The sequence below is a fragment of the Melozone crissalis genome, unplaced genomic scaffold, assembly GCF_028551555.1.
Source record: "Melozone crissalis strain CALT ecotype California unplaced genomic scaffold, PUWL_Pcris_2 ptg000061l_1, whole genome shotgun sequence".
NCBI classification, from domain to species: Eukaryota; Metazoa; Chordata; class Aves; order Passeriformes; family Passerellidae; genus Melozone; species Melozone crissalis.
In genome coordinates this window covers 16580119-16649811 of record NW_026535839.1, presented here as the reverse complement: position 1 = coordinate 16649811, position 69693 = coordinate 16580119, and the positions used below count along the sequence as shown (strand labels likewise).

The 69693-nt window shown below is 58.8% G+C and overlaps 1 protein-coding gene across 3 annotated transcripts; it reads right to left on the bottom strand.

Moving 5' to 3' along the window:
• Nucleotides 1-10224: 10224 nt before the first annotated feature.
• PCDH1 (protocadherin 1) lies at nucleotides 10225-67173 on the bottom strand. Of its 3 annotated transcripts, XM_054288291.1 has the most exons (6): nucleotides 65974-66334; nucleotides 59135-59949; nucleotides 55412-57604; nucleotides 38511-38730; nucleotides 14989-15031; nucleotides 12965-13051 (listed from the first exon to the last, which is right to left on the bottom strand). In XM_054288291.1, the coding sequence occupies exons 1-5, from the start codon at nucleotides 66035-66037 to the stop codon at nucleotides 15006-15008; spliced, it is 3318 nt and encodes a 1105-aa protein (XP_054144266.1). In that variant the 5' UTR covers nucleotides 66038-66334; the 3' UTR covers nucleotides 12965-13051; nucleotides 14989-15005. The 3 variants fall into 3 exon arrangements, with proteins under 3 accessions (XP_054144267.1, XP_054144265.1, XP_054144266.1); XM_054288292.1 differs by lacking the exons at nucleotides 14989-15031; nucleotides 65974-66334 and adding an exon at nucleotides 67031-67173 and having other exon boundaries at nucleotides 10225-13051; XM_054288290.1 differs by lacking the exon at nucleotides 14989-15031 and having other exon boundaries at nucleotides 10225-13051.
• Nucleotides 67174-69693: the final 2520 nt, after the last annotated feature.

Here is a 69693-nt window from a genome sequence, read left to right as displayed (position 1 = left end):
TCCCCCTTTTTCCCTTTTTTTCCATTTTTTTCCCTTTTTTACCCTGGCTGCTGGCAGGGAGAGGCCGGGCGGGCAGTGCTGGAGCAGCATTACCTCACCAGCGCCGAGCCGCGTTGGCTGCAGCGCCCGGGGAGGAGGAGGAGGAGGAGGAGGAGGAGGATGTTATCTCCTGGCAACCCCCGCGCCTGTCACATCCATCACGGCAGCGGATGCAGCAGCACCCGCAGCCCCGGTGCCACGGGGGTCCTGCTGAGGAGGGCTCCCAAACCTTGGGATGAGCTTTTCTGGGGCTGTGGGGACAGAGATGGCAGCTCAGGGATGAGGGAACAGGAGTGAGGGCAGTGTTGGGATATCAGGCTGGAGAGGAGGGGTCCAGGGGAAGAAATCAGAGCTTGTCCCAGCTGATGGGTCAGGACGCTCCTCACCCCCAAGGAGGGGCTGCTGTGGCACTGAGGGTCAATTCCAGGTGGGATTCTGCCCATGCTGGGACACAGAAAGCTGCCAGCACGGTGTCCCCAGGAGCAGGGAGCCCAGCAGAGCCCAGCTCATTCCCCAGGAACAGGGAGCCCAGCAGAGCCCAGCTCCTCAATGCTGCTCCAGTCTGGGCCGGGGGATCCCTCTGCAGCCACAGCCAGGCCACTCTGCTTTCCCGAGTCCTCCAGCACGGCAGATTTTCACCTCTGGCTCCCAAAAGGAGCAGCATGAGGTGAAATATTTGTGCCCTCTCTGCTGGGGGATGCAGCCAGGTCTGCATCCATCCTCTGCCTTTGAGCAAAATTCCTTCCTGAGCATCCATCCTCTGCCTCTGGCCAGAGATTCCTTCCTGAGCATCCATCCTCTGCCTCGAGCCAGAATTCCATCCTGAGCACCCATCCCTGGCTCTGAGCCCTCACACCTGGGGGTGAGAGGCTGGAAAAGCTGGGAATGGCCCTGGGGCTGCCAGACAGGGGCTCTGGGGATACTGGGAGAGAGCCTTCAGCCTCACCCAGTGCTCCTGCGGCAGCCTGGACAGGGACCTGCACGGGAATGGGAATGGGGATGGGAATGGGAAAGGAAATGGGAAGGGCAAGTGGAAGGAGAAGGGGAATGGGAGTGGGAATGGGAAGGGAAATGGGTATGGGATGAGGAATGGGAAATGGGGAATGGGGAACGGGGAATGGGAATGAGAAGGAATGGTAATGGGAATGGGAGTGGGACTGGGACTAGGAATGGGAATGGGAGTGGGAATGGGGAAAGGAAGGGGAATGGGAATAGGAATGGAATGGGAAGGGAAATGGGAATGGGGAATGGGGAATGGGAGTGACAATGGGAAAGGGAATAGGAATGAGAATGGGAAGGGGAATGGGAGTGGGAATGGGAATGAGAATGGAAATGGGAGTGGGAAGGGGAATGGGAGTGGGAATGGGAGTGGGAAGGGGAATGGCAATGGGAAGGGGAATGGGAATTGGAACGGGAAGGGGAAGGGAAATGGGAATGGGAATGGGGCATGGGAATGGGAATGGGAATGGAAATGGGAATGGAAAGGGCAATGGGAAGGGGAATGGGAGTGGGAATGGGGCACTGGGCAGTGCTGGGATGGACTGCAGGAGGAGCAGAGGGGTGGGGAAGCAGGAACAGAGCAGATCCAAAGGGATCCAAGAGGATCTTGGCTCCTCCTGAGCTGCTCTGAGTCATGGGCTCAGCTTGCTGCCGACTCAGCACCAGCCCCGCCAGGGCTGGAGGCGCTGGGCAGCCCCGGAATGCTCCTGGCATTCCTGGGATGCTCCTGGCAGCCCCGGCAGGGATGGAGGTGGCGCTGGAGAAGAGCCACGATGGCCCCGCACCTCCCGAGCAGTCCTCGCTGCCGGCAGTGCGGGAGAGGGGAGGGGAGCGGGGAGGAGCGGGGGAGGGAGCGCCTGATGAGGAATCCGGGAATGGGAGGCAGACAGAAAAACTAATCGGGGATGATTGAGGGAGAGCAGGAGGATGAGTGAAAGATTGAGACAGAGTGATAAAGAATATGTCAGACGGACAGGAAAACTAATAAAGAATAATAACAGCCCCTGGCCCTGCGCAGCGCCCGCACCCGCCTCGGGCTGAGCAGGGAGAGGGGGGGACAGGCTGGGTGTGACAGCCCCCCCTGCCCTGGGGACACGGGGACTGTGTGTGTGTGTGTGTGTGTGTGTGTGAGTGACACCCACCCCTGCCCGTACATCTGGTCCTGCACAGAGCAGCTCTGGTAGCTCAGCCTTGCACTCACAGCTGTGTTGGTGCCCCGGGGAGAAGGATGGGTGTGTGTGGGTGTGCAAACCCAGATGGCACTGGCCCCCTACTTGTCACTGTCCCCTGGGGACACCCCAGCCCAGCCCAGGAGGAGGGTGAGGCGCTGAGAGAGGTTTGCCCTCACCAGGAGTGTCCTGCTGAGTTAGGGGCACACCCAGATGGCCAGCCCAGCATGCAGGATCCCTTCCCTTCCCTTCCCTTCCCTTCCCTTCCCTTCCCTTCCCTTCCCTTCCCTTCCCTTCCCTTCCCTTCCCTTCCCTTCCCTCTGCCCTGTGCCTGCAGGGTAACACCACAGTGGGTTATGGGGGATTCCTCGATGTTATTACAGCACTAATTAATCACTGGGCCTGATGGTTTTCCTGTGGGATCCTTCCTGTGCTTCCCAGAAAGCCAAAGTGTCCCTGCAGTGCTGGAGCTGTGACAATGCTGCTGCAAACAGGGAGCTGAGCAGGGGCTGCATGTCCAACCTCTTTTAAAACCTCCTTTTTAAAGGTTTTGGGAAAGAATCTCCTTTCTCTGGAGTCAAACCTCGCAGTGTGGCGTTATTTAGGAGTGTGAGTGACCTCAGCTGTGTCCAAGTGAGATCAGAGCAGTGAGATGGGCTCAGGGAGGCAATTCCCAGTTTTCTAAAGCTGCCTATCCCCAGGAATGTGGGAGCTGGGATGTGATTGGCACCTGTGGGCTGATGGACAGGTAGGGGGAGCAGGGAGGGGGCAGGTACAGCTCCCTGTCCATGGAGCAGAGCGTGGTGGTTCCTGTTGGTCCCGTTAATCCCATCAGGGCTGTTGGCACTAAGCCCTGGGGCTCTGGGCCGGCAGGAGAGCCCTGACCGGGCTGATGGGCATCCTGGGGGGGTTAAACCATGGTGCCAGGCCAGCCTGGGCATTTATACAGGGGTAAAGGGGGGGCCTGGCACTGGGAGGGGCTGAGAGCAGGGCAGGGATGGGGACAGGGTGGGGTGAGAGCTCTGGGGATGGGGACAGGGTGGGGTGAGAGCTCTGAGGGTGAGGGAACAGGGACAAGGTGAGAGCTCTGGAGATGAGGGATGGGGACTGGGTAGGGTGAGAGCTCTGGGGATGGGGACAGGAACAGGGTGGGGTGAGAGCTTTGGGGATGAGGGGACCAGGGCAGTTTTAGGTGAGAGCTCTGGGGGTGAGGGATAGGGACAGGGTGGATGAGAGCTCTGGGGATGAGGGGACAGGGACAGGGTGGATGAGAGCTCTGGGGATGAGGGGACAGGGACAGTGTGGGTGTGTGGGTGAGAGCTTTGGGGATGAGGGATGGGAATGAGGGATGAGAACAGGGTGGGTGAGACCTCAGGGGATGAGAAAATGGGGACAGTGTGGGGTGAGAGCTCTGGGGATGAGGAATGGGGACAGGGTGGGGTGAGAGCTCTGAGGATGAGGGATGAGGGACAGGGAAAGTGTGGGGTGAGAGTTCTGGGCATGAGGGCACAGGGACAGCATGGGGTGAGAGCTCTGAGGATGAGAAAATGGGGACAGGGTGGGGTGGGAGCTCAGAGGATGAGGGACGGGGACAGGGAAAGTGTGGGGTGAGAGCTCTGGGGATGAGGGGACAGAGACAGAGTGGGGTGAGAGCTCTGGAGATGAAAGATGGGGACAGTTTGGGGTGAGAGCTCTGGGGGTGAGGGGACAGGGACAGTAGCGTGGGGGATGATCAGCTGGCCATGGAGGCTCTCCCTGTGCTGGAGGAGCACAGTTCCCCACTGTCAGAGCAGTAGAGCCCTGTCCCTGCCCAGCTGGTGGCAGAGCACCCCAGCCTTGTCCCCGTCAGTCTGCAGGGGGAATAAACGGAGCCGAGCGTTGTGCTGGGCTCCAGCTCCAGAGCCCCCCGGGGAGGGGGCTGGGCTGCCTCTAAATCTCCTAATCCCCTTCATCAGAGTGCCAGACAAGCAGAGACACCGAGCAAACTGCCTGGGGCTGGGCCCCCCTGCTCCTCTTGAGCTGCTGCAAATCCCAATCATCCTGCGGGCGATTACAGGGGCTTCTCCTGGAGCACAATATCCAATCTCCCCCAGAGGCCACCGCAACATATGCAGGGCCAGGCTCCGGGGCCACGGCGGGCTTGTCTCTGCTCATCCTATTAGCGGAGAGCCTGGCAGGGATGTGCCGGGGGGCCGGGCACTGCCAGGGAGGCCGGGCACCCCCCGAGCCTGCGGGAAGGAGCGAGCGGCTGCCCCAGCACTGCGGGCTGTGTGCCCAGCCCTCCCTGCCCTCTCCATGGTCCTGCTCCGGAGCTTTCTGCTCAGGAAATCGTGGATTTAAACACATTTCGTAAAAAAAAAAAAAAAAAAAAAAAAAAAAAAAAAAAAGTGGTGTCAGCTTTTCCGTTCTCCGTTCTTGTTCTTTTGGAAGCTCTACCCCGAGCGCTGGGCTGGCTCAGCAGTGATCCAGAGCCCTGCTGCCGTGCCAGGGGGGATTTGTGGCCATCAGTACAGCAGAAAGAGCTGTCCCGTTGCTCAACCAAGGAAAAATCCTCCCTGCTGGGCCCTCCGTGCTCAGGCAGCTCTGGGCAGGGCTCTGCTGGCTCACTCTGGAGTTTGGTCCAGGAACCGCCTCAGCAACTTTTTTTAAGGATGCAGTGAGGATAGGTCAGGCTGTTCTGAGGTTCCCACTGGGCTCCCTGTGTCCAGCTGCCAGAAATGCCCATTGTGGGAGGGAGGAACCTGGGCAAGCACAGCTGGGGATGGAGTGAGGCCCTGAGGGTGCCCAGAGCAGCTGTGGCTGCCCCTGGATCCCTGGCTGTGCCCAAGGCCAGGCTGGACACTGGGGCTGGAGCAGCCTGGGACAGTGGGAGGTGTCCCTGCCATGGCAGGGATGGATGAGCTTTGATTTCCCTTCCAACTCAGCCCCAACCCTTCCCTGATTCCATGGCTGGGGTCACTCTGTGTGGGAGGAGATGCTGCTGGGATGTGGTGCAGGCACCTGCCCATCACAGGGGCCATGAACAGCCCTGTGCCCTCTCCCCTTCTCTCCAGGTGGGAAGGGAAGTGCCAGAGCAGGAAGGCAGAAGGTTCCCAATGAAAGCAGATGAAAGGAATCAGTTTCCTGTGTACAGCAAAAGCATGGCTGGAGGGACTCATGGCCACCAGGAACACCCAAGGATGTGGATTTAGCTGGGATCAGAGCTCCTTCCCCTCCCCTGACCAGGTGGGACATGGAATAAGATGCCCACAGCAGCTGTGGCTGTCTGTGGATCCCTGGCAGTGTCCCAGGCCAGGCTGGACAGGGCTTAGGGCACCCTGGGACAGTGGGAGGTGTCCCTGCCGTGGCAGGGGTGGCACTGGGTGATCTCTAAGGTCCCTTCCAATCCAAACCCTTCTGTGCTTCTGTGATCCTGTGGCTACTGAACATCCAGCTTTAAACCTCCCAGTGCTCAGGGCTGAGCCAAGTGCTGCTGGGAGAACCCTCAGGAGGAAATGGTGCCTCTGCACTGCTGGAGCCAGCAAGAGATCCCAAAGCTCATCCCCATTACCATGCAAGGCCTGGAAACGACCCTGCCAGGCCTGTGCAGGCAGTTGGACAGCTGGGGCTGCAGGTCAGGCCCTGGGGAGGCACAGGAATTAAATTTCCCATCAAAATGGATGTCCCTGGCCTGGCACTCTCCCAGCTCCTGCTGTAAGCCAGGACCCAATCAAACCAGAGGTACCTGGGAAAGCCAGGTCACAGCAGAGCTTTGGCTGAGCCCAGCCCTGTCACACGTGTCCCCAGCAGCCACCTCCCACCCCTCACGGATGGCCAGGAGCTCCCACCTCCTCCACCTTCACCAGGAATGAATCCCCAGGGACTGGGCAGGGACAGCGAGGCCACATCACCCCAGCCATGGAGCCCAGGCTGGGACAGTCCTGGGGGGCAAGATCCCTGTGCCCAAACCCTGCAGGGCTCTGGGGGCACTGAATCCCATTCTGAGGGTGCTGCTGCTGGGATCCCTGCGCCCATTCCTGTTCCCAACCCCTGCAGGGCTCCCTGGGCACCAATTCCCATCCTGAGGGTGCTACTGCGATCTCTGTGCCCATTCCTGTTCCCAACCCCTGCAGGGCTCCATGGGCACTGAATCCCATGGTGAGGGTGCTGCTGATGGGGTTCCTGTGCCCACTCCTGTTCTCACCCACTGCAGAGCTCTGTGGGCACCAATTCCCATGGTGAGTGTGCTGCTAATGGGATCCCTGTGCCCATTCCTGTGCCCACCCCCCTGCAGGGCTCTGTGGGCACCAATTCCCATCCTGAAGGTGCTGATGGGGTCCCTGTGTGCCCATTCCTATTTCCCACCCCTTGCAGGGCTCTGTGGGCACCAGAACCCATCCTGAGGGTGCTGCTGACAGGACCCCTGTTCCCATTCCTGTTCTCACCCACTGCAGGGCTCTGGGGACACCAAATCCATCCTGAGAGAGCTGTTCATGGGATCCCTGTGCCCATTCTTGTTTTCTCACCCCCTTCAGGACTCTGTGGGCACTGAATCCATCCTGAGGGTGTTGCTGGGGTCCCTGTGCAAATTCCTATTTCCCATCCCCCTGCAGAGCTCTGTGGGCACCAATCCCATCCTGAGGGTGCTGCTGGTGGATCCCTGTGCCCATTCCTGTTCCCAACCCCTGCAGGGCTCCATGGGCACCAATTCCCACCCTGAGGGTGCTGCTGGGATCCCTGTGCCCATTCCTGTTCCCAGCCCCTGCAGGGCTCCTTGAGGACCAATTCCCATCCTGAGGGTACTGCTGATGGGGTCCCCGTGCCTATTCCTGTGCCCACCCCCTGCAGGGCTCCAATTCCAATCCTGAGGGTGGGATCCCTGTGCCCATTCCTATTTTCCATCCCCCTGCAGGGCTCCCTGGGCACCAAATCCATCCTGAAGGTGCTGCTGCTGGGGTCCCTGGGCCCATTCCTGTTCCCAAGTCCTGCAAGGCTCCTTAAGGACCAATTCTCATGGTGAGGGTGCTGCTGCTGGGCTCTCTGTGCCCATTTCTGTTTCCCAACCCCCTGCAGGGCTCCCTGGGCACCAATTCCATCCTGAGGGTGCTGCTGCTGTGGTCCCTGTGCCCAGGACTCTGTGGGCACAAATTCCCATCCTGAGGGTGGGATCTCTGTGCCCATTCCTGTTCCCACCCCACTCCAGGGCTCTGTGGGCACCAAATCAATCCTGAGGGTTCTCCTGCTGGCGTCCCTGGCCCATTCCTCTTCCCTGCAGGCCTCCAGGGCTCCCTGGGCACTGAATCCCATGGCGGGGGGGGGGGGTGCTGCTGGGTCCCTGTGCCCATTCCTGTTCCCATCCCTCTGCAGAGCTCCCTGGGCACCAATCCCATCCTGAGGGAATCTGGTGGGATCCCTGTCCCCATTCCTGTGCCCACTCCCTTCAGGACTCTGTGGGCACTGATTCCCATCCTGAAGATGCTGCTGGGGTCCCTGAGCCCCCGGCCGAGCCGGCAGCCTCCGCAGCAGCTGCAGCATCGCAGCCCCTCGCAGGCAGCCGGTAATTGATGTGCGCTGCCATGGAAACCAGAGGGCTCCAGCCCGGCTGGATGCGAGCTCAGGGCTCTGCCGGAGGAGGGGAAGGCTCGAGAGCCGGTGTGGGGTGAGGGGAGAGCACAGGAACGGCAGGAGAGGCCAGGAGGGAACGAAGAGGGCAGGGAGTGGGTGGGATGGGTGGGACAGGGCCGGCAGAGAGGGGAAGGAGGCACAGATGGCATCAGGGAGGGGTCTGGATATCCTGGGATGGCTGAGGAGGAGGGAGTGTGAGGGCATGGAATGTTCAGGACAGACAGTGAGGGCCTGGGATTGTGTCTGCTTAGGAAAACACCCTTTGGTCACCTGTCCTGGGGCAGCTCTGCCAGCTGTGCCAGCCTGGCACCACCCTCAGCATCCAGACCCTCTTTCCTTGGGATGGCAACAAAGGGCATGGGGCTGCCAAGGGTTCCTGGGGACACATCCCTGATCCCAGGGAGGGGCAGCTGAGAGCTCCCCAGGCCCCAGCACGAGGGGAATCCCTCAGGAATGGGGGCTTGGATCCCCTCTGAGGGCCCTGCAGAGCCCTCCTCCTCAAAAGGAGTCCCTGCAAGGAGAGGGGAGGCTGAGCTTCATCTCCCCATGGGAACTCCTCCTTCCTGGAGTCCTCCAGGCTGGGAAGGAGCCTTGGCCTGGTGGTCCAAGCACAGCGAGCCCAGAGCGGAGCAGGGAAAGGTGCAAGGCTGTGTGTGAGCCCAGCACAGCCCAGATGTACCACAGCTGTATGGAACCCACCAGAGAGGGGAGCAGCCCTGCCCTGAGCCAGGAAACCTCTCGGATCATTGGGATCCTGTGCAAAGGCAGGCAGGGAAACCCCACAGCCAGGGCTGGAGGAGCTGGGGTGGGAACAGCCACAAATGTGCCTGGTTTGGAGTGGCCCAGATGTTTCCAAAGGGTCTGAAATACCAAAAAACCCCCAGCCATCCCTGGGAAAGGAGCTGGTGAAATGGTGGGAAATGGAGCAAGTCTGTGGTGGAGATGGGAGGGGGTCCAGAGAGCTTTGATGGGATTTTCCCTGATTCCCACCTTGGCTGGCGGCAGGTGCAGGCAGCCTTGGGGTTGGAGGTGTTTTTTCACTGAAATATTTGGGTTTCAATCATAGAATCAATCACAGAATCATGGAATGGCTGGGGTTGGAAGGGGCCTGGAAGCTCCTCCAGCTCCATCCCCTGCCATGGGCAGGGACACCTTCCACTGGAGCAGGATGATCCAAACCCTGTCCAACCTGGCCTTGAAGGAGTCTGGTGTGTGGGACAGTGCTTTGGGGGCTTATCCCCCTTGTCCTTGTGCAGGAACATCCTCAGGCTGGCAAACAGGGAGCCAAGAGCAGGGCAGGGAGGCAGGCAGATCCCAAAGCCTCGCCAGCTCTTTCTTCCCCTGAGGGCGCTCAGGGGGAGGCGTGGGAAGGAGCAGCCAGGTCCAGAAGCAGCCGGGTTTTCACACTTTTATTGTAAAGCTTTAGGAAGGGCTAATTACAATGGAATCGGTCATCTTGACAGCTCAGCAAACGAACGGAACAGGGGAGAACGGAAAGAAAGGGGCATCACGACGGTGTCATGCTCACGGCTCCGAACAGAAAGGGTTACAAGGGAATCAATTGTGCTCACAGCGCCCGGGGAAAACCAAGCCCAAGGCCCAAAGGCTTCCCCGCACAGGGAAATGCATCACACATTGAGCAGTACAACCTTAGCAAGAGGCGTCGCCTTAGACATAGGGCACCATCTGAAAAATAGTGGGGGGACTTTACTCTGCCATAGGATTTCTCCTTTAGAAAAGCTACACCTGCATGTACATAAAACTGTACAAAAAACAAGGCATCACAAGCAAGGAAATGAAATCTCGTATAAATAGAACCAACACTGAAGAGCTACAAAGGGGTCGCTTAGATCCTTCCCACGCAGCCCGCCTGCTCCCTGGCTCCCACCTTTGGTTTTCCCCCTGGCTTGTCCTAGTGCAGTGTGAGATACAGTGAACCCTCCTCCTCCTCCCTGTGCTTGTCTGGACTGGAGCCCGTGGGGAGCTGTCCTCCCCCCACGCGCACAGAGGCTTTATCCTTCTGGCTTATAATTGTGCAAATGAGCTTCTTCCCACAGCACCTCTTCCTCGCCCTCCCCCAGGACTGATCCCCAGCCACACTGGCAGCTTCCCCCCGGGACGAATCCCCTCAAACCCCTCTCCCAGGACTGATGGCCGGCACCCTCTCCTCCCCAGGCACCCATCCCCTGCACCCCTGGCACCCACTGAGGCCCCGGTCCCATTGCCCCCCTCACACCCACCAGTGCCTTGAGACCCCCAAGCCCTCTGCACCCCCAGACACCCAACTCTGACCCCCACCGTGCTCCCCTTAAATCCCCCCAGCCCTCTGAGCACCCCCACAGAACTCAGCCACCCCCAAACCCATCCCCAGCCCCATCCTTGGGGACCCCCTGCGCTCCCCCCTCCCTCCCTCCACACCGTGCTCGCACTGAGGACCTCGCCAGGTGCTCCAGGAGACAGCACAGCAATTCCAGCCACAGGAATTCCAGCCTCGGGATCCCTCTGGAGACCCCAGCACAGGGCAGGGACCCCCCCGCCGGGATGAGGTGGTCTTGGACAAGCCCCCCTCGGATGTGGCTCCTCGGGGGTCCCCGAGAGGGGCACTGGACACTGCCACTGCCTGGGCCCAGGGGAGGCGTGAGCAGCCGAGTTGGCAGTGGAGTCAAAGATCGTGGCCAGCGCGGCCAAATTGCACATTCTGCCCAGTTTGGCCCTGAAACTACAGAGCTACAATAAAAACAAGGTCAGGAGCGGCACCTGCTCCGGCAGCCAGAGCGGGGAGCGCGGCCCCGCAGGGCAGAGCAGGAATCCCGGCCGGGCCGGGCGGGGCAGGCCACTGGATCCCACCGGGAAAATCCCGGCCAGGCGGGGCAGGCCGCTGGATCCCACTGGGAGCGCCCCGGGCCGTGCGGGCCGCTGGATCCCCACCGGGAGCAGCAACGGGAGGAGGGTCCTGCCTCCTCCCAGCTGGGGCCGGGGCCGTGCGGGGTGGCAGCGGTGCCACCCGGGGAAGGCAGGGCATGAGGGAAATGAGGGACACGAGGGACACGAGGCAGCGGTGCGAGCAGGCCCCTTTTGCCACCCTTCCTCTGTGCCCCGGGCTCGGCTGGCACCGTGTGCCCTCAGGGAGCCGTGAGGGGAGGTGGCTGTGTGTGCCACCGCCCCATGGGGGAGAGGAGCTGCTCAGAGCGGGGGGAGAGGCTGGGCAGGGGGTCCCGACAGGCACTACAGCTATGGCAGGGCATAGCCCCAGCCCTGCGGGGTCCCTGTGCCCCCGGAGCCCCGTGCCAGCCACAGGAGAGCCGCCCTGCCGGCCTCGCTCCCTCGGGAAGGTGCCAGAGCTGGAAGCACAAGGGTGCAGCACGGCCCCTCCCGCGGCCCGGAGCGGAAGGGCTACCCAGGAATGAGGCGCGAGTCGCCCGGACCCCTCCGGCCGGGGGTGCACCCCAAAACCAGGGCTGTGCCCCGCTGCCAAGGGAGCAGCGGCAGAGCCGGGGGTGCCCCTCAGGAAGCCCTGTGAGGGGCAGGGGCTCCTCTGACTCTGCACGGGAGCTGAGGACGCCGGGGCAGCAGGAACCTGCCGGGAGACCGGTGGACCTTTGACAATGGAAGAGAAAGCTGGACCCCGTGAGAGTGGCCCTGGGGCCTAAGGGCAGCGGAGTCCAGCGGGCAGGGGCTCGGCGGCCCCCGGTGTGACCCTGAGACAAAGCTCCTCCTCACAAAGGCAATGGTGGCTTTACAGGCGGATGGGACGGAGGTCGAGGGCACGGCACAGCCTGGCCTAGTGGGCATCCCCTGCCCCGGAGGAGGCCCGAGGCGATGGGCTGAGAGCCGGGGCCGCTGGCGACCTCCCTGCCAGCAGAGGCGGACTGAGGGCTTCTCCGGACCCAGCCGGTCCCTTCCTGGGGACATCCCCTCCCCGGACCCAGCCGGTCCCTTGTCTGGGGGCTTCCCCACCCCTCCTCCACCCGCCAGGCGCAGGGCCACCACCGGGACCCCCCACCCCCAAAGCAGCCCCCACCTATGGCACCGGGCAGTCCCTAGGGACCCTGCAGCTTGTGGGCACAGTGACAACGTTCAGAAAGAGATCCAGGCTGAAAAACAGCAAAGTCCCTACAGTCCGGCCAGGATGCTGCCCCTCTCCTCCAGCTCCCCAGCTGCTGTTTCAGGGACTGATCACATCTCTATTTACAATATAGAACACGAGTGCGGGCCGGACGCTGTGCTCCCAGGGGCTCTTCCACGCAGGAAACCATTCAAAGCTGGAACTTGCTCCCTGTGGTTTGTTATTTTTTTTTTCTCTTTTTTTTTGTTTTGTTTTTCCTCTTTTTTTTTGTCTGCTTTTTTTTTTTCTCTTCATTTTGTTTTGTTTTGTTTTCTCTTTAAATGTCTTTTTGTTTGTTTCAAGGACAATAAAAAGTTGCGATCAGGCAGGACTTGAATGTCATTCCTATAAGATTCGTATTTACAGGAGTCTACAGCAAAGAGACAGGCAGCTGGCTCCCCGTGCTCGGGGACACTCCTCGTCCTATGCCCCAGGAACTCCACCAGCTCTGCGTGGACCTTTGGTACGTAAGCCCTTCTCTCCCTTCTCCGTGCCCTCCGCACCAGGAGCCTGCCCAGCCCTCCCCGGCAGCAGTTCGGGATGCTCGGCAATGGGGTCGGGATGCTTTTCACCTCCCCACCCACCCCCAGCCCCGGGCAACAGGGGGTTAAAAAGGCGCTCCTCTCATCCCTGCCTCGCCCTGCCCTGCTCCCCGCAGAGCCCCCTGCCTGGAGAAGTGGCCGGAGCCGTAAAGCATCGAAGTGGAAAATGTTCCTCTGGCCTCAGCTCCCTGCCCCTCACGCCCAGCCTCACAGGTAGATCTCCCTCTTGGTGGTCTGGGCCGAGGGGGTGGTGGCTGGCTGGAAGTCCGAGGTCTGGGTGAGAGGAATTTCCTCCATGGGAGAGTCCTTGCAGGGCTCATGGCTACTATTGGAGAAGGCACTGTACGTGGGGAGCAGGCGGAGGTTGGCCATTTTGGTGCTGCGCTCTTCCGACAGTCTGGGGCTGCCGTTCCCGACTTGCTCTTGACTCCCTCTGTCTTGGTAAGGCACAAAAGTGGAGAGTTTGAGGGCGTTCTTGGGCCTGCGGCTGGGGGAGGACTGGCCAGGCATCCAGCAGGTATCGGAGTGGCCGAACTCTGTGCACTCCCGGGTGCAGGTCCCAGTCATGGCTACATCGGGCAGAGGCCGGAGATCTGCGGGGAACAAGGGACAGCAGTGTTAGCCCCAGGAACCTCCCTCAGGAACCTGCCTCAGGAACCTGACCTTGAGAACCCCACCTCGGGAACCCACCTTGGGAATCCTGCCCTGGGAACCCTTCCTCAGGAACTCTGCCTTGGGAACCCCACCTTGGGAATCCTGCCTTGGGAACCCTTCCTCAGGAACCCTGCCTTGGAAACTCCACCTTGGGAACCCCCTCTCGGGATGCAGGGATGAGCAGCAAGGACTGGACATCTCCGTCCTACCCGTGCTGGGAGGGACAGCTGGACTCATGGACACCCTGGGAGACAGACCCACGGACACCCCAGGAGCTGAACCCATGGATACCCTGGGAGCCAGACCCATGGACACCCAGGAGGTGGACCAATGGACACCCCAGGAACTGGACATGTGGACACCCAGGAGCTGGACCCACAGACAAAAAAACGGGAGCAAAGCAGAGCAGGGAGGGAAACCCAAAGCCACAGAGAAACAGAGAAACAGGAGGCAGAGCACAGGGCAGAGCTCCCCGAGCCCCTCAGGAGACCAGGATTGCACAGGGAGGCTCCACAGTTTCGATTTGCAGAGCAGAACACACACTGCCACACCAGGCTTGTGATCCCAGAAGGTGAGGTACCACCTGGAACCTGCTAAGCTCCAGGAATTCCCATTGGGCACCACCAATGGCATCCCATGGCATCACTGTGCAGAGACAGAACTGCTCTGGACTCAGCCCCGAGGCACAGCTGTGTGTCCTGGGCAGCATCCTTGGGCATCCCTGCCCTGCTCCCACCAGGCATTCCAGGCCACATTCCAGCCTCCCCTGGCACCCTCCAGCCAGAAGTCCTGGTCTCCTGTGGAGCCTGCAACCCCCAAGCACATGGAGGCAAAGCCATGCCCACCCCGAGAGAGGCTGGAGATGCCGTGGGGTGCCCCGTGGAGATGCCAGGGGTGCCCTGTGCACCAAACCCCTGCCTCCGAGGGAGCCCAACACCCCAGGGCACCACAGGGCACCACAGCTCCCTGCTCCTGGCACAGCCGGACAATGAGCACCAGTTAGACCAGTTCACATACTGGTGTCCTCACACACCAGCCACCCCCTGCCCCAGGTGTCCCTGAGCCTTGATCAGGTGTCCTTGGCACAGGCAGCACCTGTCACGAGGCTTCTGAGGTTGGAATTTGGCACTTTCCATGCAGAGCTGAGTGTCCCTCCCAGAGCCATCCCAGTCACGAGCCATTCCTTGATTTCTGCCCAAATTTGGGACATCACAGAGTGCCCCAGGACACGTGACTGCCTGCTGCCACAAGCAGATCCAGCCTGGTGCTGATGCTGGGGTGGAAACAGGTGCTGCTCATGACCTGGAGGCTGCTCAGACTTCCAGGTGTCCCTGTGGTTCCCAGAAATCCTCTCCATGTCTCCACCACTGTGGAGCTCTCTGCATTGACAGACTGATGGAGGGAGATGCTGAGGAGCTCTGGGGACTTGAGACATGTGGAGCACCCCCTTCACATGGGACACACATTGGCCCACACAATTCCCTCATCCCAAAAGCAGGGGAGACGCACAGGCACTCTCTGAGCCCGGGGAAGAAGCAAACCAGAGCACCACGGTGGCATTTCTGCCCTGGCCAACACTCCCTCCTGCCACCAGTTTGGGACTGCCACACACCCAAGTCACCCTGGCACAGCTTTCACACACAGGATGCAGGAGCAGGCTCCAGACAATGCTGGGAATGCTTGACACCGGCATGGACAAAGGGGTGAAGTCAGCAGCCAACCATGGTGTGAGCACATCTTGCCCTAAACCAGCCCCCAGTGATGCTCCCCAAACCCTCAGCTGGGGGCTGGGGCCTGTGCCCACACTGCATCCCTGGCACCCACGGGAGCTCCCCCTGGCAGCTGGGACATCCTGGCAGGAGCCACACGGACATACCTGATGGCAGCCCCCCTTCACAGCCTGCTCCGCTCAGGGGACTCTGATGAGGGGCAGAAAAAGGACGACAGCATCACATCAGTGCACAGCCCCGGCCTCCACACCCCCTGCAGCCTGTGCCACCCTGTCCCCTGGTCCCCACTGCCTCCTTGGCCTCTCCTGGCCCTGCTCCAGCCTCCTGAGGCTGCTTAGACACCACTGCTCCTCCCTTGCTCCTTGCTGCAGCTTCATCCTGATCCTCCCTGGAGCCCAGTGGCCCTAGTGGGATTCACACGGGGACACTGGGAGCCACCTGGGTGGTGACACCAGAAACTCGGGCACATGGAGGGGTTGGGGCTGTGCACACACACAGGGATACACACATGGACACACACATGGATACAAACACATGGACACACATGGATACACTCAGGGATATACACATGGACACACACACGGACACACACACATGGGCACACATACATGGATACACACATGGATACACACACGTGGATACACACACATGGGTACACACACATGGATAGACACACATGGACACACACATGGGTACACACACATGGATAGACACACATGGACACATGGACACACATGGATAGACACACATGGACACACACACGGATACACACATGGATACACACACATGGACACACACACACATGGAAACACACATGAATACACACCCATGGATACACACACGGATACACACATGAACACACAGACATGGACACATGCACAGAGACACCCCCACGGATCCACACCGGGATCCATCCCTCAGGTTGCTGGCCCTGCTCGCGGCGCGGGGACAGCCATGCTCACACGGCAGGGACAAGAAGCAGCAGCAGCAGCACAAAAGCAGCCCAGGGGACATGGCAGGGGCACGGGCAGCACGGGAGCACAGCTGGGCAGGGCACATCCTCGGAGCTGGCCATGCACCAGTGCCCTGTTTCCTGGGGAATCGCCTCAATTCTCTCTCCTACATGAGATACACAACCAGAGGCACAAGGGCTCCGTTTCCATCCCTACTCTGGGCAAGCAGAGAACGGAATCTGAACCCAAGAGAATCCATCAGGTTTTCCTGTCAGGACCACAGGATGCTCCAGTGGCCACGCAAAGCCTTGGGCACTTTGAGGTCATGTTCTGTGGTCTTTCCCCTCATGTCCACATGGAATTATTGCCATCCTTTCCTCACCAGCTTTCCTCCTGGACGTCCTTTCCTCTTTCAGAGAGGCCCTGCTGCTCTGCTCCCAGGGGAGTGGATGGGAGCCATCCCCTCTTCCTGGGGCAGAGGGAGCTTTGCCGGGCCCGCAGAGGGGACTGGCAGGACTGAAATAAAATCCACCTCTGCAGGGAACAAAGCTACGGAGATGTCCTGGTGCCAGCAGCAGCTTGGGAATGGCAGGATCAAGCAGGAACGCTGTGTTCAGGGTCTTTTATTCTGCTCTACCCATTGTCTGCTCCTGGCACTGGAGCCTTTTTCCAGCGTTGTCCCCTCGCTGGCAGAGCGGATTCTGTGCCATGAGCCCGGAACGGGGCAGGGTGCAGTTCCTGAATAGCTGGGACTGAGGGAAAACACGACCCCATGGCCTAATTCCCAGCACATGCTGGTGGCACAGGGACTCCAGTGTGCCACCAGGCAAGCACAAATCCCTCCTCGGTGGGAATTCTGTCCGTGGATTTTCCCCAGTTTTGTGGGGTGGGGAGGAGGCAGGTCTCCACCTCGGGGTGCACAAAGGGTGCTTGGGATTTCTGATCCCTCCTCCACCCAAAATGCACTTTTGTGCCTCTGAGGCCCTGGAATGTGACAACATTCCCAGGAATGAAGAGGATGGCCACGCTCTCTCTGGTATCAGGGTGTCCTGGTCACACCCAGTAAAGCTCTGTGCAGCTGCTGTGTTTTCCTGAGCTTTGGCCCATCTTGGTTATTCCAGGCCACCAGACTGTGCTTCCCAGGCAGGGAAGTGGCTGCCTTCACAGCCCTCACATCCTCCTGACTCCCCCCTTTCCTGCAGCTTTGCCTCTTTCTGGCGCTCCCTCATCAGCAGCCTCAGGGTGTTTTCCTCCTCAGGGATGAACCCAGGGCAGGAAAAGTTGGATCCCTTTGGTTTCTTGGGGGGGCACCATTGGGGTTTTCCACCATGACACCTTCAGAGATACCAGGTTGGCTCCTCAGGGAAGAGGCACAAATTGGTGCTGCTGCTAATTACTCCTGTCTCCCTCTCTCCCCACCGAGGGCAGGAGCTCATCCTGTCACAGAGCTCCTCCAAACCATACTGGGGGATTCCAGCACAGCTCTGGGGCACTTTGGGGACAACACAAAAGCAGCAGCCTCAGCCAGCAGCGCTTCCATCTGCTGCAGGAGACGGGCAGAGGTTCCCTCACCCTCTGCAAGCCTGGGAGCTCCCAGCAGAGGCTGAGCCAGCCCTCAACACGTTTTTTATGCCAGCCTGGTTTTTATCCCCAGCGTGGTTTGGTTTTCCTGTGTCTTCCACTTGCGTCAGTGCAGGGAGAGCAGGGATGGATGATGCAGCACAGGAGAAGTCTTGGAAGGGAGGGGAAGTGCTGGAGCAGCTCTGGGAGGGGAGGCAGAGGGGCTGTGACAGAGCAGAGCAGGGCAGAGGATGCAGAGAAGCCCAGGAAAGGGGAGGAGGGAAGCACAGCATGCCAGGAGGGACTGGAGAGGCTCAATGGTCTAGGGAAATGGGGAATGGGAGTGTGGGGAGAGCAGCTGGGAGGAAAACCAGATGCTTTCACAGAGCTGGGATCAGAAAGACCCTTCTTCCCTCCCTGGGGAGAACTCATTCCAGCCAGCTGCCCCAAAAGCAGAGCCCCAGAGCCCTGACTTGTGCTGGCCCTGGGGACAGAGGGACAGACAGGGCCCACGCTGCACCCCGGGCTGCCAGGGGTTCCAGAGGTCTGTCCTGAGCCAGGAAAAGGGGCAAGGCTCCCAGGAGAGGCAGCCTGGCCACTGTGCTGTGGACACCTGGGAATGCCTCCTCTCCCATTCCTGGCCCTCAGGGTTCTGCAGAGCCCTCTGGGATGTCCCTGAGGGTGGTGGCCCCCCATGACATCCCCTCCCAGCAGCACTGTCCTCCCTCCCTGTGCAACAAGGACTCCCTTCCCACCCCACAGCTCCTGGCATTCCCTATTTCACCATTCCTGGTGCTGTTCTCCTGCACCATGGCTCCTCCAGGAACCATTCCCAGGAATGCTGCTCCCTGCTGCCCATGGCAGAGCTGCTGGTGCCAACATTCTCCACAGGTGCCACTCTCCCACAGCGCCGCTCCCTACAGCTGTGTCCCCCCAGGTATGTCCTCCCCAGGTGTGTCCTCCCCAGGTGTGTGTCCCCCACGGCGCACTCCCGAAGGCACAGCTCTCCCACAGTGCTGCTCCCTCCAGGTGCCATTCCCTGCAGTGCCATTCCTGGGAAATGCCATCCCCACGGCACTGCTGCCTCCAGGTACGGGTCCCACTGCAGGTGCCATGTTCTGTGCTGCTGCTGCCTCCAGGTGCTGCCCCCCCTGCTGCTGCCTTCCCTGCAGGCAGCCCTGCTGCAGTGGAGCCATCTCCTCCAGGCTCCATGTTTTACACGCTGCTCCCTCCAGACACCACTTCCCTGCCGAGCTGCTTCCTCCAGGCATCGGTGCTGCTGCTCCCCTCCCTGCTCAGACACCCTTAGGAACAGCTGGGATTGTGCAGCCCAACATGCCATGTTCTTACACTGGCCAGCCCCATTGCCATCCAATCCTATTCCATCCCGTGAATAGAATCCCATCCTATCCTATCCCACTGCTATCCTATCCTATCCTATTCCATCCAATCCTATTATTATCCTATCCTATCCTATCCTATCCTATCCTATCCTATCCCAATCCCATCCCAGCAGGAGTTTCCTGCAGGGAACAGGCCTGTGGCAGCTCTGTGCCTCATTCCCAGCACGTTTTCCCCTTGCCAGGGCCGTAGGGAGAGGGGAGCTGTGCTGCAGGTGGCTCTGGAGCCAGGATCTCCTTCACAAGCTCACAGACGAGGTGCCCCTTCATGGTCCCCAAACCAGGGGGACACAGGCAGTGCATTATCCCAGCAGGCAATCATGGAATATCCTGAGCTGAAGGGACCCAAAAGGATCATCCTGTCCCTGCCCAGACCCCCCAGCAGTGCCCCCTGTGTCCAAAAGCTCCTGGAGCTCTGGCAGCCTCGGGGCCGTGCCCATTCCCTGGGCAGCCTGGGCAGTGCCAGCACCCTCTGGGGCAGAACCTTTCCCTGGTGTCCATCCCAAAGCTCCCCTGCAGCCGTTCCCTCCTTCCCTGAGCTCTGCCCTGGGCTCCTCTCTGCAGCTGAACCAGCCCAGTGCCCTCAGCCCTCCTCGGGTGGCCCCTGCAGAGCCTTCCCCAGCCCGGCCCCTCCTTTGGGCATCTGGAACAGCTTTGCGGCTCTGATGTTGTGGCACTCGAAGTGCCCCAGCCCTGGAGGTGCTCGAAGTGCCCTCCCTGGCTGATCCCCAGGACACCTTTGGATGCAGAATCCCTCCCACAGCTCCTCACCCATTTCTGGCCCATATTCCCGTGAGGATGAGCCCAGAGCTCAGCAATGTGCCCTGCAGAGCTGCTGGGGCGGGGACGGATGGGCACGGAGCGCTCGAAGCCGGGAGCCGGGAGCAGCTCCCGCAGCCCCGGGCTCCCCCCGCACCCTCCCCGGCTGCAGGACCATCCCTAGCACCCATCACCCAGGCAGACGGCTGCGGGACCGCTCCTAGCACTACAACACCCAGCCAGATGGCTCCCCAAGGTTCCCACCCTCGCTCCAGATGGCTCCCTCTATGGGAGCCCGACCCGGCACTGCCCACCGCGGGGTGACTGCGGCTCCGAACCGCACCTCGGGCTCCCGGGGCGGGAACGAGCAGCACCCGCTGTTCCACACATCCCCAGGTGCTGCAGGGCACGGACCGGCTTCTCCTGGGCTCCAGGAGACGGAACAGCCCCGGCATCCCCCGCCCCTCCAGCCCCGCAGCTCTGCCCCTGTGCTCGGCCCGAAGGGAACGGGCTCTGCACACACGGATCAGCCCCAGCCCCTGCAGGACATCCCGGCACTCCGGAGCTGCAAACGCCTTCCCAGCCCCTGCCGAGGGCAGCCCAGCACGGCCAGGAAGGGATGGGGACAGGTGGATCCACCCGGCTCGGCATTGCAGCACAGCTGGGGAGCTTCGCCTGGCTCCTAGGGGATGTTCTTCCTTTTCCCAGATCCCAGGGGATGTGTTCTTCCCTTGTCTGGCTCCCAGGGGATGTGTTCTTCCTTCTCCCCACTCCCAGGGAACGTGTTTCCCTTTTTCCCCATTCCTAGGGGATGTGTTTTCCCTTTTCCCCATTCCCAGGGAATGTGTTTTCCCTTTTCCCCGTTCCCAGAGAATGTGTTTTCCCTTTTCTCCATTCCCAGGGCATGTGTTTTCCCCATTCCCAGGGGATGTGTTTCCCTTTTTTCCCCATTCCCAGGGGATGTGTTTTCCCTTTTCCCACTCCCAGGGGATGTGTTTCCCTTTTTTCCCCACTCCCAGGGGATGTTTCCCTTTTTCCCCACTCCCAGGGGATGTTTCCCTTTTTCCCCATTTCCAGGGATGTGTTTCCCTTTTTTCCCCATTCCCAGGGTTGTGTTTCCCTGTGTGCAGGAGGAGCCGCCTGCCTGCTGCAGTCACAGCGGCCACATCGCCACAGCAACGGCAGGCAGAGCACCCAGATAGATGTTCCCAGACACTGAGAATGTCCCTGCAGGGCTCAGAACACACCGAGGGCTCCCAAAATCCCCACCACCCCACAGCTTCCCTGTGATACCCAGAAAAATAATCTCAACCCCCCTATAACAGATTTTGTGGTCATGGTGCCACCCCCATGATCTCCTACCCTGGCACAGAGGGGCTTCAACCTTCACTGGTTTATAAAAAGCAGAATTATTACATTAAGCTGCTGAATAATTATGTTAAGAAGCACCTAAATAGGATTACAGGGTCCAAAGGTTAGGAAATGCCAAAATTAGGATTGTCCAGGCAGCCTTAATTCTCCTCCTGCTTCCTGATGCAGAGCAGAGTCTCACTCTGGAGGGAAATATTTCCCCTGGGGTCCCTTTGTGGCTTCCAGGGAGAGGACAGAGCCCCTGGGAGGTTTAACAGGGAACGAGCTGATTTGCCACTGAGACTCTGCCCCGAGGCTGGGGAGGGTACAAGGAAAGGGTCAAGAGATCACAGGAAACTCCTCTAAATAAAAAGGGGCTGGAGGATGGGGGTGTTGCTCTCCAAATGAGAAAAAGCAGCAATTTTCTCTCCTCCTTCCAGAAATAAAATATCTGGGCACATTTCACTGGCACTTCTCAGAATATTTGGTACCTGGCACACGCCCTCTATGAAAAATCAGGTGCCTGCAGCTAAAACTCACAGCAGCCAAAAGCAAAGGCACAGAATGAGCATTGCTGGGCAATCCCTTCACTCACATTGCATAAAACAACCCAACCCAGCTGCAGAGTGAAACCCTGGATCCATTCACATCCCAACCTACAGACCAGGGGCATTCCACAAATATCCACCAGAAATGTTGGGGAGGCAAAACCAATCTGTGGAATAACCAAACCCTGTTCCAGCACTGGCTCCTGCAGCACCAGGTGAGCAACAGCACCTGAGGTTCCTTTAGGGACACACAAAAGCCCTAAACCGGGAAATTGGGGTGGAGCTCCCGCCCTCCCTGCCCAGGAGCTGGGACAGGGGGAGCTCAGGGTTAATGATGGAAATCCCAGGGGAGGGAGCAGCACCTGCCGCCCCCAGGCTGCCAGCTCATGCATGCCTTGGATGCACATTCCTGCTGCCCAATTCCCTCCTGATTGCTCCTGCCGGGCATTCCCCATCCCCACCTGCTCTGCTGATGGCAATTCTGCCCCTGGGGGGCTGGGGATGGCCTGTCCCCCTGCAGGCAGGGGCTCCCTGAGGACACAGGAATGGCTGTGACAGAGCTCCCTGGGGACACAGGAATGGCCATCCCAGAGCTCCCTGGGGACAGGGAATGGCAGAGATCTCTGGGGACACAAGAATGGCAGAGATCCCAGGGGACACAGGAATGGCTCTCCCAGAGCTCCTTGGGGACACAGGAATGACCACTCCAGAGCTCCCTGGGGACAGGGAATGGCCACCCCAGAGCTCCTTGGGGACAGAGAATGGCAGAGCTCTCTCAGGACAGGGAATGGCCACCCCAGAGCCCTCAGAGCTCCCTGGGGACATGGAATGGCTGTCCCAAAGTTCCTTGGGGACACAGGAATGGCAGAGCTCCCAGGGGACAGGGAATGGCAGAGGTCCCTGAGGACACAGGAATGGCCATCCCACAGCTCCTTGGGGACAGGGAATGGCTCTCCCAAAGTTCCTTGGGGACAGGGAATGGCCACCCTAGAGCTCCTTGGGGACATGGAATGGCTGTCCCATGAGCTGTCCTCATGGGCTGTCCCAGAGCTCCTTGGGGACACAGGAATGGCTGTCCCAAAGTTCTTTGGGGACACAGGAGTGGCCACCCCAGAGCTCCCTGGTACACTCCGGGTGCCCTGTGCTGCCAGCTAGGGTGACCACAAGGGGCCATGCCAGAAGGAGCAGTGTCACCAGTGCCACTCTGAGCACTCAGTGCCCTGGTGACACCGTGCCCACAGCCCAGGGGCCCTTCCCAGCCCTCTGGTGTGCTTCACTGTCAGCTGCACCTGGGTGAGGGACAGGGAGTGGCCCTGGTGGCAGCAGGTCCTGGGGAGCTGCCAGTCCATTTTATCAGGGCTTGGTGACACACAGTGCTCCTCTTACCCCGTGTCCCCAGGTCCCAGCTCTCAGAGAATCCCTGGTCATGGTCCCAGAGGGGCTGGAGAGCTGAGCCATAGCAAGACTGTGCCCTGTGGGGCTGGGGACAGTCCCCCCACCCAGCAGGGACATGGCACAGCAGCAAATGCTCCTTCCAGGAGGAGCAAAGCACATAATCCTTGAGCTTTGAGAGTGCCTGAGCCTGTGAGAGGCCAGCTCTGATCCTCCCTGACCTGTGCCCTCTGCCCTCTGCCAGGCTGGGGGCAGCACAGAGGGTCCCCATCCCACCCAAACCATGGCATTGCACCCTGGCATCCCTGGGCTGGGCTGGGCACCCTGCTCCTGCTGCATCCCAGCACCTGCAAGGGTTAATCTGCCTCTCCAGAGCTCCTCAAAGCTAATTAGAAAGAGCCTGGGCAAGTGTGGTGGCAGACACCAGTGTACTTATCTCCCCACTTCCGGGGCTCTGCCCTTATCATTTAATTAAAGCTGCAGCCTGCTGCCCTGGCTGCCAGCAGCTCATCACCAAGGGCACTGGAGCTTGAGGCAGCTCTGCCAGCGCGCCAGGAAGGGCAGGAGAAGGGAGAACAGGCCCTGGAAGGATAATCAGAGGGAGAAGAGATAAAGGAAGAGTCCCTGTGTGCTGGCTGGGACTGGGGAGGCAGTGAGGGACCCCAGAGTGCCACACCTGTGCCAGGTGTGGGGACAGCTCTGCTCCAGGGGGACATGGGCACTGTCACAGCCTGGGAGTGAGACAAGGAAAGGCCTTGGGGGAGGCACTTCAGAGTGGTTCCATCTCCCAGAACCCCCAGAGCAGCTCTCCCATGGAATCCCAGGATCACTGAGGTTGAAAAAGCCCTCCAGCATCATCGAGTCCCAGCTGTGCCTGATCCCCTCCCTGTCCCCAGCCCAGAGCTCTCAGTGCCATCTCCAGCCCTTCCTGGGGCACCTCCAGGGATGGGCACTCCAAACCCCCCTGGGCAGCCCCTGCCAATCCCTGAGCCCCCTTTCCATGGGGAAATTCCTGCTGTGCCCACCCTGGGCCTGCCCTGGCCCAGCCTGAGGCCGTTCCCTCTGCTCCTGTCCCTGTTCCTGGAGCACAGCCCGACCCCCCCGGCTGTCCCCTCCTGTCAGGAGCTGTGCAGAGCCACAAGGGCCCCCTGAGCCTCCTTTGCTCCAGGCTGAGCCCCTTCCCAGCTCCCTCAGCCCCTCCTGGGGCTCCAGCCCCTTCCCAGCTCCGTTCCCTGCCCTGGACACGCTCCAGCCCCTCCAGGGCTCTCTGGCCATGAGGGCCCAGAACAGGACACAGCCCTCGAGGTGCCCCAGCAGTGCCAGCACAGGGGACAGGCCCTGCCCTTGTCCTGCTGCCACACTGGTTGTGATCCAGGCCAGGTGCCCAAGGCCTCCTTGGGCACCCCTGGGCTCATTTCTTCTCAAGTCTGATGCTTTGTCCACTAGGCAGGGCTGGAATTTTGCTGGAATTAATGAACCAGCAGGGCACAGACCCTGCACTGTGTCCCCTCCCTGTCCCCCCATCCCTGGTGGGAGATGTCACTAGGACAGGGTGGCATTTTTGGGGTGGGGTGAGGGACATCTTCCACTGTCCCAGGCTGCTCCAAGTCCTGTCCAACCTGGCCTTGGGCACTGCCAGGGATCCAGGGGCAGCCACAGCTGCTCTGGGCAACCTCGGGGCATCACCACCTTCACAGGGAAAGATTTTTCCCTAATATGCAATCCAAACCTCCTGTGTCAGTTGGAATCCATTCCCTTGATGGATAAACCCTGGGAATGCTGTTGTGTGAAGTCCACACAGGGCAGTGTGGGCACAGCTCCCCAGGGATGTGTTCTGAGGTACATTCCGAGCACATTTTGGGACAAGCAGCCCCCAAACACTGCTGGCAGCTCCCATGCCAAATCCCAGCCCTCCCTCCCAAAGCGTGGTTAAGCTAATGGATCTTGAAAGGAAATTTTCATAATCACTTTGTTAGCAGGGCTAAGGCAGCACGGCTTGTTCTCCAAAACTAGCTGGAACAGCTTGGCTAAACCTCATGAAAAACAGAAAGAGAAATCAACCTGAGGGGAACCCAGCATGGAAAATTGAAGCTGTGGTGCTGGAAAGCAGCTGAGGCGATAAGGCATCGGAAAGGAGCCTGTGCAGCACAAAATGTCAGAGCTGAGGCTGTGCAGGGCAGGATCCTCACTGCAGAGCTGCTCCAGAGGCACGGCCTGGCTGGAGCCAGGGAGCACATCCTGACCCCCTCCTCCTTTTCCTGCTGCTCCTTGTGTGTGCCCGGCACGCCCCAGTGCCAGGAGCCAGAGCTGCACTGGGAACGGGAGCACTGGCCAGGGAGGGGCTGGGAAAGGGACTCAGATGGGGAAAGGGAGGTTCAGGGGACACTTTGTGGCTCTGCACAGCTCCCTGACACGAGAGGAAATCAGGAGCTGCTCCCAGGATGAGTGGGCTCAAGCTGCAGCAGGAGAGGTTCAAGCTGGACATCAGGGAACATTTCATCCCACAGGGATGGTCAGAGCTGTGCAGGGCAGTGGTGGAGCCACCCTGGAGGGATTTCAAAGCCATGTGTGTAGCTATGATATTTTGTGAAAAATCTTTTCTTTAAGATTTTTCCTCCTGAGAAGCTGGGAGGCCTCAGGAACAAAATGTAAACAATGGTTATCTGCTGCTGTGGAATGCAACAGGTGCATCTGGGATTGGTCTCATAGAGTTGTTTTTTATTAATGGCCAATCAGTCAGCTGGCTCGGACTCTCTGTTGAGACACAAGCTTTTGTTATTATTTTTCTTTTTCTATTCTTAGCTGGCCTTCTGATTAAATTCTTTCTTCTATTCTTTTAGTATAGGTTTAATGTAATATATATCATAAAATAATAAATCAGCCTTCTGAAACATGGAGTCAGATCCTCATCTCTTCCCTCATCCTCGGACCCATGTGGACACTGTCTCACATGTGGATGTGGCACTTGGGGACAGAGGTTAGTGGTGGCCTTGGCACTGCTGGGGGAATGGTTGGACTTGATGATCTCAGAGGATTTTTCCAACCTTAATTCCATGATTCTGTGCAAAGGGTGGTCCTCTCCCACCCGCTGCTCATATCCTAATCACACAAGTCATTATTAACAGGCAATAATTGGATTATTTTAAATTAATTTTCAGCACGGCCAGGCCTCTCACCTCACCTACAGCACTGCAAGGAGCACCAGTTCATGCACACAGGGATTTGGGAATCCCAGCCTGGCTTTGTGAGTCCTCTCCAGTGTTTGCTCCTTGGTGGCTGCCTCTCATTGTTCCCGGGTATTAAAGCTCTTGTGTCAAGGAGAAAAGAAGTGGCGTTCGCATGTCTGCCTTTGAACAAAACCATTGTTCAGCTCCATCAACAATTTAATAATCCTTCCCTGGCAGGACAATGGATGGGGGGAAATGGTGGGCGCAGGGGGGCTGGGAGCCGCAGAGCCAAGTGCTGTTCCCGGCCTTTGAAGTCAGGGAGGTGTTTAAGTGACAAAAACCCCACAAGTTTATGAAAAGGGCTCCTCTCAAGGAGGGGATCTGCAAACAAAGGGAAGCGAGACCACTCAGAGGGAAGCAGAGCAGGGAGAAGGAAGAGCCCTTGGAAGAGAGTCAAGCCAAACCCCAAGGAAACCGGCAGAGGAAATGACAGCGTGGATTTGCATGTGGATGCTTTGTTTCCTTGCCACGGATCTTTCTTTGGAAGGGGAGCACCCCCAGATCATTGCAGCTCCCTTACAGCCTGTCCTGAGCCTGTCCTGCAGACACCCAGGGGGAAGAGGCAGATCCCTGCTGGAATTTTTGGTGGCTGTGAGAAGGATCAGGGGACACAGTGCAGGGTGAGGCTCTTGGGCTGTGCTGTCCCTGCTGGAGGCACACACAGCCCTGGATCCCAAACCCAGCCTTGGGGAACCAAACCCACCTGAAATCCATCACACAGCTCTCCTGGGAGTGTTAGAGCACGGATACAGCCAGGGAATGATCCCCCATCAAACGGGGCCATTTCTCTGCTGATTGCTCTGAGATCCAGAGCCCGAACCCCTGGGCTGCCCAGCCCCTTTCTCTGCAGTGCAGCCGTGCCACAAAGCAGCTGAAAACGCTCCTTATTGATGCCTCCAACGCCCACAGACTGCGAGGCTGAAAATCTGCAGTGGGAGCACCACGGGGAGAGGGTTTGTGGCTGGCACGTGGCACGAGCAGCACCGGTCACATCCTTCTGTGGTGCAGGCAAAATTCACCCCAAGAATTCAACCCCGGGGCTTGAATTGCAGCATTTGCCCTCCTAATGCGATTCCCCACCAAGCACTGAAAGGATCTGCTGCCCTTATGGCCAGGATTGGGGACAAATCCCCTTCTCTGATGGCCAGGACTGGGGAGAAATCCCCTACTCAAATGGCCAGGATAGGGGAGAAGTCCCCTTCTCAAAATGGCCAGGATAAGGGAGAAATCCCCTTCTCAGATGGCCAGGATTGAGGAGAAATCCCCCTCTCCTGGAAAAGCAAGAGGGATCAGCACCAAAGCATCCAGCTGAAGGAGCAAACACAGAATATGGGGATGTTTAGGAAGAGGGCAGCCTGGTGATGGCTCATTTGGGAAAAAACCCTGATCCTGATGAATTTTGCTGTGCCCTGTGTTTGTTTTGAGGATGGCAGCAAGAAGCCCTTGCGGGAAAGCAGGGAAAAGACAGAAAATCGCTTCCGATCGGGAATATCAACCTCCAGCTACCCCTGGGTGCTGCAGTTTACAGGCTGTTGGAGGAGAGATGCAATAAAGTTTGCACCACTCGAGGGAGGCCTGCCAGAGGCAGTCCTAAAGGCTGCCATGAATAAAACACGCTTTAAAGAGCCAGCGAGGATTACAAAATCCTGAAACCCAGGCGGGACAAGCAGGATGCATCATCCCCCCCGCTATGTCAGAGGGAGATGTGCCCAGAGCACAGCACCAGGGAGCAGCAGGATGAGCATGGGAAGATTTGGGTTTCACAATCAGAGATGGATGAAAATTTCCAGAATCGGTCCACGGGCATCATTTTTTGCAGTTATTTTTCCAAAGGGAGGAGACAGCAAGAGAGGGTCTGCTCCTCATGCGAGGAGGCACGGAGCAAAGCTGCATCTGTGCCCAGGTACAGAGCTCTGAGGGATCCGCGATTGGAGAGGTCCCGGCCAGCAATTGACCCTTTGAAGGAAGCCGTACATCATCATTAAAGAGCTCCACGTCCCGGGGGACCCGGAGGCGAAACAGCCCCGGCGCTGCTGCCCCGGTGCGGGAGCAAACAGGGCTCGGGGAATGGCAAATGGGATGCGCGGGGGCGGCTGGGTTTACCTGCAGCCCCAGCACGGGAAGGGCTCGGGATCTGCTCCTCAGGGAGGCTGATAGGGGAACAATAGCCTGCAAGTGGCATTGTTTGCAGGAAAGGCGAGATATTTGCCTTTTCTCACTGATGTTGCTGCATCTCTGTGGGGGCCCCTTCCTGTGTGGCTAATAAGCAGCAAGACGCCAGACGTGGAATACAAAAATTCCTTTGGCTTTGATTCGTTTTCTTTCTGGATAGAGTCAGCCTTACTTTTGTCAAGATCCCTGTTGTCTGGGTAATTTCATCTAGAGATCCTCAAGGAGCACAGATTTCCACATCACTCCGAGTTTAATATCTCAGTTTGAGCTGGCATATATTCCAGCAATAATTTATACAGCTGAAGAAGGAAAAAAAAAAAAAAGATTACTTCTGTCTAATTGGCATTACACTAATTACCAGCAAAATACATCAGGCAAATATCACATCTCCTCACTCTCTGTCATTTTGCATTCCCTGCTCCATTTTCTCTTTCCTCGGCAGCCATAAAACAACACGACAGCCATTCCGACATCCCTGAGCAGGGATCACATCCTGACTCCCTCCTCCTCCTCCTCCTTGTTTCCTCACGTCCAGGCAGGTTGTACCAACCCAGACACACACAGCTGACTGAGAACTGCTGTTCCCAGGAACCTGTGCATTCCAGCACCCTGCTCTTCCCTGCTGCATCCTTTCCCCAGCCTCTTGTCCAGAGGGTTCATCCCTGCAAGAACATTTTATACCTGAGTGATACAGAACACAGAATACAGGAGAGTCACAGGTTTCACCCATGGGCCACCTGAGCTGATTTATTCCTGATTCACAGCCAGTCTCCCCCAAATTACTGGAAAAATGTCACACCCCTGCTCGTTTCCCCCAGATTATTGGAAAAATTGTGTTATTTTAGCCCAACACCAGTCTCACACCAGAGTAAAGGTGCCAAGTGTAAATCCAAACATGTCCAAGAGCTACCACGAGCACAGTCCTCATCACCCAGCTCATTCTGACGTGAGCTCCCTGCCAGACAAGAGCCCTGGAACAGAGCACTTTGCGGGGATCCTTCCCTGTTCGTGTCCCCCACGCCCAGGAAAGAGGTCTGGATGTTTGTTTTTGGGGAAGGAGCATCCAGGTAGGACTCAGTGTCCATAACACCCTGGGAGGTTCCATTCTTCCACCAGTGAGGTTCAGCCCTCCTTTTCCATAAGGATTGAGGCTGAAATGCCTTACAGGGATCATTTGGGAGCTTTGTACCCCGTTCAGAGGCACAACCCCCTCTCCACCCCGCTGGGGACAACACACACAGACAATGAGACAATGTCCCTGCGTGTCTCTGCTGGGAAAATGGAGCCTTCTGGCCACCAACACATAAATTCCCCCATTCCTACTCATTGGAAGCTTCTTGTCCTGCTCAGAGGAGCTGGAAAGGGAGCCCAGCTCCAGCCACACTGGCCAGGGAACAAGGGCAGAGCCCCACGTGGCCACTGTGGTGTCCCTGAGCAAAGCGCGGCCGCCTCAGCTCCCGGGAAATGAGCCCTGGATGCTGGCAGGGAACGGAGCCCTGGGGAAGGAGAGGCAAACGCAGGGGCTGCCGCGGTTTGATAACCTCTGAGGCACAGCAGCCTGGCCCTGGATGGCTCAGCACATCCATGACTAATGGCAGATTTATGGAGTGTCCTCTCCGCCGGGGAAGCGGAGCGCCGGCGTTCCAGCCACTTAACGGAGGGGACTTCAAACCAGGATGGATGAGAGCCCGTGGGAAGAGACAGGAAGAGAGATTCTTTAATGGTGACAGCACAAAGGAGCAAATCCCAGGGAAGAGCCAACAACTGAGACTGACACCTGACCTGTCTCAACAGCAAAGCTCCCATTGATTTCAGCGGGGACAGGGATGAATCCCTTATCCTCTATCTCCTGCTGGAGAGAGGGATTTTCCATGTGAGGGATCCACACCTGACCGATCCTTCAAACTCAGCCACCTGCTATTTTTATGAGAAAGAAACCGCGGTGTGGAGTCCACGAGAAGCTCAAATGGGAGAGTTTGTAAGCTCCTCTGGCATTAAGTTTAAATCCCACGCTAATGCAGGTGCCTTGCACGGGCAGAGGCAGTGCCAGGCAGGTTTATGGAGACGTTCCGGAGCATTGGGAGGCAGATAAAGGGGAATAACTGCGGTAGATCACACAGGAGCTGGAAATGGCACGTCAAATTACTTCAAAAGGAGCTTTCTAAGGAAGCAGGTCTTTGAAAACAACAAATAGTCTGGGGCTGCTGAGGGATCCTGCCTGTCTGTTGCTTTTACACTCGGTGGCTTTTTCTGGTTTAGACGTGTTCTAAAGCTGAATGCCAAGCTCAGAATCCCTGCCTCCCGCAGAATCCCGGCTTCCTGCAACTTCAGCTCTTTGTGGAGCCACAGAGCAGGCAGGGTGGGAAAACTGCTCTGTCTGGAGAGCAAAATTGGCCAAAAAAATGTGACCCAGCAAAACCTCAGCCTGGTCACTCCCCTGTCCAGCTGACCATGGAGCTGTGCTGGGACAGCAGGATGGCCCAGGGACAGGGGTGAGCCAGCCAGGAGGGACAGGAGGGACCTGCCTATTCTGCTCCCAAAACACATAGAGCGTTGTGGCTCAGGAGAAATCATCTTTCCCATTCCTGGCTGTCCTCACCTGTCCAAAGAAATGGCAGCAAGCCCCAAGTTCAAGCATTCATTTTAAAATGGGCTGGGAAACACAAAAGAAGAGCCTGAAGCAGCTTCACCCAACCCCTCACTCCAAGGAAATATCCTCCCTGGAGAAGAACGTGGGACAAGCAAAGAAGGGCCCCACCCTCCCGTTCCCATTGCAGATCTAATTCGGAAAACTCTTCCTGGAGCTGGGTTTAACGAACTCGAGCTGAAGACATGAATAGTTGGAGGCTGACGTAAACTATTTTTGGAAAACCGACTTTCTACCAAAGAAGGGATGTTGAGATTTGGCCCAGAGATAAGAATAGCTGTGCATGACCATTTGCATGGGCATTTGCATCGGAATTTGCAACCATTGCCAGGGAAAAGGAAAATGCCAAGTCCTGTGTGGGTTGGGTTCCTGTTTGAATGCCACTGGGGTCATGTTCTGCCAGGTGAGAACCTTTTCCCAGGCCTGCTGAGGTGGAATGTGATGGAAAACGTTCCTGCCTTGGACTGGAGCAGTTCCATGACACAGTTTGGCCTCCCTTGTCGGGAAGATGGGAAATCCTCCCTTCCCTGGGACAGAAGAAGGCGCCTTCCCTCAGCGAGTTAATTTATGATTCTTAGCTAAAAACTTCCACATTCCCATCTGTGTGTAGCTGATTCCCTTAAGGAAAGTCTCAAAGTTTGCCATGGAGCTGACCAAGCCCAAGAGTGGTTCCAAGGAACAGGGTGAGCTTGGGGTCAGCAGCTCCCAGCTGCTCCCCAGGCCTGGGGTCTCTGCAGGATTGCCCAGAAAATACACACAGTGAGGGCAGGGTCACCTCCCCATGCACAGCATCCTGGGGAGGGCTTCCAGAGGGAAAGAGGAATAAAGAGCAGGAGAATTGATGGAATTATCTCATCCCAGTAAATTCAGAGCAGGAGGAAAGTGATGGACATAACACAAGCGAGAGGGCATTTGTGGATTTCCACCAGCTTGCCACAGACTGCAAGAGGGGATGGAAGAGATCCCAGCCCAGCTCAGGATGGGAAGGACCAGCAAGAAACTCCCGAAATCCAACCCTGAATGCAGCAGGCACACACAGAGCCACGGGGACCTGGGTATGCTCCAAGAGAAGGCACCTTCCCACTGAAATACAGAGTTTTTGTCTCTTGGGCGTTGACTCTGAGTGACTGCACTGCCTGGACCTTTCACAATCACACCACGTTGGCTCAGGGATAGAAAGGGGGAGAAAAGCAACCAGAATCCAACAGGGAAATTTGGGTTCTACAAATAACTCCTCTAAAGATGCCCAGGATCCGCCAAGGATCTTTGGAGAACTCGAGGACAGCCTTGTGTGTGTGCTACCACATAATCCTGTGAGGCAGGAGAGGCAGATAAATTATTGCAGCTATTTTGGACAACGTCTGAAGCGAGGAGCAGCCTTCTTAGAAGGTCTTGAGAGGATTAAAGGCAGTGTCTGGAGCTGGGAGCAATGTGCTTGCTCCTGGGGCAGGGGAGCAGCATCCCCTGCTTACCCCGGGCTCTGGGGACAATCAAGGAAGGTCACCTGGCTGGCATGGCAGGACAATGCCCTGCCCTGAGCAGCTCTGGCGTCAGAGTCTGCCCAGACACAGCCACTGGAAAACACGGAAAATAAGGAAATGGGGCTGGAATTACAGCTCAGGCAGAAATGTTGAAACTGGGATGGGGTAATCCAGGGCCATTTGCAATCTGCTGGATGTTGTCTGTCCTGATAAAAATCTTTTCCCAGCAGTGATTAAGCAAACCAGGAGCCGGTTTTGGGGATGAACCAACATTAAGTGTGGAAAGGAGAGAAGCTCCCAATTTCTTCTGCAGAAGAAGAGGATCACTGAGGGACACAGAAAGAATTTTCAGAGGCAGATGACGAGCAGAACATGGTCACAAAGAATGTGGACACCCTAAACCCAGGCAGCAGTGGGAGCTGCTGGTCAGGACAAAAGGAATTCCAGCCCTGAAGTGTTCAAAAGGGCTGAAGGTCAGTTACAAAAACCCCAAACCCACAATGTCTCAGCTAGAGAGGAGCCCAAGCAGCAGCCAGACCCCAGCCCAGCTGTGTGACCTGCTGGATCCCAGTCAGCAAAGACCAGGAATGGCACAGATCTAGCTGGAATCCCACATCCCAGACAAAGCCCACTCCAAAGCATCCCTCAGCCTCTGCAAAAAAGCAGAAGTGCTGCACGGTACATTTGAAAAAAAACCCAAATCCACAGACTGCAAATGTGCCTGGAACTCTTTCTGCAAGAAAAAAGGGACATTTAGAGATAATGTAGGAAAAAGAGAATAGATTTTAAGATCTAGAGGAGTCTCTGTGCCAGGGAAGGAGACAGAATGCAATTTTTTTGTCCCATCTGTTGGCTGCGAGGAACTGAACAACAATCGCAGTGAGAACCTTAAAAAGCAGCTCATGACTGGCACTAAAGCAGAGGCAGGAGGCAGCGACTGCCCAGGGCTGCAAATTCATCCTTGTGGTGAGCAGGAAAAGAGAATGGTTGGCTCGGGAGTACTCTGAGACATCCACCTCCTCAAGGAGCTCAAAACTGGGGTGCCCAGCATTGAGAAAACTCCAGGGAGAGCTCAGAGCCCTTCCAGGGCCTGAAGGAGAGCTGGACAAGGACTGGGGATAAGGGATAGAGGGACAGGACACAGGGAATGGCTCCCACTGCCAGAGGGCAGGGATGGATGGGATATTGGGCAGGAATTGTTCCCTGGGAGGGTGGAACGTTCCCTGGGATGGATGGGATATTGGGAATTAGGAATTGTTCCCTGTGAGGCCCTGGCACAGGGTGCCCAGAGCAGCTGTGGCTGCCCCTGGATCCCTGGCAGTGCCCAAGACCAGGCTGGAGCAATCTGGGATAGGGAAAGGCGTCCTTGCCCATGGCAGGTGAGACTGGATGGGGTTTAAGGTCCTTTTCAAGCCAAACCATTCCCTGATCCCTGGCACTGCAGGGTGCACACACAGCCAGGTGCAGCCACGTTTCCATGCCATGGTCACGCTGTGAACACAAACACTCCCAGGCACATCATCCCTGCACCTGGAGCTGCTGTGGATGTCACCAAGTGCTGCTGGGGGGCTGTGGGACATCACCTGGACACATCCAGCCCACCAAAAGCTTGTGGGCAAACTGGAGACCACGCAGAGAGGAAAATGAGCCAGAGGAATGGAAGGCTTGAACTATAATCAGAAATTAGCAGAGAGGAGGAGGGAAACTTCTCCCCAGGCTGCCTCTGCAAGGGTTGCCAAAAGGCACCATACACATCCAAGATGTGCCAGATGCTGCTGCTGCCCAGGAAGGAGGCTGCAGGTCTGTGGTGGTGGCAGGAGCAGATGGCAATGGCTGGGAGGAGCGCGAGGAAGGGTGGGAGGAAGGAAGAGACACCCAGCTGCCAAAATCCCTTGCCTTGGCTCTGCTCACAGGGAGGGACTTGACTCAGTTTTCTTTCAAAGAGATCTTTAAATGTTGAGTTGCCTGAATGGGATCTCCGAGTACGCACCAGGAGAGGGAATTCTGGTTTGTGGGACTCGGTGGGAAGAAATGGGAGGAGCTGGAGCAGAGTTTAAGCGTAGACTGGTGAAACTGGGGGCAGAGAGGACCTTCCACTGGGAGGGCTCACCTGGGGTCTCACACACTGTGCTAAACAAGTGGGAAATTCCTAATGGGATGCTCCCAGCAGAATCACAGGCTGGGATTTCATGGCTGTGCCACACACGGGTAAGACAAGCTGCTCCTTCTTCCTCTGCAATGCATCCCTCTAAATCTTCCCTGAAACAAAGCAAAACCTGGACTGGGGGGGTTTTATTGAGCCCAGCAGCCAAACCTGGGAAGTGGAATCTCCATCCATGCACTCCAGCTGTGCCAGGGTGTTGGGAGGGGCTCAGACAGCACCAGAAAAACGCTGGGCTTAGCAAAGCCTGAACCAGGCAGGAGGGTTCGAAACCAGCTCTGCCACAAAGTCCCAAAGCCAAGCTCTGCTCCCACCTCGGATGTCAGCAGCAGCCTGGGCTCTGGCACCTGGGAGCAGCCAGATTCCTGCCCCGTGCCTCTGGAACACCAGGATCCCAACAGCAAAGGAAGGAGCTGCCAGCTCATCCAGGGTCACCCAGAGCGAGCAGCCACCTCCGAAAAATGCAAATTGCAATTTTCTATTTCATTCCCCACCTATGGCGAAGTTTCTTCCCTGGAACTGTGAGGATAAACTCATGAACATCTGGGAAGAGCAGATCCTACGGCACAGAGAGTGTTGGGAAAGCTCATGAGGTGGTTTTTTATTCCATACTCAGAGCACGGTTGTAACTGCATGCATTAAAAATGGCATAGGGTCCTCACTTTAAATAACAGCCATAAAACAGATTTTGGGGGTGGAAAAACATGAATCAGAAATGCCTCATCCAATAAAACACAATCTCAGATACACTTGCACCACACAGGGATGGAAGGAAAACAAGCTCCGTGTAACAGCTCCCAAATTTCTCATATTTGGTCCTGAAATCCTGTTAAATTCCCTTGATGGCTGATGGAGTGTGACTGGCACTGTCCCCATCCATAATGCACCCCCTCGGTGCATTATGGCAGGAGAGAGCCCCTATGGAGCACCAGCATTCCCAGGCTCCTTCCAGCCAAAGCAAATCTGGGATCCGGGGGGAACAGATGTCTTTGGGAAAAGCACTGGGTGGCCAAGTGGGAGCCTGAGCTTCATTCCCAGCTCAGCAGGCCCCACCAAGGTGGGGAACAGCGCAGGGAAATGTTGGGGAGGAAACAGTGGGCAGAGAGGGAAAATAGCAGGGATGACAAACGCCTGGGATGACTGAGGAGCTGCCACGTCAGTGCCAAGCTCCCGGAGAAGCGTTCACCAGAACCAGCGTAATTCCTCCAGCAAAGGGCTTGGTTCAGCCCCTGCAATACAGCATTTCACTGCAGTCTGCACAGCAGAAAGGGTCCAAAAAAGGAGGACACTGAGATGTGTGTTAATCAAGTGAAGAACCATCTACAAAGAAAAGGCATGGATCTGTCTTCCAGTTGAAACGCTATAAATAGCCTTGCATACTTGCTTATCAGATTGGTTCGGCTGCAGGGATAATCTCCTGGAGAAAGCAATGGAAGCCCTGTTATGTTGGATATTTATAACCAGATGAAAGCTGAGAAAATGCACAGTGGTGTCAGCCTGGCGCTCGTGCCGCGGGATGGGGGTGCGGGATCAGCACGGCTCCGCGGTTTAACAGAAGGTCAGGAACAGCTCAGTCTGCCCAAAACCCCAACATCTGAGCTCTCTGAGGGGCTGGGGCTGCCGACTGAGCCAAGGCAAGGACATGGTGGGATGGTCCCCAAAAGGTCACAACGGTCCCACATCACTGGAGAGCCTTTGCAGGAACAAGCCATGATGCTTATCGGGGCTAACAAGGTCTGGCTGGAAGCACAGGTGTGGATGTGCCCCACCTCGGGCAGGGGACAGAGCAAACACAACTCTGGTGAGCTGCTCGAACACCCCAGTGCCTCCTAATCCCCAAACCTCCTGTCCCAGTGCCAGGATGCCCTCACAGTCTGCTTAGAGGATCACAACCCTGAGCCCAGTGCCTCAGGTCCCCCATGAACTGCCTTGCCAGATTATCTGCACAACACCAGGACCAGCTCGGGATAATGCTGGGGGATCCCAAGAGCCTTGCCCTGCCACAGCCTCTGCACCCAGCACAGGATGTCCTCCGGCATCAGGAGAGATGCTGGAGCCCCTGTAGCCTGATTCCCAACCCCTGCCATGGGAAGGGAGCCAAGACAGGACATTCTGGGGGATGGAGAGCGGAGCAGAGTTGTGGTTATTCCTGGGAGCCTCCGCAGGGTCTGCACCACACAGGGATCTGGGTGTGGGGTGATTCCTGCTCTCCTGGGAGGTGAGCACACACAGGGCACCCTGTGCCAAGACAGGGAGCTGGTTTGCAGGGCAGGTTTGTGATGCTGTGGGCAGGGAGCCATCCCTGGCATCTCCAGGCAGTGTCCCTTGGCCTTCCTCAGCTCTGCCCATCCAGCTGCATGCACAACAAACATTCCAAGGAAAATCCCAAGACAACCCTCTCTGCCCTCCACCTTCCAGGTGCTCCTCTCTCTCCCCTGTTTCTACTTTTAGCCCTGCTCCTCCCTCATCATCCCTGAGTTTCCTGTCACATTCCAGGGCTCAACCTTTCCTTTTCCACTTCCATCACCCCCACTACCTCGCCATATCCATCAGCTCATCCGTGGGGCATCTCCGCGCTCACCACCCTTCCAGCCTCTCTTCCGAGTACTGCTACCATGTGCCAGGGCTCCAGGAACTGCTCCAAACTGCTCCTCCCAGGTGACTGACTGGCACTTTTGGGGAGAAAGTCATCTGCACAACATTCATGGACAGGAGGGTGCAACAGATGGATTTGGGAACCCCACCACGCCTCGCTCCAATGGTTGTAACACAGAGAACTCGAGTGTTACTCCAGGAATAACCTGGGAATTGGGAAGAGATGTTCCACTAGACCTGTCCATTTCCACAACAGAGGGACCCAGCAGGTTTGCAGCTCCCTAAAAACCATCTGAACACACACTCAGCCATCTTCCCACCACACACACACCTGTCCCAAAGCCAAGGATGCTCCCAGAAACAGGAGAACCCTCTGACTCCTGCTCCTCTTCCCTCCCAGAAGTTTCTTTGACCCTGCCACCTCCACAGCCACCTCCCCTGGGGACACAAGCGCAGAAGGCAGCAGGTACAGGAGAGAAGATGTTATGTGCACAGCCAGAGCCAAATCCAAGGAAACAACGGGAGCTGGCCGGAGAAGACAGCTGGGGGGTGGGTGGGCTGCAGCCAGGGGGGCAGCACGGGGCAGCACGAGCAGCAGGACCACGGGGAAGCAGCTCTCTGGTGGTGACACCACAGACACCCCCAGGGTACCCAGGGAAAGCTGGACCCCGCGGGGAGGTGACCTGAGGGGCAGGGGGAAGGGAAATGTCTCTCTGGGGTTTGCCACCGTCACCACCACGCTCAATGAGCCTCCGCTCCATGGATCTCCTGAGCCCAGCCTGTGCCACTAAACCTGCTCTGCCCCCTGGAACCTCCCATAGCTCCGATCCCAAACACACACGGGGAGCTCCAGCACACCCCAATCCCCCTGAGGTTGGGGACGGGCAACCAGGGGACCCCTGAGTGCAGCACACGAGCTCCCCATGGGCTGGGATACAGCCTTTCTGCTCAGTAGCGGTGCTGCCATCTCAGACCACCGTGTGGGGCCAAATCCACCTGTCCCCTGCCACACCCACCTGTCCTCTGCCGCACCCACCTGCTTCCTGCCACACCCATCTCCTGCCACACCCATCTCCTGCCACACCCACCTGCTTCCTGCCATACCCATCTCTGCCACACCCATCTCTGGCCACACCCATCTCCTGCCACACCCACCTGTACTCTGCCCCACCCACCGGTCTCCTTGACTCCTCCCTTCCCCCAGCTCACCCAGACCTCCCCTCCCTCACCCACCTGTCCCGTCCCCACCCCTCTTGCTGCTCTCTTGCTCTGAGCCTCCCCTCTTCTCCATCCTCATCCCCACCAAGCCGAGCGTGTCCCAGCCGAGCTCCCACGTCACCCACACCGGGGACAGGGATCATGGAGGGCCAGCAGCCTCGGGGACAGTGCCAGGGAGGGGACAGGCGCGCGGGCGGGCATGTACCGTTCTCGGGGTGCTCCATCTCCCCGATGCTGCCATCGGGCGTGGTGCGCTCGTAGTGGTCCTCGGGCAGGGCCAGGGGCCCGATGCGGGGCCCTGATGAAGATTTGCTGCTGGGGGTCTCGGATTCCTCCAGCCCGCTGTCGTAGTAGCTGTGCTGGGAGGGGTCCTGCAGGTCCTGAGCCTGGCTGGCTGCAGAGAACGTCACTCGGCGATGAGGTAACTGCAGGCAAGAGAGAAGATGTTGCATCACCCACCTGACAGGTGAAAGCAAAGGGTGGGGACATCCAACCTGACCCCATCCTCAGCCCCCAGAGCCGTCCTGGCACACTCAGCACCAGGCTCCTTCCCAGCCAAGTGCTCCCCATCACATGTAGGGAGCACACTTTGCACGGTCCCTGTGCTGCCCCAACCCATCACTTCCCCCACAGCTCTGTCCCAGCCTTGTCTGTCACCCAGGTGTCCCCTCCCATGTCAGGACAGCTCTGGAAAAGTCCCCCCCATCAGCACAGCCTCCTCAATCACTGTCCCCACCCTTGACCAAGAGTCCCCACTTGGCAGGTTCCTGATGCAACCCCAGAGTCTGGCCGAGGCCACCCCAAAGCCTCTCTGATGGCATCCCTGCCCAGCACAGAGCCACATCCTCCCTCCCCTGCCAGCCCCTGGCCTGACCCCAGCTCCCATCCTCAGGATTCACCTCGTTAAGCCTTTCCAAGACCCCAGTTCACACTCTCCCTCCCCAGCTCTGCCTCAGCTCGGAGCAGCTCCCTGCCAGCAGCCATTAAGCCACATCATTATCCTGCTCCAAATCCTTCCACCAAATCCTTCTTTGGTGTGATTACCGAGGAGTGGAGTGGAGAGTTCAAGGGGCAAGAGAGGGGAATGAAACACAACCACCGAGAGCATGAAAAAACCACCACAATGTTTCCCCACCAGAAACGTGGGGAAAAGCCCACGACAGGAATTATTTGATGGGGATCTGAAGGTGATGAGGTGAGAGAGGAGCCAACACAACGTTTAGGCTGGATACCTTTTTCTGTGCTGGTGTCTTTCCTACAAATCAGTGGCAATCAGGCGTCCCACACAGAGCCAGCACCGGCCAGGAAGGGGAAGGAATTGAGACGAACAGAGGGAAGGAACACAGAGGGAGCATTTAGATGAGCTGCTTTAAGGTTGGTTGGACCTGATTAAATTCACCACAGATGCTTAGAGACCTGATGTAAGTAACTTCAGAGCTGTTAGGGCTGCCTTTTTTTTTTTTCCCCAAGACTTTTTTTTTTTTTTCCTGAGGAATTTGTAGAGAATCAGGGAGCTTCCAGAAGACTGGAAGGGAGCTAAAATAGCGCCTGTCTTTAATGATGAGAAAAAAGAAGAGCTGGAGAATTATAAAACAGTTAGCTTAATTTCAGTTCCTGGAAAAATACTGAAGCAGATAAAAGAACTCTTTGTAAGTACCTACAAGATAACAAGGAAATGAGTAACAGCCACTGTAGGTTTGTCACAAACAAACATGTCAAGTCATTGAACTCCTTCCTTTGAAAAGACAGCAGGCCTCGTGGAGGGAGGAGGAGCAGTAAATGTTCTAGCTCGACTTGAGGAAGTTTTTTTTGACACTGTTTTAGCTGATTTTCTCATAAGTAATGCAAGCAAACAGCAGAGGTGCAGCACGGTACATCCCTGTCTGGGTAATGTGGGTGCAAATCATTTGGAAAGTGTTATTCCCGCAGGAATTACTGCAGACAGCCTTTTCTGCTGGGATCATGGATCAAATGAAAGCTCTGGGTTGTGTCCCGAATCCGTGGCTGGGCTGTGCTTTCATGAGCTGCTGGCATGACAGATGTGGGATGGGTCTGTCACATCTGCACCCTCGTGAGGAGCACTCACAGCTGGCTGAGGATCACTGCTCATCATGGGGATCCACCCCTGCTGCCAGCCTCCCACCCAAAAATGCATCAATATTGGGATGTGTGAATGGGCTGGGATGTGCCAGGAGGCTGAGCTGGGAGAGTGCTCCACTTCAGCAGAGAAGAGCAGACAAGCAATCGTTAAAAACCATGATGAAATATTTCAAAAAAAGAGAGAAATTGGTCCAGGGAAGAGAAGGTTAAGGCTGGAAAGGAAAAGCCTCTGCTTGGGACCACTGGCAGATGAAAAGGAGTGACCTCTACCTGCAGCGGGGAACACTGGGTTAATCACTGTGGCAAAAACCCACAGTGGAGGCTTTGCCCAGGTGTAATCACAGGATCATGGCAGGGTTTGAGCTGGAAGGGCTTTAAAGCTCATCTCATCCCACCCCTGCCATGGGCAGGCACCTTCCACCAGCCCTGGTGGCTCCGAGCCCTGTCCAGCCCAACTTGGACACTGCCAGGATGGGCACAGCACAGGGGGCACAGAATGGGGCACAGCAGAGGGGGCACAGGATGGGGCTGCCAGATCAGAGGGTTCAAGCCCTGCCATTGAAGCACAGGTGAGCTCCTCCTGGGAGGGCTCTGGAGGAGCTGAGGACATGGCAGCACTGCCCAGGTGACAACGATCCTCTGGAGTACCCTCCCAGCCCACAGGGATCGTGTAGAGCCTGGCACTGCCCTCCCCCTGCACCCTGCCCACCCAGCTGAAACCAATTTCCTGCCTTGCCTCGCCCATCCCGAGCTCCTGCTTTCCCTCCTGCTTTCCCTCCTGCTTGCACCAGCCCCGCTCCTCAGGGTGCTGAGATAACACAAATCAACATCGTCCCACAGCCAGCCTGTGACAGCCATCATCCCCCCAGCCCGGGGGGGCTGCATCCCAACAGCAGCGCTTGTACCTGAAAAACACCTCCTGCAAATGTCACCAGGCAGCCCTGGAAAGGGCTCCTCTCACTGCGGGGCTCTGAGCCCTGTCCCTGCAGCCCACAGGGCAGCGTGGCACTGGCACGGGCAGTGCCCCCTCCCTCTGTGCCCAGCCCCACCAGCGGGTCCCTGGGATGCTCTCCACCCCCTCAGCCCGGCTCTGGAATCATGGAAAAGCACGGAATTGATTTGTCTGGCCCTGACTCACAGAAACTGGGTTTGGTGTGACCTTTCTGGGGAGGGTAAAGAGCCTTGGAGCAGGCAGTGCCCTCTGCACAAGGAGCTGCCTGTGCAGGGCAGTCCAGGCACAGCAGAGCCTTCTGTGTGAGGAGTCAAACACAGCAGCACCGAGTCACAACCTGCAAACAGCAAATCTGTTTTGGGGCCCTCATCTCTGCTTGCCCCAGTTTTTCCCCGTTCCTCATCAGAGGTGACCTTTGCAGGTGCCATCTCACCAGGGCTTCCTGCAGCGCCTTCCTGCCCTTCCAACCTCGCAGGTTTTTCCACCTGAGGTCTGTGCCAGCCTCTTAACCCTGAGCTACTCATGCAGCGTGACCCTTGAATCCATTTTACAGCCAGCACTTCCCAGGATATCAGCCAGAGCTCCGTTCCTCCGTGCTGGGCTGCGTTAATATGCACTTTGTTTAAATGGGCCCGGTTTACCAAGCAATCTGGATTGCTCTGCATGGCTGCTCCGTCCCCAGCACCATCTCCCACTCCACCAATCTCCGTGGCAGCCACGGGTTTATCAGCAGTGATTTCAGATTTCCTTCCAGACCATTGATTGCAGCGGTGAATGGCAGCGGGTGCCGAGGAGCAGCTCCAGGAGAACCTGGCTCCACAAGGAATCCCAACAAAGCTTCCCTTCCCTTCCCTAAGCTCTGGATAAACCGGATCTGCCTCACTATGCCATGCTCAGAATCCCAGAATCCCAGACTGGAAAAGCCCTCCAAGCTCATCGAGTCCAAGCCATGCCTGATCCCCAGCCCCGAGTGCCAAATGCCACATCCAGGTGTTCCTTGGGCACTCCAAACCTCCCTGGGCAGCTCCTCCCAAGGCCTGACCTCCCTCTCCATGGAGAAATTCCTGCTGATGTCCAACCTCAGAGCAGTGTTCATGCAAAACAATAAAAACAATAATAATGAAAGTGATAAAATCCCCATTATCAGCTGGGAGCATCCGTCAGTCTCCAGCTGCTCTGTGCCCAGCACAAACCAGCTCTGCCTCTGCAGCCCTGTGGGAATGCCTGCAGCAGCCCTTGTTCCTCACAGAGGCCAGGACCATGCCTAAGGAGAGGTTTAAAAGCCAGACCTGTCACGTAATGCCAGTGCCCAGTGTCCCCTGCCATCAGGCACAGTGACTGACGTCAGTGCTATTTCCATCAGCCCTTCCCTGCTTTAGCCATTAATCCAGCTGTTCCCTGGGGCTGCCCAGGGCAGGGAGCACTGCACAGCTCCTCCAGCTGCTCGTGGCATCGCTGCCCTGCCAGTCCTGCCCTCCCCAGGCTCCCAAGCCCCATGGACAGCTCCAGAGCAGAGATCCCACTCTTTACTGCAAATTATTCCATTCCATTATGTCAAATATTTCTATTTCAAATGCCTTTCCTGGTTCCCAACACATGGGCAGGTCCCACATCCTACGTTGTTATGTCTCAGCCCAAATTACTCCACCTATTTAGTCAATACTTCTGCATTTTTCTCCATAATTAACAATTTTGCAATCTCCACTTGGAATTGACAGTTCCTGAATTCCACCTCTTCCCGGCGCATTTTTTAAAGCACTTATTGTGTTGACTTTGTAATAATTGATTTTCCCCCAATGTCTTTGGCTTTGCTTGTTAATTTTCTACACTCCAGAACGACTCATTTCTCCTAATTGCTGTAACTCCCTCCTTTTACCCCCAGTATTTATTGGTTTCCAACTGCTGCCACTGTGCTGGAATGGGATTTGGGGCAGAGCTGTCTATTTTCTCAGCTGAGAAATTGTGGTTTTGGATAAAAAAACCTGCATTTTCAGGGTTCCCCAGTGCTCACTGTGATATTCCTGATGGGGACACCTGTGCCAGCACCAGGGACAAACTGAGCCCCTGTCCCCCTCTTCCCTCAGGGATGCTTTGATGGGGATGTTCATGAAAATCCTGCATGTTCCGTGCTGCCACAGCTCAGGGATCTTTCCTGAGGAGGAATCCTTGGCAGCTCTCCCTCTGCTGACCCCATCCATCCTCTGTGAAGTGCTCTCCTGCCTTTTTGAGGCCGTGCCTGCTCCGGCCTCCTCAGATTCCGGCAGCAGTGAACTCCAGCCCATGTGCTCTCTGGAAAAGCTCTTCCCTTTGCTGCTGCCTCTGCTGCCTGCTCGTTCTGCCTTGAACTTCTCCTACCTGCAGGGTTGTGAGGAACGGCAGTAATTACTCCTCGCTCTGCCCCCTTCCAATTCCACAAATCCAGGCTGCATCCTATCTGCCAGGTCCTGCTGCAGACACCAGGCAGCCCTGGCCAGCCCTGCTGCCCTTTTCTGTGCCACTTCCATCCCATCTGCCCTTTCCTGTGCCCCTTCCATCCCATTTTCCCTTCCCTGTGCCCCTTTCATCCCATCTGCCTTTCCCTGTGCCCCTTCCAGCTCTGCTGCCCTTCTCTGTGCCCCTCGCATCCCATTTTCCCTTCTCTGTGCCCCTTGCATCCCATCTGCCCTTCCTTGTGCCCCTTCCATCCCATTTCCCTTTCCCTGTGCCCATTCCAGCCCTGCTGCCCTTCCCTGTGCCCCTTCCAGCTCTTCCCCAGTTTCCCAGCCAAGGGAAGCCAGCCCCAAACCCACAGCTCCGGTTTTGGGGCTCATCTGGAGCTTTGTTTTGGCGAGGAACTTTGTTTTTGGAGCTTTGCTTTTGTGGGCTGTCCCCGACCTGCCTGGTCCTGGCTGCACATCCCAAACCCCCCAACACCAATCCCTGACTGTGCTGATTCCTTCTGCCAGGAGGGCACATTTGGAAAAATTATACTGGGAGACATTTCTTCATGGAAAGGGTGGTCAGGCATCAGATGGTGGTGGAATCACCATCCCTGGAGGTGTTCAGGGAATGACTGGAGGTGACACTCAGTGCTCTGGGCTGGGTGACATCAAATCTTGATGATCTTGGAGGGTTTTTTTTCCAGCCTTAATGATTTTGTGAGGATTCCCACTCATGGATGGTGGATGGGGGTCAGGGAAACCTGCAGTCCTCAGCCCCTCTGCTCCCTCATTCAAACATCCCCAGCTCCCAGCACGACCTGCACCAGGCTGATTCTCCTCAATAAACCCAGTGAAAACAAACTCAGCCCAAATGACAGCAGTGCCAGGAGGCAACAGGAATTCAGGATATCACCACATCCCCACAAACCCACTGGCACCACTGCCTGTGCAGAGGGAGAGGGCAGGGACGGAGCAGCAGGAGGAATTCCATTGTTCACAAAGGAAACCACAAAATCCGCCCCGGGCACCCTTTTCCTGCTGGCAGGGATGGAGGGGAGCCACCCTGAGCACAGGGGGCAAATCCAGCCCCTGTTAACCGGCTCACTGCTGATCCCAAAGCAGCATCCACGCTGCCCTGGCCTCCTGCGCCTCCCCACACGCCAGAAGCTCCTTTCAGGCAGCTGCCAAGGGAGCTGCTTCCCCTGCAGCCGCCACAATGCAGCAACTCACAGGGCCGGGAGTGAAAGGCAATGTCAGAGCCAGCGCCCGGAATATCAAACTGAGCCACAAGGGAGCCATTGTGGCACTGGAGCCACCCAACTTCACATGGATTCATCAGCCCCTCTCCCTCACACACCAACCTGGAGCCATCCCTGGATATGGAGAGAAGAGAGAAGGATAAGCCCAGGGACTGTGCTTTGGGCGACCCAGAGCCAGCTTTCCATGGGTGGAGGCTTGGGAATTGTTTGCTTTGCCTGGCGAGGAGCAGGGCTCCAGTGCAGCACAGCCTTGGGAGCAGGAGGCTGAGGGGAATTTTATGTCCATGGAAACCAGGGCAGGCCTCGAGGAAAGCTGGAGCTGAATTGCCAAAACCACCCAGGGCAACGCTCAGGCTCCAGGAAACAGGACACAGCTCGTCCCTGAGCCGACCATTTCACAGCTCCTCTGAGCCACCAGAGCTTCTGCTGCCCTGCTGGGGTGAGAATGGAGCTGAGACAGCTCTTCCCATCCTTCCATGACCCTCCAGCAGCACACTGTGTGCCCACTGCACTGATTTGTGGAGGAGAAGCTCCCCAAGAGCCCTGCCTGCTTGCTCTGCACTCACCCTGCAGGTGATGGGAACAGCTCAGGGCATCTCCTGCACAGCAGCACCCTGAGGGACAGGGACAGGGACAAGGGACAGGGGACAGGGGACAAGGGACAAGACAAGCACTGCCCTGGCTTGGTGTCACCTCCTGCTCCTGCCCTCAGTGTTCTGGGGCTCCTGTTTGCCCCAAGGGCCCCTCCCTGCCCTGGCACAGCATCTCCAGGGGTTCAGTTGGTTGAGCAGACCCAGCTGCATTCCCAGGATTGCTCCCTGTTTGCACAACACAAAGGAATTGAGGGAAGGGCTGGGATCAGGTCCCAGGGGCAGCTTTGGACAAGGGAGGGACATGGACAGACCCATCTCTAAGCCAAGATCTGTGGTCTCACACCTATGGGACCCATCCTTTTATTCTAAACTCTCCTGCAGGCCCTCCCAAGATTTTGTCCCTCCCAAAGAACCCTGACAATTCTGGAGCACAGATAGAGGCCCAAATTTGTGATCTGCCAGCCTGGCCTTGCTGGGGTCACCTCCACCACAGCCACTGGGGTCCCACAGGGCACATCAGCCATGGGGTGACCGCTCTGCTCTGTGATGCTCACAGGATCTCATGTGCTGGCTGTGTCTGCCCACAAATCCCTGTGTCCATCCCCAGCTCCCAACACCCCTTCAGCTCTTCCACTGCTGACAAACCAGAGAAGGAACCCACAACCAGAGGAAAAAAAAGCACAGGAACCCATGGAATCCCAGCTCCCAAACCCAGGTATCATCCCAAAAAGCACCTGCTCCCCTCCTGAGTGGCTGCTCCGCTGACAATTAGCGAGTGCTGACCTTGCAGTCAGCAGAGGCAGTCTCCAAGTCCTGCCCAAATAATGATAGCAGAGCAGCCAGCCTCAAATGGACATCAGCTCCCGAGGCACTATTTAATGAATAAATCCAGGAAAATGCGGGCTGACTCCACATAGGTGCCCTGAAGCCTCCTGAAATTTGCATGATGCTCAAAGAAGCCGCCAAAGCCCGGTGCCAACCTGCCTGGTCAGATCGAATTTATCTAACTCAGAGCAAGATCTAACGCAATTAGAGACCCATTTAGGCAGCCTGGGGACAGAGCCTGCCTAACCCTCAGCCTATCCCAGCTCTGAGCCCATTCAGGAGGTGCCATTTGGCTTTTCTTTGGGTGAAACGAAGACAGGCAAGGAAAATACGGAAATAAATCATCGGAAGGGCGAACGGTAAAATGGAAAGGGGTCATAATCTTTATGGAATGATGTCTAAATTGGCCTGGCCGTGCTGCCCTGGAATGTCTGTCACCATCCAGCTGATAATGGAGCTATTCTGGAGATGGTTGGTGTGGAGTGGAAATTGCCCTGGACGCAGCAGGAGGCCTCATAATCACGTTAAAACCATCTTAAGATCCCAGGGAGAAAAAGCTTTCCGGGACTGGGAGCAACACTTGAATGAAACCCTCGAGGAATCCAACAGCTGCAGAGTGGGGAAATGATGCTGGGAAAGTAATGAGCTAATCTGGCTCCCAGTTGCACCCAGTGGAGCTGACAGGGAGCACGGAAGGCTCTGCGGAGAGCAGGGGGTGCGAAGCTGTAGACTCAGGACTCTATCAAAAAAAAAAAATGGAGATAACCAGGAATGCTTCCATGGAAGCCTTTCCACAGAAAAGCTGTCAATTTGCTGGAATCAGATCATTATTCAAGCGAGTTCCCTGTTTCAGGGCTGGGGCGTGGGGGGAGATCTTTGCTGACACGTGAAAATGAAAAAATGATGCTCTTGCAAAGGTACCTTTCACTTCAGGACTCCAGCCAAGTATTAATTATGGAGCTCAACTCAAAAAGGTCAGGCAAAATCATGCCTTTAGACATTACTAGGAAAAAAAATATTTATATATAATATATATTCTGATTGACCTGGGAAACAGGGGGGAAAACTGTCAGTTCTTCCTGATTTGCTTTCAAATTGAAAATTTTCCTCTGAGGGCAAACCTGTTTTGCAAGCAGCTCTATTTCCACAGGCAAAGGGCAGCAGCTTTTCCAGTCTGCCCAAGGAATTGTGCCTGCTCCAGAGGTCTGGGCACCCACACGCTGCAGAGATGGGCAGAGCCCTCACTTTAGTGGTCTGCACCTCCTGATGAGTGGAGATACCAGGTGAGACAAACCTTCCTTTGGAGACATCAAACAAGTAGGACGAGTCATAGGGAGGCTTCTTAGGGCCGCTTATCTTGCCTGCACTGCCCCAATTCCCATTCCCACTGGCACAGGACCCCTGGGATGGATGAGCTCCTCAAATCCCAGGATTGCTATCACATCCTTGGCCAAACCAGCTCCTGGCTCCAGACAAATTTCCAGCACATTAGCAAAGGTTTCTGAGCTCTCTGGGCAAGAGACACCCCAATAGTCCCTAATAAACTGTGATCCTCGGGAAAAAATCCCACCCAAGCTCCTCCAGGTGCTTACAGAGCCTGGAATCACATCACCTCAGAAGGTCTGAATGAGAACATCTGAAACATGAGTTTTGCCTACAACGGGGCTCAAGAGCTTCTGATGAACAAGCAGGGAGATGAATGGAGGAGTGTGAGGGGAACATCACACATGGCTCCAGCAGGACCCTTCCAGCAGGACCTCAGTGCAGAGAGATCCCCATCACACATGGCTCCAGCAGGACCCTTCCAGCAGGATCTCAGTGCAGAGATGCCCATCACACATGGCTCCAGCAGGATCTCAGCGCCGAGCTCAGCCACGAGGAGCCCCCCCAGCAGCTGCTGCTGAGCACGGGGGAGCTGGCAGGATGTGAAATCCAGGCCATGTGGGAGCAAAATAGCTGCAGGCTCTCAGGTTGCTGGGGCCTTTCAAGATGTCTCCGAGGAGCTGAATCAGGGCAGGCTGCTCTGACAGCTCCCAGGGAGGGAGGTGGGACGGCTGCCCTCCCCAAAGGATGGCTCCAGCTTTGATGGAGCGTGCCAGGATCCCTGTGCCATGTGCAGGCACATCACAGGGGTGTTTTGCAAGGCGGGAGGAGCTCAGCAGAATGTTTACATCCCAGGAAAGGGGCATCTTCAGGGATCTCTGGGCAGGAGCCACAGGGCCTGGCTGTGAGTGCCACGAGGATGGAAATAATGAGGTGGTGGAGCTTTCCCTGCTCTCCTGGCAGGTCACAGCCCATGCTCCCACCACAAACCCACCCACGCTTCCCTGCCAGCAGCTCAAGGGCTGAGGCAGTAAACAGCTCCCACCACACCAGGCATTGATGCAAAACAACTAGGAATGTTTCTACAGGGATCTGGGGGAGTTGTTTTCTTTCTGGTCCTCTGCCTGACCTCCTCTTCCTCTTGAGAGGGTTGGGTTGGGAATCACACTCGGAAAAGAAGCCTTTGCTACAGGTAGGATGTGGAAACCAGGTACTCAAGGGTGAGAGACCTCCAGAAAAGTTCAGAATGTCAGAGAATTGAATCATGGAATTGTTTGAGTTGGAAGGAACCTTAAAGCTCATCCCTTTCCAACTCCCTGCTGTCCCAGGGTGCTCCCAGCCCCAGTGTCCAGCCTGGCCTTGGGCACTACCAGGGATCCAGGGGCAGCCACAGCTGTGCCAGGGCCTGCCCACCCTGCCAGGGAACAATTCCTCATTCCCAATGTCCCATCTAAATCTCTCCTCTTTTAGTTTCAAAGAGTTACCCTTGTCCTGTCACACTCTGCCTGTGTAAAATCTCTCTCCATCTTTTTTGTAGCTCTCTAAAGAACAGAAAGGGTCAGGACAGAAGACAAGGTCAGTGAGGGACCTGTTGGGGGGAAGCTGAGTGAGGCTGAGCTGCAGGTCTGACTCCAGAGGTGGAGCCCAGGCTGAGCTTCACCCAGGCTGGGCTGGTGGATGCTGCAGCCACAGTCAGGGGTGACCAGAAAAGGGGCACCAAGATGCCAGGGGTGACCTCCTCACCCTTGCCCAACCCTGCTGTGCCCCAGCTGAGCTCTCTGTGCTCTCTGGGGTGCTGAAGGGTCAGGGCACTGCAGGAGGAGCCTCTTTGGAATAATCTGCAGTGCCCATCTTGGTTTCTGCCGGGAGCAGGGCTGGGTTGTGCAATGGCAGCACAGCCGTGCCCTGGGGATGGGCCGTGCCCAGGGCTCCTGGCAGGGCTCTCACAGCACAGGGGTGTGTGGGCATGAGGGTGGAGGGCAGGAAGGTGGTTTGGGGCTGGCACAGGGCTCAGCATTCCTAAGGATGTGCCAACCCATGGGAGGTGTGCCAGGGCACCACGGGTGCTGAGTGCCCAACACCCACAAACCACCAAGGGTCTCTTTGGGACCTGCCCTGGCACGGCCCCACACGGGGATTCACTCTGGGGGTCCCAGCTGTCCCCCAGAGCACAGAACACCGCTTTGCTGCTGTCCCAGGGCTGCCCTCCCCAGCCCTGACACAATCCCAGCCACTCTGTGCCCTTTGCTCCAGGCACTCCTCAGCCCTCGTTCCCTCCACAACAACCTCCCTGGCCTGGCCTACATCCTGCACCCTCTCATTACTGCAGCCTCCTTCCATCCCATCCCAGAACAGCCCAGAACATCCCAGCTCTGTCCTCACCTGGGAACACCCCACCCTCCACCCCCTCCAGCTGCATCCACCCTCTGTGCTCCATCCCATCCACACCTCGGGGGCTCTGTGGGCTGAGGGGCACCGAGTGCCTGGGGACACACAGGGACCACGGGGACACACAGGGACCATGGGGACACATACAGGGACCATAGGGACACACACAGGGACCATAGGGACACACAGGGACACACAGGGACCACAGGGACACACAGGGACCATGGGGACACACACAGGGACCATGGGGACACACATGGACACTCAGGGACCATGGGGACAGTCAGGGATCATGGGGACACACAGGGACAGACAGAGGACACACAGAGACCACAGGGACACACAGGGACCATGGGACACACAGGGACCATGGGGACACACAGGAACCATGGGGACACACAGGGACCACGGGGACACACGCAGGGACCATGGGGACACACAGGGACACACAAGAACCATGGGGACACACAGAGACCATGGGGACACACAGAGGCCATGGGGACACACAGGACCATGGGCACACGCCCTGTCCCAGCCCCAGGTTCTGCCCCAGGTTCTGGTGCTGGCTGTTGCAGCCTGCAGGGCTGGGCCCGGCTCCAGGGAGCAGCACTGCAGCTGAGAGCCCGAGCGGGCAGAGCAGTGCTGGGAATATCAATCAGGGAGCCTTGGAGCAGGAGGCTGCACACACAGCCAGGGCTTTCATCCCCCAGGATCCACAGTCAGCCAGCCAGGGGCTCAGCCCTGCGCTGGGAGGGCTCAGCATCCCTCTGTACTGCAGCCAGCACGGTCAGCAGAGACTGGGGAGAGCCAGGGAGAAGGGAGAGATCAGGAGAGAGGGTGGAGAGGAGCAGACACAGCTGGGAAAGGAGCAGGAAGATCTAGAGGGGGAAAAAGAGGAGTTCCCCAGGAGTTCCAGGTCCAAGCTAGGAAAGGGCAATGCTGGCTCCAAGGGCATCAGGCAGGGGAGAGGCTGAGGCTGTGAGGAGGGAAGGGAAGAGGAGGGCAGGGCAAGAGGGGAACTGGGCAGTGCTGTGACCCAGCCCCAGGAGCACAGGCTGGGGGAGCCTTCAAGGGAGAAAGGACGAGGTCCCCAGTGCTGGAGGGGCCAGGTACTGCCAGGCAGGAGAGACCCAATGACCTCCCTGATGTGTTGGGGACAATCAGTGCCACCGTGTCCTTGAGGACACTGCCTACAGAGCTGTCACCTGGCCTAGCCTGCCCACCCTGCTGTCCCCTGCTGCCACTGTGCCCACCCCACTGCCATCCTGCACACAGCACAGCCTGTGCACCCCCTGTGCCCCTCTCCTGGGGCTGTGCACCCCCTGTGCCACCTCCTGGGGCTGTGCACCCCCTGTGCCACCTCCTGCCACAGCCCAGGCTGCACAGTCCCCACTGCCACCTCCTTGGGGACAGGGCTTGTACCCTGCCCTGTGCCAGCTGCATCCCCTGCATCCCCTGCCCCTGACACACAGCCTGTCCCTGCTCCCCTTGTCACTGAGACCACGCTGCCCTCTGTGCCACCTGCACAGGGTGCTGGCAGTGACACTCTCCCCAGTGCCACCTGCACAGGGTGCTGGCAGTGACACTCTCCCCAGTGCCACCTGCACGGGGTGCTGGCAGTGAGCATCCCACTGTCACCTACCCCTTGTGGGGGCACGGGCTGGGTACACCCCGCTGTCACCTCCCCCTGCAGCACAGCCTGCACACACCCACGCTGGCTCTGCCTGCACACCCAGCCTGTACCAGGGGCTGCTCTTCTCCCGTGGCTGCAGCTCCTCATTTTTGAAGTCCCAAATGCCCCACAGTGCTCTCACTCATCAACCCAAGTGCCCAGCACAGATGCACCAGGAGCCACCACACGTTCCTGCCTCCCCCCTGGTGCCCTCAGCATCCTCAGCAATGCTCCAGCATGGTCACTGCCTACTCCCACCCTGTCCTGTGCTCCCCCAGGTGCCCCGGTGATTCTCACAAGCTGCTGTGCTTTGACACAGCCACTCTTCCCAGCAGATCCAGGGAGCTGCAGCCCCTCAACAACTCTTCCCTCATTCCATCTCAGCCAGGCAGAGCCAAATCTGACCCAAGCCCCGTGGATCCCAGCAGCAGGAGCTGATTCACGGTGTGGAGGAGCTGCTCCCAGCACAGCTTCTCTCTGGAACTGGGGGAAAGCAGGGCAGGTCCCCCATGAACCCTCAGCTCCATCTGCAGCTCCTTGCTGGATCCATTTATCAGCTCATTCCACGTGAATGGCCTTGAGAAAACCCACTGACCCAGGACAGTGGGAGACTTTCCCAGACATCTGCCAGCACCTAAATCTGCAATTTATGGAGACTCTGAGCTAAATTCTCAAACGAGACGATTTCATTTCTGTCCATTACAGCTACAATATTCCTCTCCTCCCCTCCCGCAGAGAGTAATTAATGCTGCACCGTGCTCCGAGCCCGCGGGCAGGTGCAGGAACCTCTGCTGAGCTCGCTCAAGTTCACACCACTCCAGCTGCCTTCCCGGGTGCTGGGGGGCTGCAAGGACCCGGGGCAGATCTTGGGAAAGGATGGAGAATATCCCCTCCCAGTAAAACAGGGATGGAGCCTGGGAGCCAGGCAGAAGAAAGAGCCGCTCCCCACGCCAGTGCCTGAGTTCTCAGCCCAGGTTCATCAAAGAGCTGCCGAGGACGAGGAAGGGAGGGAAACTTTTCTCAGAAAGTTCCCAAAGGGAAGCAGATAGCAGGGCTGAGCCAAGCCCCCAGACTGCCCGGCCCAGCCCTGCGGGGAGCACTTATTGAGGTGGTTGCTGGTGTCTCCTTTCCTCCTCTGCAGCCATCGCATCTCCCTGCGGGTCCCAGCCCTGCCTGCCCAGGAGGCCCAGACACTTCCTGGATGGTTCAAGATAAAACCTTATGCTGTTAGCAAAACAAACGAGGAGGCTGTGAGAGCCAAGGCTGGCACAGGGCTCAAACCACCGAAGCCAGAACCACTGGTTTCCCCGGCTGATCTAATCTCTCCCAGCGCCGGAGCTCCTCAGCCCCAGCAGCCTGGTGAGGCCACTGGAGGCCCTGGGGAAGAGGTGAACTGCTGTGACAGGAGCAGGGATGGGTGTCCCAGTTTGGAAGAAAAACCAGGAGAAACAGGAATGCGTGGCCAGGGAGGGGGCCCTGAGATGGGGTGGTGGCATGGTGGGAGAGGGGTCTTGGACTGTTCCTGCCTACCAGGGTGCATCTTTTCTCCAAACAGCTGGAGACAAGACCCCGAGCGAGCCCCATGGCATTGGCATCACCCCCATCCATCCTGTCAGGAGATCCCATTCAGGGCAGAACCCTCTGTGTGGGGAGCAGGACCACCTGGCTCCAGCAAGCCTTCGTGAGAGGATCTCTCCTTCCCATCCCCTCCCAGGGTGGGGGAGCACCGGGATGTGACACGCCAAGGCTCCATCTGCAACCGCGTGCGCCCTCATTGCAGCACTGCGGCGCAGGAGCGGCGGCTGCCAGCCCGTGCCAGAGGGATTTGGGTCAGGCTAGCCAGGCACGGGGATCTGCTCCTCCATGCTCTGGCTGTGGGACACGAGTGTGGCTCAAGAGGATGCGGGGATCAACCAGGAGAAGCTTTGAGGGAGGATGTTGGTGTGAAACGAAATGGAAGCTGGGCCATGGCTCGGACTGCGTCCACATCCACACAGGTGTGTGTGTGTGTGTGTGTGTGTGTGTGCAGGTGTTGGGAACCCTGTCCTGGAGGGACATCTTCAGATGACCTGACTAGACACGGGGCATGTCAACCTGGGGATGAAGTGTCAGCACCATGAGGCCTCTGGACTGACCATGCTGGGGTGTGGTGGAGGGTTTGTGGAGATGGGCAGCTCACATGAGCATCACTTCTGGCCTCCACAGGGCCTGAGTGCTCCAGTGGCCAAGGACATGGAAAATATGCCTGGGAAATTGCTGGGAGAGCCTTCTCAGGGGCAGCAGGGAAAATAAGGCACAACCGGTCAAAAATAGAAAACTTTATTGAAGTCAAATCCAACAGGGCAGCTGAGCTCAGCCCCACGGCAGGAGCCCAGCCTGCCGCTCACTGGGGTACAAAGAGGAGGGCAGGGGTCTCATAGGGCACAGGGGGTACAGCACGGGGGAGAGTGGGTGGTCCTCACCCGTGGGGCCCCAGGAAGAAGACAAAGCCACAGGCACTCGCTCCCCTTCTCCCTCCCTGGCTGGTTAAAGACAGAAGTGCCAAAGCAGAAATGTGGTGCAAGCTCCTAAGTGGCCAGACAGCCCGAGAAAGAGGGTCCTGCAAGCTCCACACTCAGGCCACGGCCTCGTGGCTCAGCTCCAAGCTCCAGTGCACACCAGCGAGCAGCCAAGACCTGCCTCCACCCTTTCTGCACGCAGAGACCCCCCCGGCAACACCAAGAGCAGTGACCCGACCGCAGCAGAGACCTCAGTGCCCCTATCCCCCGGCCCCAGCACAGCCCCAGCCCTGCCACACGGATGGGACATTCCTGTGCCACCAGGATCTGCAGACCCTCTCCTGCAGAGCTACAGCTCCAGGCTCGGTGCTCGTGCTATGGGAAGCCCGGATTTCACCGTGCCGACTGTGGCAGAGGGCCCGAGCCTGGGGGAAGCCGGAGCCTGAGCCTGGGAAAAAGGCAGAGCTGTGCTCCTCCGCCCAGCCCCACCTGCCCAGGCAGCCACAGCTCCCTTTGAGGCACTCTGGTGCAGCGATGGTGGCAGGCTCAGCCACACCAGCAGAGCCAGGCAGTGAGGCCAGAGCCTTCCCAACTGCTCCCTGGAGCAGGGTAGGGCTGGAACCCAGCTGTGGCAGGAGCAGGACCAGTCCCTCTTCCCCATGAGCCAGCCCAAGCAGAGGGAGGGATGGGAGGGTGGGCATCACCCTCCTTGGTGCTGTTAGAGTGGTCCCCAAAGGGGACGCAGGCGGGTGGCATTCCCTGCCCGGAGCCCCACATGCAGAGCCACACACATGCAGCACCCTTCGCGTCACCGTCACCCAGGCAGCGCCACCAGGACCCAGCCCCGGGCGCTCGGACAAGGGCTCGGACAGTTTTTGGCCTCCCCACAGCATCCCCATCCCCTCCCTGCACCACGCCCAGGCTCTGTGGCTCGGCTCCGGGGTAGTCCAACGCCAGCCCCCTGGGCCGCACATGCAGGGCTGGGGGCTAGTCCACGCTCACTCCCACACCTCTGTCCAGATGGCTCCCCGGTGCAGCGGGGGCGCCGCTGCCGGCCTCAGGATGAGCTCTCCTACCTGCTTGTTGGTGTATTTCTGGGGGTTGGTGCGGTAGCTGTAGTCCGAGTACTGCTCGGAGCCAGTCGAGTTGTTGTCCCCGGTGCCAACAAAGGTGTTGGTGGCCGGCAGGTCCTGCACCACTTGGTGCTTCTTGGAGGCGGAGGGTGACTGAGGCTGCAGCTGGATGGAGGGCAGCGGCGAGTTGGAGCGGTAGTGGCGGCCCAGGTCCGGGCTGCCCGGAGGGTAGTTCAGGGGCAGGTGGATCCGGGGGCTGTCGCTGACAGAGTCGTTCATGAGGTTGAACTTGAGCGATTTCTGCAGCCCCGTCTCCTCCTCATCCTCCGTGGGCTTGGGTGGCTTGGGAGACTTGCTCTTCTTCACCTTGTTCTTGCTCTTCCCGCCCTTGCTGGCCTGCTTGGGTGCGTACAGGTCCTTGGTCTCCTTCTTGCCCGCCTGGTAGCCGCTCTTGGCCTCACGCTGCCGGCAGTAGCGCACCAGGACCACGAGCACGATGACCAGGGTGACAGCCACGATGCCAGCAATCACCCCGAAGAGGATGTTGCTCCGCTGCTTGCTGCGCTCGTACTCGGGGTCGCCGGCGATGTCGATGTCCAGTGGGGTGTCCAGGCTGTGCCCCACCAGCGTGTCCAGCAGCGTGCGGTTGGCCAGCGTCTCGTTGACGTAGAAGTGCACCAGGGCCGTGCCGTGCCGCGAGGGCTTGCCCTTGTCGTTGACGCGCACGACCAGGCGGTGCAGGCCATGGTGCTTGCGCAGGATCTCCTTCTCCAGAGTGATGTCACCGCTCTGCGGGGAGATCTGGAAGAGCTCGAAGGGGTTTCCTCCTGTGATGCTGTAGATCAGCTCGGCGTTGATGCCCGAGTCGATGTCCTCCGCCTTGACCTTGCTCACCTGCTGGCCGGGGCTGGTGTGGGGCAAGATGTGCTTGTAGGTGGCGTTGGAGGGGGAAGTGATGAAGGGGGCATTGTCATTCTCATCCAAGACGTTGATGGTCACCCCTACGTAGGCAGACCTGGGGGGATCCCCACCGTCCACCGCCTTGAGTCGGAAGGTGTAGGTGCTCTGCTGCTCCCGGTCGAAAGAGATGCTGGAGAGGATGGTGCCAGTGCCATTTTGGATGACAAAATCCCCGTTGTCTTGCTCCACTGACAGCTGGATCCGGGCATTTTCTCCTTTGTCAGCATCGATGACCGTCACCATGCCCACAGGGCTGAGGGGTGGCATGTTCTCCATCACTGAGAAGTTGTAGCCGCTCAGCATGAACTTGGGGTCGTTGTCATTCCTGTCCATGACGTTGATGGCCACAGATGCTGTGCCCTGCTTGCTAGGGCTGCCCTTATCTTCTGCCACCACCAAGAACTCGTAGCGTTCCCGCTGCTCTCGGTCCAGCACCGCCTTCACCCGGATCTCCCCGGAGTCGGGGTCAATGGTGAAGGCGCCCTTGGAGGAGGGGTCTGTCACCAGGGAATAAACCAGCTTGGCATTGGAGCCGCTGTCAGCATCAGTGGCACTCACCTCCATGACCAGCTCGTCGGGCTCGTTGTTCTCAGGGAAGGCCACCTCAGTGAAGCTCTGGCTGAAGACAGGGGCGTTGTCATTGACATCCATCACCTGCACCTTCAAGGAGTTGGTGCTGGAGAGGGGTGGGTTCCCTGAGTCTACGGCCACAATCTCAATTGTGTACTCCTTCACCGACTCGTAGTCCAATGGTGTGGTGGTCTGCAGGAAGTATTTCTTCTTGCTGTCACTCCCTGTCTCACTGGCCTGGCGCAGCTGGAATGGGACATCCCCGGCCACCACACAGGTCACCACAGCATTTTCACCCTCATCTCGGTCGGACACCTGCACCAGAGCCACTGCTGTCTCTACTGGCACGTCCTCCGAGATGTTGGCCATGCCATCCTGGTGGGTGACCAACCCTATGCCCCGGATCTCTATGGAGGGCGCGTTGTCATTCATGTCCTTGATGGTGACCACCACCTGCGTGCGGGCGCTCTTGGGGTTGGCGCCCTTGTCCTTGGCCATGACAGAGAACTTGAGGGTGCCGATGTCCTCGCGGTCGATGGGGCCCTGCACGGTGATGAGCCCCGTGGCGCGGTCCAGGCGCAGCAGCCGCCGCACCATGTCCGAGGCCTGGTGGAAGGAGTAATCGATCTCGGCGTTGGCGCCCTGGTCCGAATCGTTGGCTTTCACCTGGGGGACAGAGGGACAAGCGGTGAGCAGGACAAGGGCACGGCGCAGCGAGCCCCTCCGCAAACCGCCGCGGCCTTCCTTGAGGACAGCCGGGGGGAAAAACCAGGATTTCCTCTTCTGGGGCCAAGGACTGTGGGGCAAAGAGCCTGGGACCAGCAGAGCAGCTGGGAGCCACCCTCGGGCACGGAGGCTCTGCCTCGCTCTTCCGGAGAAACCGGCTGGGCCGGTCGGCTGCGCTCCCCTCCCAGCCGGCTCCGGCACGCAGGGAATCCTCCGGAACCATGGAACCGTGCCGCTGAGACCCAGCCAGCAGCAGGGAGGGACTGCTCCAGCTGTGCCCCCGAGGAGGGGCTGGAGCAGCTGCCTGGCTCAGGTGAGGGCGAGGAGGGAGGCAACCCTGTGCGGAGCTGCAGCAGCTCCATCGCGGCATCTGGGGATGCAGCCACACAGGGACTGGGGCTGCCTGAGCCCCGCACAGCACCGTCCATCCCTGCCAGGAGCCCTGCATCCCCATAAACCTGCCTCTACACCTATTATTTGCTTTCTAAAGAAGATGAGGTTTGTCTAACATTTGCCTCCCTAATCGGCTCTCTGAGCAGCCTCTTCTCTGCACCATTTGCTGCTCCGCCGTTATCTTGCTCAGCAGATTTGGATGGAGAACGAAAGTTGTTAAATGTAAATTCCACCTTTTACCTCCACTCACAAAACAGGCGGAAGTCATTTTCCCCCTGAAAGATAAAAGCTGAGCAATGGCAGCAGCAGCATCTCAGCCCATTCTCCTCCCGGCCATGCAGCTCCCTTATCTGCTTCCAACTCCCATTCTCTTAACAGTGAAAAATGAATTCTTAAAAAATTCACATCAGAATTAGCAGGCAGATGAGAGCTGGCCGCGCTCCGCTTATTAAGATGGCAGCTGCAGATAAACAGATGTCGACTACTATCATCTCAATGCCCCCTCCAAGCCAAATCCACCAAGATCCAGCCCCGTGGGCTCTCTGGGCCAGTTTGCAGCGCTGCCCGAGCCGAGGCAGAGCCCCCGCTCCCTGCAGACAGCAGGGCACCTCCGGAGCGTGGCGAGCCCCGCGCACGGGCAGCAGGGATGCTCCCTATCCCCACCTCCTGAGTTTCCATGGAGCGGCCAAGGGAATGCAACTTATGAAAGGCTCTATGTCTTGTCTGCGGGCAGCACTGAGACCGCGCTGGCCCCAAGCCAGGCTCCCAGTGGCCCTCAGGTCCCAGCCCTCCCAGTAACCAGAACCCTGCTCCCTCCCTGCAGCTCTGCTGCTGCCCCTCAGCCGTGTCCTGCAGCCCCACTCCAGCTGCGCCTTCCTGTGCACCCTCTCCAACCTCACTTGAGCAGATGTGATACCCCTGGGACCTGCCTGCCCACTGGCCCTGCGTAACACTGTGAGCTCCTCCATCCAACCTTCCCTCCTCCCTGCAGGAACCACAGCCCTGTCAGTGCTCCTGGGTTGTCCCTGCAGCCAGGCAGGAGGGGAAACGGTGAGGAGAAGAGTCCTGAGCACTCACCTGGAGGACGGAGTGCCCCACAGGGCTGTTTTCAGAGAGCTCTGCCTCGTACAGGGCCTTCTCAAACTTGGGTGCATTGTCATTCATGTCCAGGATAGTGATGCGGAGCAGGGCACTGCTCGCCCGAGGGGGGTTCCCCCCATCCTGCACCTTGATGGTCAGATCGTAGGAGTCCCACTGCTCCCGGTCCAGGTTCCCCATGACGATCAGCTGGGGCTGCTTCTCATCCTGGTCCTCGGCCACCTGCAGCCCAAAGAGCTCCTGCGCCTCCGGACCAGCCATCAGCTCGTAAGAGGCAACGCCGTTGGGGCCCGAGTCCCGGTCCATGGCCAGCGGGATGGGGAAGAGCGTCCCGACGTTGGTATTCTCAGGGATGGAGAGGGTGAGGACAGGCGAGGCGAAGTTGGGGGTGTTGTCATTGATATCGAGCACCTCAATCTGCCCCTCGAGCAGGCGTGGGCTGCTGTTGGCGTTCAGGTTGGTGATGGACACCTCGAACTCCAGGAAGCAGGGCTCTCCGGGCAGGAGGTGCTGGCACTCCCGCAGGCTCTCCCGGTCGATGGAGGTCTCTGTGGTGTAGATGTCCCCAGTCTTGCCATCCACACGCAGGTACGGGGCCCCCACTTCCAGCTTGTAGAGGTGCCCCATGTCCGGTAAGCCATAGTCGGAGGCCAGGCTCCCTATGAGGGTGTTGGGGGGCTGTTCCTCCTGCACTTTGTAGACCGCACGTGTCCCCGAGGCCAGGGCAGGGAGCTGGCACAGGAGCCACAGGCCCAGGCAGGATGCCAGCGGGTTCATCCTGCGCTGCAGGGGAGCTGGAGGAGACACAGACACCGGAGGTTAGTGACCAGCCCCCTTCCCTGGCTACCCCTGCGCCATGCGGGGCCACACTCGGTCCTGGCACGGCTCCCCAAGGGAAGGGGCTGCTGGGGCCGGCTCCTGGCAGCCTCCAGTGCCCTGAAGGACCCGTCCCAGCTTGCAATGTTCCTGCAACGCCCTGCTGGAGTGAGTAACCCTGTCATTGAAACCTCAGCCCTGCCACTTGCAGGAAGCCACTCCTGCCACTGTCCACCCTCTTCGTCACCACACCAACTGTAATTAGACCCAACGAGGCACACTAACAGGGTGGACTGCAGGCAGCCTGCTGCCAACAACCCGATGGGAGCCGGCCAGACTCTGAGACAGCTTCTCACCACCCAAACACAGGAGCATTGTGTGCCACCAGTGCAGGGGCACTGCCTGCCACGCACGGCAGGGACACACGGGCACTGCACGCAGCTGCCAGCCCTGCAGAAACGAGAGCACCAAACAGGGAATTCTGCCTGCTCTGCAGGGATGTGGGGCTCACACCGTCCAGCACTGCAGGGATGTGGGGCTGACACCCATTCAGAACGGCAGGGATGTGGGGCTGACACCCATTTGGCACTGCAGAGATGTGGGGCTGACACCCATCTGGCACCGCAGGGATGTGGGGCTGACACCCATCCATCACCGCAGAGATGTGGGGCTGACATCCACACGGCACTGCAGGACCATGGGACATTGAAGGGATACAGGACTGACACCCACCCAGGGACACAGGGCACTGCAGGGATGCAGGGCTGCCATGCACCCAGCACTGCAGGGACACGGGCCACTGCCAGCATACAGCTCCCTGCCATCCATCACTGCCTGCACTGCAGGAACAGCAGCAGCCATCACTTTGGGGACACCGGACACTGCAGGACTGCTGCCCATCCAGCACTGCAGGAACATGAGGCGCTCCAGGGATGCTGCCTGTCCAGCACTGCAGGGCTGCAGGGCACTGCAGGGCCATGGGGTGATGATGCAGGGCTGCCACCCCTCCAGCACTGCAGGGCCGTGAGGCACCGCTGTGGCAGGAACAGAGCAGCGCTGCCCTCGCTGCACTGCCAGCACAATGGCACTGCCAGCCTCGCACTGCCAGGTACAGAGGCACCACCCACCCGGCACTGCAGGGATGCAGGGCCCTGAGCCTCATCTCTCCTGCACGGCCTGTGGAGCACTGCCACCCCCGGTGTCCCGGCAGTCAGAGGGACACGGGGTCCCTGCCCAGGCTGTGCTGCAGTGCAGGAGCCCCCAGGCAGCCCCCGGCAGTGCCCAGCCCCAGCACACTGCAACGGCAGCACAGCATCCCCCTTGCTGCACAGTCACTAGGCAACCCCACACCCTGCGCCAGCAGCTCCTGTTCCCTTCCTCACTGCAGACACACTGTTCCTTCCCGTTCCTCCCACTCCAGTCTGGGACATGGCACGCACTGGGTGCCCACCCTGTGCCGGTGCCCACCTCACTGCTGCAGCACACTGCCGGGAGCGCTGCCCCCCTGCATTGCAGAGACACCCCTGCACCGCTGCACCCTTGCACCACTGCACCCCTACACCGCTGCACCCCTGCACCGCTGCACCGCTGTCCCCGTCACTGGCACCTCTCCCCTGTGCCCACACACTGCCCAGGCCATGCCATCCCCACAGGCTGTCCCCTCCTGTGCCAAGCCACATGACCTGCCACCAAGCCCCTGAAGGTGCTATGCTTGGCCACCAGCTTTCCTGTTCCATTCTGGGAACACATTTTCCGCCTCCAGGGTCCAGGAGCTTCTGCTGAGCTGTGAGCATAAAGTGGTTCAACACAGCTCACTGGCACCCAGAAGCCCAGAGACTGGATGCCCTAAAATGAACAGCCACAAACATCTGGCAAGGCCCCACAGCATCATCCGGCTCTCGCCGCTCCCATCACTCCCTCTCTCCACACTCTGCACCCAAGGACAAGCAAACACTCCATGGGCAAGCGCTCCATCACCATCCCCCTCCGTGGTGCCACACTGCAAGTGCCCAGTTCCTGGTTAGCCTGGCATGGTATGGATCATCAGCATGTGGAACATCCTGCACTGTGCTCTTTGGTACTTCCCACAAGCCAACAGCTCCCGGTCCCTCCACCCCTCTGCTTCCCCATGGACACGGGGACATGGATGAGATGAGCTCTGCCTCTGCAGTGGAAATACATCTCTGTGCCTGGAGAAGAGCCTGTGGCCCCGAAGCCAAGCTTGCCTCTGCTTGTCCTGCCCCTTCCTTTGTGCAGAGCAAATCCATCCTCAGCTGGCTGAGGCCGTGCAGAGCTGCCCCAACCAGCAAGGGATGTGTGACTCCAGGAGGAAGGGATGAGGAGAGAGAGCAGGACATCTTCCATCCCTGGAGCGGGCTGAGGATGGAGGAGGTCAGGAGCCAGGCAGAAACACAACAGATTTTTGCATTAGCACGGGCAGTCTGTGCACACACATGTGTGTGTCCGTGCTGAGTGTGCACCGTGAGCGTCCCAGAGTGCGCACCTGCCCGGAGCACGGCCCTGTGTCCATAGCTAAAGGCACACTGTCCCACCTGTGCCCTGGCAGGGTGTGCAGCTGTGTCCCACGGGGCAAGGAGCACATCCCTGCCCGCTCTGGGCCCGTGCCCCGGGTGTGAGCTCGGGCTCCTGCACGTGTGCACGCCCCACACAGCGCGTGTGCCCGCGTGTGCCCGCGTGTGCGCATGCCCCAGTGCATGTGCGTGATGTCACCCGTGCGGGGGCACTGGCACCTGGGTCACGCTCATGTCTGCCACCCCCCGGGTGTGCTCACACCAGACCCCCCTCACCCAGCTGCCTCCATGGGGTGAACCTGCCCTGAGATCCACCAGGTCTGTGCTCCTGTGAGTGAGGACAGGAAACATGGGCAGCTCCAGCTGTTGGGAAAGGGCTCCTGGAGGATGCCCGGGCTGGGAGAGGCACCGTGCCCGCTGCTGGGCTGTTTGCACTGGGCTGGGCCTGGTGCTGGTGACGTAGCCACATCCTGACTAAGCCCTGGTGTGAGGTGAAAGATCACCAGGAAAGGGGAAAGTCTCAAGGCAATGCTGGTGCCTCACACGGCTGAGGGAGCTGGGAGGGAGGGCCCAGCAGCTGGAAACGCCAGGAGCCCTATGCCAGCCTGGAGGAGGAAGGGTGTCACCCAAAGGTGCCCAGCACCCAGGATTTCTGCTCCAAAACCAGGGCTGGACTCTGAGCCCAAGCCCCGTTCCTGCAGGTGAAGGGAGGCACTCTGCAGAGCAGGGAGCTGTGAGGAGGAAAAGGCCTGAGAGCCTGAGGGGCACTGCTGGAAGGCACGAGGGGCCCTGGGCTGGGCAGGATAAGGAATCAGCAGGGTCAGGAATCCTGCTCGGCACCCAGGCACCCAGGGGTGTGAATGACACGGTGAAGACGTGAGAGCCCAGAGCTGGGCGTGAGGAGGAGGAGGAGGAGGAGGAGGAAGCCTCCAAAAGCACGTCTGTGCAGGAGACACAGGCTTCCCAGGGGCCAGTCCAAGGCACCAGGCTATTTTCCCATGGGATCTAAGGACCATCCCACACTTTCTTCTCTGGTGCCAGGCACCTTTTTCCAACCTGCTGGCAAAGCACAGAGCACTTAAAAATAAAAGCCCCTCCCAAAACAACTATTCCTCCGCACACACAATTCTCCCTACGGGGAGTGTGTGAGAGAGACTGAACCACATGAGAGAGGCGTTAGTCACGCTGCTTAATGCATGACTGGGAAGCTCTCGGAGGACAGTGGCATGCAAAATCCGACAGAATTCAGCCATCCCCACCAAAAAAAAACAAGCCTTAATGAGAGAGAGGTTATAAAGCGCCGCGAATTTAAGCAACTGCTTGAACAAGCCTGTGCTCCCTGTGATTCCCACAGCCTGCTGGCCCCGTTCCACGGGAGGCAGCGCCGCTTCGGCAATGGGCACCAAAGTCCAGCCTCTCCTCGCTCCCAGCCGCTGATTGCGTGGCTCGGAGCCACGGCTCACAAGTCTGTCCAAAGCCTGCACTGAGCACACAAGTGCTAATCCCCCCTCCACGCTCCCCCCAGCCCGGCTCCGCCACCCGGAGCTGGAGCGAGCAGCAAACAGCTCATCGCAGCTCCACGCGGAGCACAGGGACCGTGCGAGCCGAGAACGCGGCCGCCGATGGTCAGTCCTGCGCCGAAGGCACGGCTGGGCTGAATCCTGGGTATTCCGTAGCACGCCCCAGGGTTTGCTCCAGCTCCGGCCGCCACTGCGGCTGCTCGGCGATTCTGCAGGCTGGGCCCGAGCGCCGGGAGCCGGAGCACCCCGCGAGCAGGAACTCCGCTGGCCTGGCAACAGCGTCACCCCAAAACCATCCCTGAGGAGCTGGACGGCGATGAAAAGCCGGCGAAGCCCAGGGCCCTCCCTCCTCTTGCTGCCTTCTCCACATCCCTTCCAAGTCTGGCAGCCGGCGAGGCAGAGACCTGTCAGAGCCTCCCTGGAGCGGCACCCTCATCCTCCAGCCGTGGGTTCCCCACGGCCACTCCGGGCTCTGTCCCCTCCCGCCACCATCCCACCCTCCAGCCCGGCTGGAGAGCGGCCCTGGGGCAAGACAGAAATGTCGCGGGCCTGGAACAGCCCGGCAGGGCCGCTGGGAGCCGGGCACGGCGGGAGCGGCTCCGCTCGGGGGATGCAGCCGGGAGGGTCGGGGGGACCTTGGGGAAGGGGCACAGGGTCCCCCCGGCCTCGCAGCGCTCCGCGGAGCCGCTGGTGCCGCTGCGGGGGCCGGGAGGGAGGATGGAGGCCGGGTGCGCGGCCGGCCCCCCGGCCGAGGCTCCCCCGCTCCCCGCGGCGCTGCCCGGGCTGAGGCTCCGGCTGCGGGCACGGAGCGAGCGGAGCCCCCGCTCCCCCAGGCGGCTCCGGCAGCCCCGAGCACACGCACAGAGACACGCGCGGACACACGGACACACGCACGGACACACGCACGCAGACACCCGTGACAAAACCACGGGAGCCGCTCTGCCGGCACCGGCTCCGCGCTCAGCCCCGCGTACCGGGAAACAGGGATCCTCCGCGGCGCGGGCAAACACAGCCCGCTGACACACTGGGAGCTCGCTGACACACTCAGAGCCCGCTAACACACTCAGAGCCCGCTGACACACTCGAAACCCGCTAACACACTCAGAGCTCGATGACACACTCGAAGCCCACTGGCACATTCGGAGCCCCCTGACACACTCGGAGCTCGCTGACACACTCAGAGCCCTCTGACACACTCGGAGCCTGCTGACACACTCGAAACCCGCTAACACGGTCGGAGCCGGCTGACACACTCGGAGCTGGCGGACACACTCGGAGCTGGCTGACACACTGGGAGCTCGCTGACACACTCACCGCACGCACACCCGTCACACACACACAGCTCCGCACACAGACACACGCACCCCACTCGCGTCCCCGCACTCCGGTGTCACACGGACCCCACGCGGACACCCCTCCTCACCCCCGGCGCCCCTCTCTCGCCGCCGCTCCGGCTCCCGCACAGCCCCGCTCCCAGCCGGCTCCCGGCTCACCCGCAACTTGTGCGGCTCCCACGCAGCCGCGCACCCCGCGGGCGCACACACCCAGGGCTGGACGAGGGGCACACACCCAGGGCCACCCCCACGCGGAAAAACAAACACCCCGAAACACGCGCGAACCCCCCCCACAGCCGCCCTCCCGCACCCCCCGCCCGCCCTGCGCTGTGCGGGGCTGGCCGCGCTCCGCTCCGCGCCGCACAACAACAAGTGGCAGCGCCGGGCGGGACCGGGGACGAGCGGGAGCCGCCCCGCTGTGCGCGGAGCCCCGCGCAGCCCGGAGCGGAGCGGAGGGATGCGGGATGCTCGGGAGCGGGATGCTCGCCAGCGCCGCTCCCGCCGCCGCCCGGCCCCGCGCTCCCGCACAGCGCCGAGCTCCGGCGCGCAGCATCCCGCACCCCCCCGCGGCTGTGCCTGGCTGCGGGCGGGGGTCCCGGCCCCTCCGCAGCTCTTACTTGGATGGTGCCGGCGCTGCGCTCCGTGCCGAGCCCCTGCGCGCTGGTCCCGCGGCGTCTCCATCGCCTCCTTCCCGCCGGGACCGCGCTCCCCCCACCCCCCCGGCTCCTCTCGAGCGTTATCCACGGATGAAATCAAATGGAAAAAAAACACTGAGAAAAAAAAAAAAAAAGGAAAAAAATAAAAAAAAAGAAAAAAAAGAAAAAAATGGGGAGGGGGGGCAAAAAAAATATAAATGTCCCGTGGGAACCGCCCCCCTCCCCGGGCCGGGGCTGCGGCTCCTCCGGCGGAGCGGCGGCTCAGGCTGGAGGCAGCCCCGGTGGGCAGCTCGGTCCGTGCCCGCCTCCGTCCCTCGGTGTGTGTGAGGATGTGCAGGCGAAGCGCAGCGCAGGCACGGCCCCTTCCCCCCCCGCCCGCCGCTGCCTCCGCCTCTCGCCGCCGCCACCACGGGGAGGTGGAGCTCCGGCTCCTTATCAGATCCCGAGCCCGGCCGGGCTGCCGGGACCAGCGGGCAGCGGCTGCCGGGCAGAGCCGCCCGGCCCGGGGCTGCCGGCACCGCGCCCAGCGCCGTGCCCGGGGAGACGGGGGGTCCCCGCGGTCCCCCGGATCCCCTCACCCCGAGGACCCCTCCGCTCCGCGCCCCCACACGTGCGGCTCGGGTCTCCCTTCTCACTCCCCTCTCGGTGCTCTTAATAATTAATTCGCTCGTTTATTCTTCCAGCCGGCGCGCTTCACAGCCCCACAGCCCCGTGCACAGGGTCAGGGACCGGGCCAGCGCAGCCGGGAAGGTCCCTCCGTGTGGCACCGAGCTCGGCGGGGGCTGTGCCCACCCTCCCCGGCCCCCCAGCCCAGCAGGGCTGCGGGCAGGCTGCAGAGCCGCCCTGCTGGCTGCGGGGCCGGGGCTGGAGCCGGCACACCTCGGTGAATCACGGCTTTATTTATCGCAGGGTGTCGGGGCGCAGCAGGCACGGAGCACCTGCGGCTCCCAAAGCACCGCGAGCTCCCAGCGGCCCTGCGATGCTTTCACAAGCTGCTCTCCCTCAGCTGGCTCCTCACCCGGCACCTCGGATGGCCCAGCCAGGTCCCCGGGGCCTGGGGACAGCGCGTTCCATCCAGGGCTGCCCCTTCCCGTGCTGCCTCCGCCGCCTCCGCGCTCCTGCAAGGAGCGGCCGCGCTCCGTGCCGGGGGCTGCAGCTGCAGCCCGACCCCGCCAGAACCCTCAGCACCCTCCGAGGGTCTCGCAGCCCGTGGCGCTGCCCCTCACCCGCTTTCCGGGCCGGCTGCGGCGCGGATTTCTCGCCAGGATGCTGGAAAGTCCTTCCCGCTCCGCCGCAGCGAGGATGGGAGCGCGTCTCCCCGCTGAGCTACGCCAACCTGTTGCGCAGCGCCCTTCGCTGCACACATGCTCAGCTCGGCTGCATGACTGCACCATCTAGAGGCTGCGCCTGCCTGCTCGGAGCAGCCTGGCTCTATCTCACCCCCTAAATCGCCCCGTTTTCCCCCCCAAAATTGCCGTGCTTTTCTTCTAAATCTCCCCGCTTTTCCCCAGCAACAAGCGGGTTCAGGCCGTGGCAGGGCTGCATCCCGCTGGGCAGGAAAAGGGGGCTGGCTAGTCAACCCCAGCTCTCCTCCCAGACTTTCTGCTCCTCCAGAGATGTCGGCTCCTCCGTGTGTATGTGCAGGGTTTTTTTTCCGAGTGTCAATTCACATGAAGCCAATTTAGCAGGAGATGTGAATTGAGAAGCCAGGGAAGGTCACAGCCCACCTTTGGGGCAGGGAGAGGAGCTGTGGGGTTTGTCAGGCTGTGCCCTGCTGATCCAGCCTGAGCTGGGCAAGGAGAGGGAAGGAAATTCTCCGGAGACAAGGGGAGATTTGATGGATCAGTAACTGGCAGCCCTCCTTGGGGGGACAGAGAGCTGGAGAGAAGGGAGAAACCGAAAGAGTGACCCCGTGGATCTGAGGCTGCCCGTGGAGCAGGGACAGCAAACTTTAGAGATTGCTGGGGACCAAAGGTTTGCATTTCACAAGAGTCACGGGGCAGTGAAGGAGTCGATGGGCAGCGGCACAGGGAGTGCCGGGGAGCTGGGCACGTACAGGGATCACTGGATGCCGCTGGTTTGTGGGACACCCGTGACTGTCACCTCAGCCTCTGATCACACATGTTTCTGAGGGACAGGTCCAGGCTCTAGGAATGCAGGGGAAATGTGGCCTGGCATCAGGAGCCACCTTTGTGCAGCCCAGGGGAGCAGCCTGGCAGAGCCTCTGCAGTGGCCTGGGGAGCCGGGGGGACACCGTGTCCAGGCCCCTGCTGGCCTGGTATCCCAGGGCTGCCTCATCCATCTCTGCTTTCCTCCTCCACCCCAGTGCCTTTGAATGCCCCTCCCAAAGTGCTCCTTGCCCTCTGACAACACAGGAAGCTTGCTTTTCCCTGTACTTCCTTCTCCTGAGCGTTATTGTAGAATCCCAGAATGGTTTGGGCTGGAAAGGAGCTCAAAGACCATTTAATTCCACCCTTGTCTGGCAGGGGCACCTTGCACTATCCCAGGGTGCTCCGAGCCCCATCCAACCTTACCCTAAACACTTCCAGGGATGGAGCATCCGCAGCTTCTCTGGGCAACCTGAGTCTCACCACCCTACCAGGGAAGAATTCCACCCCGTGTATGTAGCAGCTCCAGATGAGTCACCCATCCTCACCTTGTCTTCACCATTCCCAGAAAGCAGAGCCAGTCTGAGCAACAAGAAGCCCTGAGGCTGCAGCTCTGTCTGCAGAGTTACTCGGTGAGCCCCTGCAGGGCTGGCAGTGCCACCACCCCCGGAGCTGCTGCTGGAGGCTCTGCCTTGCCCCCAGCTCCGGGTCCCCCGTGCTGGGCTGCTCCAGGTGCCCCGTGCTGGCCTGTCCTGGCATCACACAGGCAGCTGCTCCCTGCTGCCGGTGGGGCCTTGTCAGAAGAACAAAGCCTGCGAGGGAAGAGCATCCAGCTAAATCTCTGGGAAAGCGAGAAGAAAGGGAAACACGGAGAGCAAATGAACCTTACAAGAGAATAAATACCCCCTCCCCAACACGCACACGCAGCAACCTGGCTGCCGTCTGCTGCAAGGAGTTCAAAGGCTCCTCTGTTCTCTCTCTCATCAGCTCTGGGCTCCGCAGGAGAAGCAGCAGCTCGGATTTGGGCAGCAAATGCTAATAACACAGATGTTCTGACAATCCGCTTGTTTCTACAATTAAAAACAAAAAGATCCTCAAAACCCAAATGCGAGGAAATGAGCACATTAAAGAACTTCTCCTCCGCTCGCCTCCTGCGTCACCGAGGGCTGCAGGTTTGCGGGGGAAGGAGCTGGGTGGGCGCAGCCCCATCCGGAGCGTCGGTGGGATGGAGTGGGAGCAGTGTGGCCCTGGGATGGCGGCTATGCTCCGGCCAAGGCTGGGATCTGGTGTGTCCCTGGGAATGCGGTGATGCTCTCACCATGGGCTGGGATCCAGGGCATCCCTGGGGCCGTGGCAATGCTCCAGCCACGGGCTGGGATCCGGCACAGCCCTGGGATGGCAGCGATGCTCCGGCCACGGGCTGGGATCTGGTGTGTCCCTGGGATCGTGGTGATGCTCCAGCCACAGGCTGACTTCTGGCACGTATCTGGGACCACAGCAATGCTACAGCCACAGGCTGGGATCCAGAGCATCCCTGGGACTGCAGTGATGCTCCAGCCAGGGGCCAGGATCT

What these genes read in the sequence shown, in the direction of transcription:
- PCDH1 (XM_054288290.1), bottom strand. Translation starts at nt 66,037, where the DNA reads ATGGAGACGCCGCGGGACCAGCGCGCAGGGGCTCGGCACGGAGCGCAG. An exon ending in GCAGCGCCGGCACCATCCAA is followed by an intron (nt 59,950 to 65,973) that starts GTAAGAGCTGCG and finishes TGTCTCCTCCAG; the next exon opens with CTCCCCTGCAGCGCAGGATG. An exon ending in GATGGAGCACCCCGAGAACG is followed by an intron (nt 13,052 to 38,510) that starts GTACATGCCCGC and finishes TGTTCCCCGCAG; the next exon opens with ATCTCCGGCCTCTGCCCGAT.